Genomic DNA, 70,562 nt, shown 5'->3' with positions numbered 1-70,562 from the left:
CAAAACCTACAGTTCAGGAGGGGGGAGGGACAGGTACTGCTTAACTCCTGGGCCAATGCTTCAGTCCGACATCCTGTCCTAAGCTCAGAAAGTGGTGTGAATACCAGGGGTTTTAACCCCAGAGAGTAAAGTTTGCTTTTATTTAGGAGGGTGGTGTGGTGGGAAGGTCAGGGCGGGCCACAGGCCTGGTTTAGGCATGTAAATCTACGTATAAATTAGGACAGAGGCTAGGGTAGTTTTAAGACTTTCCCAAAGCAGAAATTTGGTGGCCCCGGGTGCCCAGCAAGACCCGGATTTCTCCATGAAGGTAGTGAGATTAGGTAGCAAATTGATGCATGGGGGGAGGGGCTGCAGAGAGCAAACCCTTCCCCCTGTGTGACCAGAACTGCTAATTCTACTCCCTGACTGGAAGCTAGAAAGCCAATATTCCCCACACCCCGGAGTTCCCATCATGGCGTAGTGGAAATGAATCCAACTAGGAACTATGAGGTTGCGGGTTCAATCCCTGGCCTTGCTCAGTGGGTTAAGGACCTGATGTTGCCATGAGCTGTGGTGTAGGTCGCCGAGGTGACTCCGATCCTGCGTTGCTATAGCTGTGGTGTAGGCCAGCAGCCGTACCTCTGATTTGACCCCTAGCCTGGGAACCTCCTTATGCCATGGGTGCAGCCCTAAAAAGAAAAAAAAAAGAAAAAAAAAATCCCACACTTCAACACCCACCCTGAGCCCAAAAACCATGGTCTCCCCCTCTGTCCTCCTATGGTCCCTATAGCTCATTTCTTGGCAAGGTGCTGGAAAGACGGGCCAGGGACGCAGTCCTCTCCCTGAAAGGTAGCTGTCTGTGGCACTCCCTCCCTCCCCACCCAGCCCTGGAGGCTTGGTTTGTTTACCTCTCAGCAGTGTGGTGGCAGCCAGGCCCAAGGGAGGCTCCCTGGGATGCCCAGCCTCCCCCAGTGACGCCCCTGGACCCTGCCAGGAAAACACAGACTGTTTCATCTGTGTGCAGAGGCTTCCCACAGAACCAGGGCAATGAGGCCTGAGAGGCTGAGAGTGCTACAGGGGACCCAGAGATGTCCCTATTGCCCTCTGTCCTCTTACTGTGGGGGACCAGAAGTCACAGCCCCCCCCCCACGCCGCCAGCTTCCCTCTCCACTCAGGGAACCCCTAGAAGGCTCCTAATGGGGGCCTCCAGAGGCGCTCTGGTGTGGGAAGGAGGGAGCAGACCTGCTGGGATTCTCTGCCCAGTGGGGGCTGGAACCAGCTTCCCTGGGATGCACTTGACCCCTCAGCATCTGGAGGGCTTAAGCCCTATGGGGGGGCGCTCTCCTGAGGGGACCAGCACTAGGACTTCCCACTGGCCACCTGGAGGCCGAGCAGTGAGACCAGCCAGAGAAAGTACTCAGCCATTCAGAGCTGTCCTGGGCACCTTTCTAGCCAGAGAAGGATGGGGCTAGAATGGCATTGCAGACACAGTGCACAGGCTGCCCCTGTGGTCTCCCTGGGTCTCTAGGGGACCTGTTCTGGGTCACTATCTCCTACAACATGGGTCAGGAATGCCTAGGACAGCAGTTGAGTTCTGCCACTTCAGGTGACCTTAGTATGACATCTGCCCCAGCGTAGAACTCAGAAGGAGGGGAGGAGCCTGCCAGGCTGAGTTGAGGGGAGGTCCCCTTCCGGTGGCAAAAGTCCTCACAGCTCCATTTGGCCTCTCCTGCCGCGCCACATCCCCTCCTGCTTTGACCTGGGTCAGGGCTCCTCGTTACTCTAAGCTGCGGGGCTCAGCCCCGGGTTAGGCTGCCCTTTTCCAGAGGCTGTTAATCCCTCACCCCCACCCTCGGCTCTCCTCCTCCCCTGATCTTCCCCAGCTGCTTCCTCCACGGGGAGGAGACACCAGGCAACCAGTAGGCCTCTGCAGCTTGCAGCTTGAGGAAGGACTGTTGGTCCCCTGAGGCTCCCCACCTGAGGGCTGCAGAGTGGAGAGACAGCCCGAGGCTCTTCAAGCCCCGTCCTGTGGACAGTGGGGGAATAGTGACCAGCTGGGCACCAAGGTCCAGGCAGGGAGCCCAGAGGTCTCTTTCTAGTCTGGGGCTACTTGAAGGGACAAGATTTCAAAACACTTCCAAGGGGAAAAGTTTGGGGGTGGGGGTGGTAATACCATGGACATTGCTGAGCTGGGACAGACGACACAGCTTGCTCAAGTGGAAGCCAGAGAGCAGCAACTCGGGCCTCAAATCCAGACCTCTCATGGAACCCTGTCTTCTCCCCACTGCTCTAAGCTAGTGGCAGCAGATGGAGGTCTGGCCAGCAGGTGTTGAATCTCATTACACCACCTGGCTGGGTCTCAGGTTTATACACAGGCCCTTCGGAGCCCGGTGGGTTATAGGGATAGCCCCTCAGTGCAAAAGTACAATCTGGGATGCTCCTGCATGGCCCTGGTCGGAGCGCTGAAATAACTTTTTCAGTACCTGCTCCAACTAAGACACTGCCTTCCTCAGGCCTCCATATGCCCCAGCACACTCCCTCACCTCCTGTGGCTTTTCTCTATTGCCCTGGACCCTGAGCCCCGGTAGCTGGATTCCCAAGATGGGAAGAAGGATAGAGTCATCTGAACCTGAATCAATTCCTGAGAGCCACCCTGCAGGGGCAGGAGGGGCCAGGCTTCACCCAGAAGCCCCTTAAGCCCTTAAAAGTTCTTACATAAGCAGCCAACCCCTGGGCAGAGCTGCAGGGCTAATTCCCCCAGCTCCCACCCCCTACCCTAACCCAGCTTCCAGGTCACTTCCCCAAGCTGCTGAGCACCAACAGATGGGAGAGAGAAAGAAGTCCAAATCCTCTGGACCGGAAGGACAGTGGGATTGCATTTCAAGCTGCGATACAATCCAGAGATTAGCCACTGGCTCCTTTTCAGCCAGTCCCCCAGGGCCCAGCTCAACACCCCCACGCTCCTCCAGTGACCCTTATAGACCCCAGCAGGGTAAGGGCAGAAGGGAGTTCTGAATCTCAGGCGAGACCCTGGGATGAGTTGCCCTGGCAGCCTCATCAGACCTCAGTGAGTGGTGAGGAGGGGATGCTGTCCTCACCCTGCCCTGAGGAGGCCATCCATCTGGACAACTAGACCTGCCAGGAAGACTCTCCAGGTAGTTCTAGGAGGAAACAGCTAAGGAGGAGTAAGCAAAGTTGGACAAGGACTCCAACAGGCACAATTTGAACCCCAGGAGTGGGAGCCACTTGGACCTGGTGCAACTGGTGTGCGGTCGAGGGCAGATCCAGGGCTAAGACTAGGGATCGTTTTTTTTCCTGATCCGCTCCCTCGTGCAGCGCAGCCCCGAACCCTTTGCAGTGCCCGCCTGCATCCCCCAACCAAAGCCAGGTGCGCGGCGTCTGAGCCCGGTTTCAGGAAGTTAGAGGTTGAAGTAGTAAAGACGGCATGGGTGGTGGGACCGGCCCTTCCCCTCCCCCTCAACGCTGCCGGGTTCCCGGAGCCGCCGCGCCCGCCCCGGATGCGCCCCGCGCGCTCAGCCCTGGGCGTCACCTCTCGGGCTCGTAGCCGGCCTGCAGCAGGCGGGCGCTGTACCGCTGAGCCGCCGTCTCGTGTCCCGGGTGCTGCCGGGCTCCGCACTCCGGAACATCGGCGGCTCCGCCTCCCTGCAGCGGCGGCGGGAGCTGCCCGGACCCCGCTGGCGGAGCGCGCGGCTCCTCCATGCGGAGACCGCGGCTCTGGGCGGGCGGGAGCCTCTCCGCTCAGAGGCTCCCCGGCCGGGGCTAAGGAGTAAGCGCAACCTAGTCGGGTCCAGGGGAGGGGCGGAGTCGACGGGGCGGGGCCTGCGCGCCAGGGGCGGGGCTCCAGTGCCGTAGGCGGGGCAGCTCGAGGGCGGGAGTCCAATGCGCTTTCCGCGCTGGCTTAGGGCTCTCACCCGCCCCTCTACGCTCCTGTCGAATTCAGCCGGTCTCTCCCATGCCTGCTTGAGACTGGATACCGGGAGATGGAAGCGGAACTGCAGAGGATCCCATGAAGTCTCTCCCGGCCCCTTCTAAGGAAAACCAGAAGAGAAAAGAGCACAGAGTGTCATCAGAGGCCGGGGTTTTCTTTGCGTCTCGTGTGGGTTTCTCTGCCACTTAAGAACGAAGGCATGGTCCTTTGAAGTGCCTCCTACTGGTCAGCCGCAGACCTACCTCGCCAGGGCAAGAATTTTTCCCTTTGCCTTCTGCCCCCTTTGCCTGTTCAAGAGACTCCCTTAGGCGGGAGGAAAACAGATCTTCTTCAGCCATTACCTTCCACTACCTGAGGAAGAACACACAAGACTGCAAGCCCTTAAAGAAAAGAGCCTTGTCTTTCTTCGCATGGGGTACCCCATAGCCAGGGGGTGGGGCTGAGCACCCAGGGCTCAAATTTGTTCCTCTACTAACTAGAAAGCATACCTTTTCCTCTTTCATAATTGTTATTATCGTTGGAAACAATGATTGAACACCTAGCAAAGCTGGCAGAGAGTCCTTGCCCTCAGGCAATTTCTTTAAGGAAATGGAATAGGTAGAAAACAAACAGTTGACAATTTTTATTTGTTTAACAAAAATCTGACAATCTGAGGGAGCACATGGTAAACACTGAATGACTGTGGGCTAAGGTGCATTTTAAGGAGGCAGAGTTAAGGGTCAGACTTTTCAGCAACTATTTCACAAAGGAAATTGAATTTACTCAATGGTAAGGTCTTGGATTTTATCCTGCCTGGTACCTGTTCCTATACATTTACACACCCACTCAGATTCAAGATAAACTGTTTCGGAGTTCCCGTCGTGGCTCAGTGGTTAACAAATCCAACTAGGAACCATGAGGTTGCAGGTTCGATCCCTGGCCTTGCTCAGTGGGTCAAGGATCCAGCGTTGCTGTGAGCTGTGGTGCAGGTCGAAGACTCGACTCAGATCTGGAGTTGCTGTGGCTGTGGCAAAGGCCAGCAGCTGTATCTCCAATTGAACCCCTAGCCTGGGAACCTCCATATGCTGCAGGTGCAGCCCTTAAAAAGAAAAAAAAAAAAAAAAAACAGTTTCTCTGATGCTCAGCCACACGTGAAATCTTGTCACCATGAATGCCATTATAGACAATTACTTTTGCTATAGACTGAATGTTTGTGTTTCCTCAAAAGTCATATATTGAAACCTAATCCCCAATGTGATGGTATTTGGAGGTGGAAAGTCCATGAAAGGATACAGCATCTAAGGACCAGGAAGTGAGCTCTTACTAGTCATCAAATCTGCCAGTGCCTTGATCTGGGACTTCTAAGCCTCCAGATTGTGAGAAGTAAATGCCTGCTATTTAAGCCACCCAGTCTATGTATAGTTATTATAGCAGCCTGAACAAACTAAGACATTTTGTATAAGAGGATAACTACCATCTTCATGTAGGTCTCTGAAGAGGCAAGGATGGACTGATCTAAATTGTACACAATGATGAAGTCATTCTTCTGGTCCCTATGTGTGAACCAATCATTCTATATATAGAAAGAGCCAACACACAGGTCCATGACTATAAATAGGAGAGGTTGTATATAGGGAGTTCCCTTCATGGCTCAAGAGGTTAATGAACCCGACTAGCATCCATGAGCACGTGGGTTCAATCCTTGTGTTGCTGCAGCTGTGGTGTAGGCTGGCAGCTGTAAGTCCGATTTGACCCCTAGCCTGGGAACCTCCATATGCAGCCCTTCAGGGCGCAGCCCTGAAAAAAAATGCAAAAAAATAAGAGAGGTTGTATATCAAAAAGGATTAGGACTGGCAGGTAAATGAGCCTTGGTCCAAATTTGAGCCTCTTACCCAAGTCACAATCTCTCTCCGAACCTCTGTTGCCTTTTCCTTCTTCCTTCCTTCTTCCCTCCCTCCTTCTTTCTTTCATTCTTTTGTCTTTTTAGGGCCGCACTTGCAGTATGTGGAAGTTCCCAGGCTAGAGGTCAAATCGGAGCTGTAGCCACCTGCCAACACAACACAGCAACAGCAACGCCAGATCCCAGCCCCATCTGCAGCCTACACTGTAGCTCATGGCAACACCGGATCCTTAACAGACTGAGCAAGGCCGGGGATCGAACCCACGTCCTCATGGATACTTCCTTTACCACAGAGTCAAAACAGGAGCTCCGAGTTTCCTTATCTTTCAAATGGAGTTATAATATCTATGTAATAAGGTGGCTTTGCCATTAGTGAGATAACAGGTAAAGCTCTTGGCTTGCAGTAGGCAAGTATTAAACAGAGTAATGATGATTTCAAGCCACGTAAGCTGTGGCTAAGCTCACTTTTGACCCACAACTAAATGCAACATATTACGACTGCTATTCCATATTCAACAATGTTCATTGGGTCCATGCCACGCACCCACCAGATGCTTGGGAGCACATGGTGAACAAGATGCTCGTTGTCTCTGCTGCCGTCGGCCAACGTCCAGTGGGGCAAAAAGACAAATGGCCAGTGAAAGTCCAATGTGAGAGGGACTCTGCCAGGGGAATGTCATCCCTCCACGCAGCCCAGACTCCTGAGCAACGCAAAGAACACAGCCAACTTTTCTGAGAAAGAAACGACTCAGGGTCCACTTCCAAGGCCCCCGGAAGCAGGCAGAATATGATAAATGAATGGCGCACACGTACCTGGTGAGCGGATCCCAGCAGTGACTGCCCCTGGGCTCACTGCAGGGTAGCTCTGCCTTTTCTCCAGAGCTTGTTGGCTACAAATGGGATTTTCCAGCAAACTGGTCATTCAAATAATCAGGAGAGTTCTGGAGTTCCCGTTGTGGTGCAGTGGTTAACGAATCCGACTAGGAACCATGAGGTTGCGGGTTCGGTCCCTGCCCTTGCTCAGCGGGTTAATGATCTGGCGTAGCTGTGAGCTGTGGTGTAGGTCGCAGATGCGGCTCAGATCCCGCGGTTGCTGTGGCTCTGGTGCAGGCCGGCGGCTACAGCTCCGATTCGACCCCTAGCCTGGGAACCTCCATATGCCGCAGGAGTGGCCCAAGAAATGGCAAAAAGACCAAATAAATAAATAAATAAATAAATAAAAATAAAGGCATTAGTTTAAAAAAAAAATCAGGAGAGTTCTCCTGTGGCTCAGTGGGTTAAGAACCTGGTGTGGTCACTGCAGCAGCTCAGGTGGCTACTGTGTGCGTGTGTTCAATCCTTGGCCCAGAAACCTCCACGTGCTTTGGGCGTGCCCAAAAATTTTTTAAAAATATATCTTCCTGGAAGTTCCTCTCATGGCTCAGCAGAAATGAATCTGGCTAGTATCCATGAGGACGCAGGTTCGATCCCTGGCCTTGCCCAGTGGGTTGAGGATCCAGCGTGGCCTTGAGCTGTGGTGTAGGTTGCAGATGCGGCTCAGATCTTGTGTTGCTATGGCTGCGGTGTAGTCTGGCAGCTATAGCTCTGATTCGACCCCTAGCCTGGGAACCACCATATGCTGCTGGTACCGCCCTAAAAAGAAAAAAAGAAAAGAAAAGTGAAAAGGAGAACAAAGGGCAGGTGTTCGAGGCCAGTTGAAGTGACTTGGGGCCTGGGACTTGGGGAAAGCACCAGAGACAGCAAGGAATCAGTCAGCTTTGTCTTAGACTTTGAGGAAGAGGTGGGTGAGGTCAGGGGAGAAGGAGCACCCTGAAGATTAGAGAGTAGAGGTACTGCAGGAGGTGGAGCCCCAAACCTCAGTCTCACTGCCCGCCCCCCCCAGCTCCCACGTCCAAGGACAGGGTCCATGGGAGGAAGCAGGATCCACATGCCAGTCTCAGGACTCTTCTCCCCTCCCTCACCCTCCTGGTCCCAGCCCTGGCCTCCAGGACTTGGATAGCCTGACAGCTTTGCCACATGTCACTCAGTGATTGATTGCTTTTACATGTCCAGTGAGGATGAGAGTCTGGTCAGGCGGGGCTGGTGCAGGGTGAGCAAGCAGTGGAGTGCTGGCTGGAGGTCATGGGTCCAGGGCACATCGATGGGAACACCACAGCAGCTCCTTGTACCCACACCCACAGCATCCTCTGCACGAGATCCCCACCAAGATGCCCTTCCCCTCACCCCTAGGGGCATAGGTGGCACCAAAAAAGACTGTCTTCAAGGACAGACTCTCCACCCTCCCACACTTTCATTTCCAGCCATTTCCCAGCCTGGCCTCATAAGAAAAATGTAAGCAATGTGCAAACTGCACTTTTCTCTTGCCCGGGAAGCCCTGACATTATCGCAGCCACAACAAACCCCGGCCTTCACCCCAACCCACTCCTGCCTCTTGTCCAGGGCTTAAGCAGAGGGACTCAGGGCACTGGCGGGGCCAGAGTGAGCCCAGGGTGCCAGGGCAGGCTCCCACCCTGATCATTGCATTGCCTGGCCTGGGGAGAGGCCGCTGTGGGTGTTTGTCTGTCCCCAGGATGCCCTGAGGGAATCGAAGGCAGGCAGGGGATGATGGTCCCTCCCGGAGGGGAGGAAGTTTGGAAGGAACCGCATCCTCCCTCCTTGCCTGTCTCACCCCTGCCTCTTGCCTCCTGCCAGGTCACAGTGGACAAGTGGGATGGGGGTGGGGGGGCAGGGGAGAGAGTTATGTTGGGGCGCCCCTCCTCCTTGAGGTGAAAGCCTGGGTGTTGGAGGGGAGGGAGGCTAGGGGGAGGGCCGGTCACACAGGCCCAGGCCCAGCTCACTCCCTCCAGCCGCCCTCCACCCCCAGGCAAGGCCTCCCACTTGCCTAATCCGTCCCATCTGAGGGCAGGCACCTCTGGGAGTGTCACCTCCCCACCTCCAGGGCCTTGAGACCCGGTTGATTGGTTCCCGTAGGCTCCTGTACTCCCTCCGGCCCCACCCGCTCCCATGCCTGTGACCCTCTGAGGGGATGATCTGAGGGGAATTACCAGCTCCCCTCTTTCCAGCCCTCCCCCCAAGCGCTCCGGCTCTGACCCCAGCTCATCCTCCATCCTCCATCCTTCCCGTCTGTCTGTCCTCCGTGCTGGAGACTCGAGTCTCTTGGCAAATCAGTCCCCAGAGCCCCTCGCAGGGCTCAGCCTCACCTGGTTACCTGTGGGCGGGCCTTGTATCCACAGCACTGCCTTCCCCTCCCTTGGGTGCATTTTCGGCTCAGCCCAGAGCCCTGGGGGAGGGACAAGGCACCAAAGCACCAGAAGGGGCAGCTAGTGGGGGAGATGGGGAGGCAGCAGCTCTCCCCTCTCAGAGTGACAGAGTTGGACCTGGGCACCCCCCCCCCAGGCCAGAGCAAGATCTCCTGGGGAGGCCCTGGGCTCCTTCTCCCTACGTGTAAGGAAGAAAGGAAAAAGGACACCCTCTGTGCAGTCCTAAAATGCTGGGAGAGGAGTTCCCACTGTGGCTCAGCAGGTTAAGGACCCAGCATAGTCTCTGTGAGGATACGGATTCAATCCCCAGCCTTGTTCAGTGGGTTAAGGATCTGGCGTTGCCGCAAGCTGAGGCGTGTTAAGTCCCATGAGCAACTCAGATCCTGCATTGCTGGGCTGGGGCTGTGGTGTAGGCTGTGGTGTACACCAGCTGCAGCTCACATTCCACCTCTGGACTGGGAACGTCCATATGCTGCAGGTGCAGCCGTAAAAAGGAAAAAAAAAAAAACAAAACAAAGACAAATGTTTAAAGAAAAATAAATAAATAAATGCTGGGAGGTGCTGCCCTGTGTAGCTTCCAGCCAACAAAACCAAAAAGAACTCTCCAGAGACCGAAAGCATATATAGGAAGTGGTTTGAAAATTACATCACCACCGACCTGCAACAGAGTGGGTCTCTGGCACCTGGGAACCTCTGCCAGCTGGGGAAGGGCCTCTGGGGTGGTGTCTATGATGAACCCACTGAGCTCATGGGCAGCTCTGCCATCGCCTGCCTGGGAGCTGGCGTGGGGAGGGAGGCTCTGGCACCTGGTTCCAGCCTTGGGCTCTGTGCCCCTAACATCTGGAGCAGGTGCGAGCTTCTGCAGCCACACTGAACGGGGGCCGTTCTGCACCAGTGTGTCTTCACTCTGTGGCCCATCATCTCTCGGCCTCTGCTTCCTGCTGATTCATCATTTGTTTCTCTGAAGCTTGATTATCATTGTGTTGTGATGGAATAAATTAAACGTTAGGGGAGGTAGTGAATGAAATAAGTTACTTGAAAGTGCTTTGAAAAATGTCCAGAGCTGTACAAACACATTATTATGCTTAGTGTTTCTATCCATCAAGGAGCGTCATAGGTCCTGGCCAGGCTGGGAGGGTTCAGAATATTCATCTGATCCAGCTCTTTCATTTTGCAGATGAAAAACGCGAAGCTTAGTCAAGTGAACTGGGCTCCCCAAGACCACACAGAGGTGCTGAGCCAGATCCAGCATCCTGGGCAGGAGCTGATCGCTCCCCAAGCCTCCAGCCCCAGACCACGCTCTTACACTGAATCATTCCACACAACAATCTGTCAGGTGGACTATTAATTTCATAGATGAGGAAACTGGCCGAGAAAGGGATTTTTTTTTTAATTCACTTTTTAAAATTGAAACATAATTCACACATAAAATTCATCATTTAAATGTTCACAGGGAAGAGTTCCTGCTGTGTCACAATGGGATTGGCCCATGTCTCTAGAGCACTCGGTGGCAGGTTCGATCCCTGGCCTGGCACAGTGGGTTAAGGATCAGGCATTGGCAACTGTGGTTAGGATCTGATCCCTGGCCCAGGAACTCCACATACCCAGGGGCAGCCAAAACAAAAAGCAACATCAAAAACTTAATGGCCTTTGGGAATTCCCGTGGTAGCTCAGCAGGTTAAGAATCTGAGTAGTATCCATTGGCTTTGATCCCTGGCCTTGCTCTGTGGGTTAAGGATCCAGTGTTGCTGGAGTTCCCGTCATGACGCAGCAGAAATGAATCCGACTAGGAACCATGAGGTTGCAGGTTTGATCCCTGGCCTTGTTCAGTGGATTAGGGACCCGGCATTGCCATGAGCTGTGGTGTAGGTCACAGACAGGGCTCGGATCCCGAGTTGCTGTGGCTATGATGTAGCCTGATAGCTGTAACTCTGATTAGACCGCTAGCCTGGGAAGCTCCATACGCCGCCGCGGGTGCAGCCCTAAAAATGCAAAAACAAACAAAAAAACCCCAAATAACAAAACAGAAAAGAGGATCCAGTGTTGCTATGAGCTTCGGTGCAGGTGGAAGACTTGGCTCAGATCCTGAGTTGCTGTGGCTGTGGTGTAGGTCAACCCCTAGTCTGGGAGCTTCCATATATTGCAAGTGTGGTCCTTTAAAAAGAAAAAAAAATTCACAGGGAGCTTCTGGTGGTCTAGTAACTAGGATTTAGTTATTTTACCCCTTCGGCCCAGGTTCAAGCCCCAGTCAGGGAACTGAGATCCCACATCAAGCTGCTGCACACCTTGGCCAAAGGAAAAAAAGGTGTACAGTTCAGTGGGTTTTCGTGTAGTCACACAGTTATACCACCAATACCACTATCTAACTCCAGAACACTTTTATCAACCCCCAAAGAAACCCCACACCCATTAACAGTCACTCCCCATTCTTCCCGCCCACTAGCCCTGGCCCCCACCACGCACCTACTTTTTGTCTCTATAAATGTGCCTATTCTAGACTTTTCATATACATGGAATCAAACAACACGTGGCCTTGTTTTCGCTTTTTTTTTTTTTTTTTTTGCTTTTGGCTGTCCTGAGGCACCTGGAATTCAGGGTTGGGGGGGCGTGATCTGATTACCAAGAGATACGAAATGATATGTTTATATAAAAACGGCAGCTGTAGCAACACTGGATCCTTAACTCACTGTACCAGGCCAGGGATCCAACCTTCATCCCGTCGCTGCAGAGACACCACTGATTCCGTTGTGCCACAGAGGAACCCTACCATGTAATGTAGCCTTTTAGGTCTAGCTTTTAATGGACTTTATTTATTTATTTATTTATTTATTTGTCTTTTTGCCATTTCTTGGGCCGCTCCCATGGCATATGGAAGTTCCCAGGCTAGGGGTCGAATTGGAATTGTAGTCACCGGCCTACGCCAGAGCTATAGCAATGCAGGATCTGAGCCGCGTCTGCGACCTATACCACAGCTCACAGCAACACCGGATCGTTAACCCACTGAGCAAGGGTAGGGATCGAACCCGCAACCTCATGGTTCCTAGTTGGATTCGTTAACCACTGCACCATGACGGGAACTCCCAGTTCCTCTACCTTGACCCAGTGCACAGTGATAGGTAGCTGTTACATACACTCTGCCAGTCAGAGCAGCCTAGGTTATGATGCAGTGAGAATAGCATCAAAACCCAATCTCCAGTGACTTCAAATAACAAAGGTTTCCTTCTCATTTATTCTGCATATCCTTTCTGGGTCAGATGGGACCTCTACTCCATGCTGTCCTCACTCCAGACTTAGAGTGACAGAGCAGCCACCATCTGGAGCATTACCAGCTGGGGCAGAGGGGAAGGAAGCTCGGAAGGGCCCACAAAGGAATTAAATGCTCCAGCCTGGAAGTGATACCATCACTTCCACTTTCACCAGATTGCCTGCACCCAGTCACCAGGGACCAGGGACTAGGCAATGCAATCCTAGCCTGTGGCCAGAAGGCAGAGAGGAGGAATATTTTGATGAACAGCTTTAACATCCACCATATGTATTGTAGATAACTGCTGATCATTTTTTGGTCTTCCGCTCTCTTTTTTAAAAGATTTTTATGTTTTCCTCTTTTTTTTTGCTTTTTTTAAGAGCTGCACCATGGCATAGGGAAGTTCACAGGCTAGGGGTCGAATTGGAGTTGCAGCTGCCGGCCTAGGTCACAGCCACCGCAACGCGGGATCTGAACCGCATCTGAGATCTACACCACAGCTCATGCCAACATCGGATCACTGACCCACTGAGCAAGGCCAGGGATTGAACCTGCATCCTCATGGATACTGGTCAGATTTGTTTCTGCTGCTGCGCCACGACAGGTGCTCACTGTTGATCATTTCGAAGGGTCACTAAATGATCAGAGAAACACTAAATGAAAAGGGGTTCATATAAAGCATCGCATTATTCTAATGGTTAGTCTTATCCTAGGTTTTCAACATGATTTTCACCGTTGTCACAGAAAGCCTGGGCTCAGTGCAGAGGCCCTGAAACTACATAGACCAGCCCTCCTGCTGCCACTTCCCCTGGATTCAGACAGCGCCTACACAGCGTATAAACACAGTTTCCATTAAGGTCCAGCAATAGACTGAAAAGCCAACCTGTCTGTCCCTTACTTCATCCCTCCGATTCATACTGTTATTCCAGCCATGCCCTAGTTCCCCTTGATTTGTGACCCTGGGCGACGCCTTGCATTCTGGGAGGAGGTACCAGGTACCTCTGAGCCTCAGGGTCATAAAGCTAGAGGGCAGCTCAAGTGGGAGCTGTGGTGAAAGATGCCTCTTTACAGAATCCCGCCGGAGCTTGGACTAGACCTCAGAGAGTCTCCTGGGACTAGAACAGCTGAGTAGTGTTGCAAATTATCATGAGCTGGGCAAAGAGACGCTCCGGTCACCCTTGTTCTCCTTGTACCGCTGTGTGACCGTGGGCGGTAATTCTCTGAATTGTTCCCTCACCTGGAAAATGACGGTGGTCGTGACCTCTGCTGTCTGTTAACGTGCTGTCAGGAAGAGTTCGTGAAGCATCTGGCACACAGTAGTCGTTCAATAAATGGTAGCTATTATGATCAGGATACTTGGAGTTAAATAGAAGCCCTGTACATTTTCATACAGACTGCAGAAAGGGAGTTCTGGGGACCTGGGGCTTGATTTCCCTTGAACTTGGTCTATGTTCAGAGTGAAAGGATGAAGTGTTATTGTTACTTGGTTAAAACTGGTGCTTTGTGGGAGTTTCCATTGTGGTCCAGCAGTAACGAACCTTGCTAGTATTCACGAGGATGCGGGTTCGATCCCTGGCCTCCTTCAGAGAGTTGGGGATCTGGTATTGCAGTGAGCTGTGGTGTAGGTTGCAGACATGGCTCTGATCTGACCTTGCTGCGGCTGTGGCATAGGCCAGCAGCTGTAGCTCTGATTCAACCCCTAGCCTGGGAACTTCCCTCTGCCGTGGGTGTGGCCCTAAAAAGCAAAAAAAAAAAAAAAAAAAAAAACCAAAAAACCCCTAGTGCTTTGTCTCCTAACTACTGAAACAAGTACTGAAATAACTAAAAAATAACTACTGAAAATACTGAAATAACTACTGAAATAACACTGTTAACTGCTTTCATTACATGTGCACACCTAATTTGTGGCTGATGTGTACGCCCAGTATAAACATGGATGTAATCATCAAACATCCAAATGGTGATTAAAAAGAAATCTAGAGAAACATTTACTGCCAAAGAGCCTTAAGCATGTAAAAATGAGCTTTCATGTCCTTTATAGGTTGTACATTGTTGTTCTGGTTTTAATTCTTGTGTCTGTAATTACTTTATGTATTATGGTACAGTGCCTAATAAAAATAAAGTAAATAAAATCTGTAAACATTCACTTCAACTTTTTAAAAACAAATTGGGTTGGGTGATATACTCAGACCTGCCTGGGGCTGGGACAAGGCTGCCCCCTTCTGGGATTTTCCAATACTGCAGCTCTGATTCAACCCCTAGGCCGTGGTCCTTCCACCCCTGCTGGGATGGGGCCCATGTGCTTCCATCATCTCAGCTATGAGTCTAATGGTCTCTCCATGGTGCACAGACCATTAGAGGGCAGTGGCCCTCGAGTGCCCTGGGTTTTTGTTACTCTTTGAGGAAAGAGATCACATCTTCTGCTTCCCGACGATGCCTTACTTTGGTATAGTGCTATGTGAGACAATTCAAAGAGCAGTTTCATGCACATTACTTCACATGTCATGATAACCCTGTGAATAAGGACTGGACAAATTACCATCATTTTACATAGAAGAAGAGTCGTTAAGAGAGGGCAAGTGATTTTGCCCAAGACCGCACAGCCCCTACATCAGAAAAAAGTTCTAGAATTCAGGACTTCCGATACCTAGGTCTGTGTTCTTTCTGCATAACCCTAAAAAAAATATTACTTTTATTCTTTTTTTTGATATGCAAGAAATAGATTAAGATGCTTGTGAGAGAGGCAAGCAGACAGGCAAGGAGACTCCGTCAAAAAAATATTACTTTTATTCTTAAAATAGTGTACTTACTATGTGCTAGTGACTCTCAGCTTTGGCTCAACATTAAAATCTCATGGGATACTTTATTTTATTTATTTATTTATTTTTATCTTTTTGCCATTTCTTGGGCTGCTCCCACGACATATGGAGGTTCCTAGGCCAGGGGTCAAATCGGAGCTGTAGCCGTCAGCCTACACCACAGCCACAGCAACGCGGGATCCTTAACCCACTGAGCAAGGCCAGGGATTGAACCGGCAACCTCATGGTTCCTAGTCGGATTCGTTAACCACTGAGCCACTACAGGAACTCCTCCTGGGATACTTTTTAAAAAAAGTAACTTCCATGCTGGAGCCTCACCCCAACCAAATACATCAGAACCTGTGGGTAGAGCTCCAGGCAGCCGTAGCTTTTAACTCTCCCAGGTGACTCCCGTATAGAGTGTCATGCACTGTCGTGTAGGTGCTTTAGAAACACCTCATTTAAACCTCATGAAAATCTCATCAGCTAGGTATTATTACCCATATGTTACAGGTGGGGAATCCAAGGCACAGAAGAGATAAGTCAATTGCCCAATTGCCCTTGGATAGTCCCTAATGCTACACTCCCAAACTATGTGCCAAAGTGCTCTAGGGTGCCACAGGGAGGTCGCAGGATATTTGAAAAATTTCAGGGATACAACAAAACTCAATGTCTCTCAGACGTCATATGAACTACCAGCTCAGGGCACCTCACTGTTCCTACAGTAGATGGCGCTATAGTCCCACCAATGACGTCATAATTTTTGCAAAACTGGATTTTTCAACATGAAATCAGTGTGGAACAGGAAATGAGTGTATCGGGGTTCCCTCCGATCCCAAAGTAAGAGAAGCAGTGCAATGCCCAACAATCACATTTATCCCGTTAGTAACTGCGGTAATTCAAGAAAAAATTATTTTCGAAATTCCCGTCATGGCTTAGTGGTTAACGAATCTGACTAGCATCCAGGAGGACACAGGTTTGATCCCTTAACCTCCCTGGGTTAAGGATCCGGCGTTGTGAGCTGTGGTGTAGGTCGCAGACACGGCTCGGATCTCAAGTTGCTGTGGCTGTGGTTGGTGTAGGCCTGCAGCTACAGTTCTGATTTGACCCCTAGCCTGGGAACCTCCATATGCCTCAAGTGTGGCCCTAAAAAGAAAAAAAAATTTTTTTCCTATTTCAACTAATGTGTATTATGTGTATTTTTTTTTTCAGATGGCTATGCTGTTAGAACATAAATATTAAGTTGCTTGGACCTGACTACTTAATAAAGAGAAATTTGTGGAGTTCCCACCACGGTGCAGGGGTTAAGAATCTGACTGCAGTGGCTTGGATCACTGTGGAGGTGTGGCTTCCATCCACAGCCCAGCACAGTGGGTTAAAGGATCTGGTACTTTAAGTTGCAGCTGTGGCTCAAATTCAGTCTCTCACCTGGAGAACTTCCATATGTCACGGTGGGGGGGAACATTAAAATAAGAACAAAAAAAGGAAAATTTGTGACTTTTTTAAAAAAAGGCACTGATGCACCAAGGCCATCCACCATATATGAAGGTCACACAGTGAAGGCACAGAGGTAGGATTTGAATTTGGTCAGTATGAACTGACCCAGAGCCTGAATGTTTAACCTTTCCTCTTAACAGGGCTCAATCAGTGCTTTTTTTTTTACAGCCACACCTGCAGCATATGGAGGTTCCCTGGTTAGGGGTCCAGTTGGAGCTACAGTTGCCGGCCTACACCACAGCCACAGCAACGCAGGGTCCAAGCTGCATCTGCGACCTACACCACACAGCTCACGACAACGCCGGATCCTTAACCCACCGAACAAGGCCAGAGATCAAACCTGCAACCTCATGGTTCCTAGACGGATTTGTTTCCGCTGTGCCACGATGGGAACTCCTCAATCAGTGCTTTACTTCTGTTTCCTGTCCTAGATACCACACCCTAAACGTCAAGTTAGAAGTCAGTCTGGAAACGGTAGAGCAGACATGCACTGAACACAACAATCGGGACCCCAAATTATTCCTATGTCCTTTGGCAAGTTACCTAACCTCCTGAACTTCCGGTTCCTCATCTGTTAAATGGGATCTAAACAAGATAAAGGTCATAAACTGTCTGGTATAGAACAGGTGCTCAATAAACATTCTTACTCTTTCTTCCCTCCTCACTTCCCTGACAGACCTGGAGGCAGAGCGACACACCAGTGTCTGCAGAGGAGTGAAACACACACACACACAATCCTACTATCCACCTGTGCCCAGTCCTCAACCTCGAGCACACTGTATATATGCACAAATATGCCTACCATCACCGCATCTTGGCAGTTAAATCAGCACGAAATAAATGGACAGAACAATGAAGCAAATAAAGTTGTTTTTTTTTTATTGCCTTTTTTTTAGGGCCACTCCCGTGGCATATGCAGGTTCCCCGGGTAGGGGTCGAATCAGAGCTATAGCTGCTGGCCTACGACACAGCCACAGCCACATCAGATCTGAGCCGTGTCTGCCACCTACACCACAGCTCACGGCAACGCCGGATCCTTAACCCACTGAGCGAGCCCAGATTGAACTTGCAACCTCATGGTTCCTAGTCAGATTCGTTTCCCCTGCACCACAACAGGAACTCCCAAATAAAGTAAGTTCTTGAACCCATTCCCCTTTCTCCACAGATCCAGGGATAGCTACTGCTGTGGAGTGAAGCTCTGCCAGCCCCACAGGATCGTGCACTCAGTAAACCCACACTGCTTCCCTTTCCGGCTGCTCAATAAATCACCACACATAGTACCACTGGGTGAGAGGGATGCCCAGGGCCTAAAAACATCCTCCTTGTGTCTCAACACACACCCACTCCTACCACGGGTTCTTAGCAGTGTCAGCCCCAGGTGTTATTTGCCAGGAGGAAACCCTTACATCAGCCAAGGTGCCTGAGCTTTCACCTTGAGATATTATTTCTTTGGACTTGAAGGCTTTTTATAAAATGGATTTCTCTCTGTAAGAGGTAAGTCTTATGCCTCACCTGGTAGGCAGTTGAACTTCAGGTTAGCTTTGGAAAGGAGGGGGAAGAAATCAGTGTCCTTACTATAGTTGATGCATAAACATCTAGCAAGCATCTTCTACGTGCTAAGCACAGGAGCACGGGCATGGCCAAGGGGCAGTCCCTGCCCTTGAGGACACAGGCTATGCAACAGGCAATTACAAATCCCATGGCATACACACTCATACAGGAAGGAAGTATAGGCATGGAGGGGGGCACATAAGACGGCCACAGAGTCCAGACCCAGAGGGTTGGCAACGACTTCCTGGAAGAAATGAGACGTAGGAGTTTCTGTAGTGGCTCAGTGGTAATGAGCCTGACTAGGATCCATGAGGTTGCGGGTCTGATCCCTGGCCTCGCTCAGGGGGGTTAAGGATCTGGCATTGCTGTGGCTGTGGTGTAGGCCGGTGGCTACAGCTCTGATTGGACCCCTAGCCTGGGAAACTCCATATGCCGCGGGAGCGGCCCTAGAAAAGACAAAAAAAAAGAAAAAAGAAAAAAAAAGAAAGGAAGAAAAGAAATGAGATGTAGAGTGAAATTTAAAGGACGAAAAGGAGTTAGCCAAGTGACAAGTGGAGAGGTGGGAAGAATTCTAGGTAGAGGAAAGAGGAGGGCACAGGTTAAGGCCGGGGGGATGGAAAAGCATCATGTATGGGAATTAGGTGCCTACAATTGTGCAAAGGGCTGGGACAAGAGGCTCTTTTCGAGTCCAAAACCTAGGCTCAAATTTCCATTTAGCAACTATTTGCTGAGCTCATATCACATGCAAAGAGTCTTTGCTGGGAGCTCCCTGGTGGCTCCGTGGGTTAAGGATCCAGCATTGTCACTCTGGCCATTGCCTCGGGCATGGCCAAAGAAACCCACAAACACCCCCCGAAGAAAAGCAAACTTTGCTGACGTGGGGTGTGTATGTGTGAAGGAACAACCCACACATCACAATAGCATGAGCCCCACACGAATCATCACAACAGTATGAGCCCTTCCCTGTCTTGCCACATCTGGACGCAACTTCCTTAGGACTCTCAGGATCCCAGGCTGGCATCCTGCCTTGATGGCAGGTCTGGTTTGAGTCTTGGTTCTCATGTGTCCTAGCTATGGATGTGCTTTGGATTCTAGCAGCATTGATGAGAAAGTTCCAGCCTTTAGCAGAGCTTGTATTTATTCACCCCTCAGTCTCCGGAGGCAGCGGGTCACAAGTGAGGGAACAAGGCAAGGTGGCGCTGCACCCATCCTGAGTTTGAAAGGCCCAGAGACTTCATTGCTCTTATCAGAACTTAAACACAGGGACTTCCTGTGGTGGTTCAGTGGTAACAAACCTGACTAGGATCCATGAGGATGCAGGTTCGATTCCTGACCTTGCCAGTTAAGGATCCGGTGTTGCCATGAGCTGTGGTGTAGGTCACAAATGAAGCTCGGATCTGGCATTGCTGTGGCTGTGGTGTAGGCCAGCGGCTACTAGCTCCGATTCCACCCCTAGCCTGGGAGCCTCCATATGCTGCAGGTGCTGCCCTAAAGAGCAAAAAAAGAAAAGAAACTTAAACACGGAGTTCCCACTGTGGCACAGCGGGTCAAGGATTTGACTTTAACTCTACAGTAGCACAGGTTCAATCCCTGGCCCGGAACCTTCCATATGCTTCATGTGCAGCCAAAACAACAACAACAACAACAAAACTTAAACACAGGGAAAGGTGGCAAAGGCAATTATTTACAAGAGTAGCTGAGAAAAAATAAAATCTATTTTGGGTGCATAAAATCTAAAAAAAAAAAAAAAAAAAAAAAACAAGAGTAGCTGAAAGTTGGACGTCAGTATTCTGACCACGGCTAAGGAAAGGATTTGGCTTATTCTATCTAAACCTTTGGAATTTCCAGTTTGTGCAAGATGGGAGGTTGGGGTGGGTGTTGTTAGAACAGCCAGTCTCAACATGTTTGTTATCTAATGTCCTCGTGGTGGCTTCTGGGCATGAAGTCCCCAGCCAGTCCTGATGTCTACCCCCCACCCTCACCCAGGGACTCTGAGTTACCTAAAAGACACAACTTACTGCCTTTTTTTTTTTTTTTTTTGCTTTTTTTAGGGCTATACCTGCGGCATATGGAAATCCCCAGGCTAGCTGTAGCTACCACCCTACAGTCCCAGCAGTGCCAGAGCCAAGCCGTGTCTGCAACCTACACCATAACTCAAGGCAATGCCAGATCCTTGACCCACTGAGTGAGGCCAAGGATCGAGCCCGCATCCTCATGGATAGTAGTTGGGTTGGTTTCTGCTGTCCCACAACAGGAACTCCCACACCTTACCACTTTTGTCAAACACTAAATTCACCATGTTTAAAAAAAATTATTACTCAAAATCAGTCATGATAAAAATTGTCCCCAAGGAGACAGTGCTTCTGAGAAGCCACTGGCTTCAAGCCTGGTTGCTCCGCCCTTGATTGCCCTGCCTGTGACTGGGGCAAGACCCATGCCCTTCCCAGCTGTTGCAGACTCAGTCACTCTGGCATCCTTGCCTGGCCCAGGACTGCTCACCTCACAGGTGCAGGTGGAGGCTTAGACGACTTTTCACCTCCTTCCTGCCCCCTCATTTCCCTGCTGCAGCCAGGTCGCTACAGAGTGTGGGCAGACACCTGTCACACAAAGACTGATGCCGCTGATGTGTGTTGGAGTGGGGGGTGAGGAGTGAAGTGTTGGACCCGGGACAGGAGTTTGATAGGACTCTGCCACCCTAAGTGGGTTATGGCTCTGGCCCAAGTTTGGGGGGCTCCCTAGGGTGCTGTGGCTAGGGTGGCCATCCTCAGGAAGGTGGAGCAGCTGCCTCCCTGAGTCCTGGGACCCATTGCCTTCTGGAGCCCCCTCCACGTGGAGGAGAGTCTAAGACAGGACTCAAAGGCACCCGCAGACAAACCCTACGCTGAGACCTGAGAAGAGGGTGGCCTTCAAGGTGCCTGGGAGTCCCGCCTATGGGTCTGGGCAGACCTGGTACCCCCCCCCCAACCACCTCCAAACCTGCCGCCTTGCCCCTTGCTCCTGCGGGCGGTGGGTGGCGGTGAGCCCCTCCCGGCCTTGACATCTCTGTTCCAGGGTAAAGGTAAGGACAGGCCCCTTCTGTTACAAGTGGCCCAGGGCAGTTCCTGGCTGAGTCAGCCTCGTGGGGAGAGCTCAGGGCTCGGCTGGCCAGGAGGGACTTGCCCGCTCACTTCCTCCCGTGCTGGGCAGCCCCGGTGCTGTTCCTGGCGGGTGGACGGGCAGATGGACAGATGGCTGCGGGGGAGCCCGGATCACCAGCCTGCTGGAGGGAAGCCAGGAGCAGGCGGGCAAGCAGAGGGCTGCGAGAGCCCTGCTTGGAGAGCCTTTGGGTCACAAGGGCCCCTTGGATTGCTGGAAACCGGCGCTGTCCAGCCAAAGAAGGCACTCCTTGACCCCAGCAAGTCCAGGGCCTTGCTCAGATTTCCCTTCCCTCCTGAGACATATCTTCCAGGAACTTGCTTTACAGCGTGGTGTTTCCCCCTTTAGGGCTTCTCCACACCCCTTCCCCTCTTAAGAAGCGTGGCATGTGTAGGAGGGGGAGTGCGGGGAATAATGAAGAGCATGGATTCCAGCTTCGGCATCTGGGTTTGAGTCCTGAGTTTGCTCTTTTTTATTTGTTTTTTATTTTTTTGAGCCATACGACCCTAGGTAATTTTCCATTGTTTCTTAGAGGCCAGTTTTTTCCTTTCTTTTCTTTTCTTTTTTTGCTTTTTAGGGCCGTGGCCTGGCCATATGGAGGTTCCCAGGCTAGGGGTCTAATCGGAGCTGTAACCGCCGGCCTACACCAGAGCCACAGCAATGCGGGATCTGAGCCGTGTCTGCGACCTACACCACGCAACGCCGCTCACGGCAACGCCGGATCCTTAACCCAATGAGCAAGGCCAGGGATTGAACCCACAACCTCATGATTCCTAGTCGGCTTCATTAACCACTGAGCCACGACGGGAACTCCCAGATTTTTGTTTTTTTAATCATAGAGTCCAACTTCTTCCCCTCCCTTGTTTGTCCTCTAATCTAGAGTTGGTTCTAGAGGAGCCAAAAAAATCACAGCTGAGTTTGAAAAGATGCGTAAGAGTTCACCAGATAAAGAAAGACTAGGTCAGAGTTCCCTTCGTGGCTCAGTGGTTAACAAACCCGACCAGGATCCATGAGGATGTAGGTTCCATCCCTGGCCTCACTCAGTGGGTTAAGGATCTGACATTGCCATGAGCTGTGGTGTAGGTCACGGACACAGCTCAGATCTGGTGTTGCTGTGGCTGCGGTGTAGGCCGGCAGCTGTAGCTCCTACTCAACCCCTAGCTTGGGAGTTTCCATTGGGTGGGTCCGGCGCTAAAGAAAGAATAGGTCATTTCAAGAATTGAGACAAGTCCAACTAATGTACCTAAAAGCAGCTTTTAATAAAAAGATTTACTGTGAAAAAAAAATTGAGACAAGCACAGGCAAGGCTCAAAGGCTTCTCAGGGCATGTTCTGTGGAATAATATGCAGTATGCAGGTCTGGGTAAGGGAACCCAGGTCCCCACTGAGGCCTGATGGCATAAGAGTTTAGCATGTGAACTCATGGGCTACATACACTGCCTGGGTTGGAATTCCAGCTCTACTGCTTCTTGGCAAGTTACTTAAGTTCTTTGTGCCTCAATTCCTCATCTATAAAATAGAACCATAGTAATACTCAGCTCCTAAGGATATTGTATGACAAAGTAAATTGATATATGGGGAGAACTTAGAACAGAGCTGGTGCATAGCAGGTATTTCATAAATGTGAGATATCACTACTCGAAATTCCCATGTAAGCTTTGGAGAGGTCCACCTTTTTCTTTCACCGTACAACCCAAGTACCTGCTGTCCAAGAAGCCTTCTTCGATTAACCTGAAATGCCTGTCTGTTGTGTACCCCCCAGGGCACCTCATTTCTGGATATCAACATTTTAACAAACTCATTCTCCAGCATTAGCCTGGGGAACTGGCGACATAGAGAGGGAAGTTTACTGCAGAAAATAAATCAAGGAGTTGTCTTGTGACACAGTGACTCAGTAATACATTCAGCATTCTGTCAGCAAGTATTTACTGAGCACTTACTATGTGCCAGCCGTCATGTTTCACACAGCTTTCCCTAGAGCCCCGTGGAGGAGAATTAGGTGAAGGGTGATGCATTTAAAACCAACGTTTGTCTCCAATCTCTCACCTCCCACCCACTTAAAAAATTTAACACTGATTTCGCTTCTTCAAACCCTCCTTCTTCTTCTTTTTTTTTTTTTCTTTGCTTTTTAGGGATGCACCCATGGCATATGGAGGTTCCCAGGCTAAGGGTCCAATCGGAGCTACAGCTGCGGCCTACACCACAGCCACAGCAACGCCAGATCCGATCCACATCTGCGACCTACACCTCAGCTCATGGCAATGCAGGATCCTTAACCCACTGAGCAAGGCCAGGGATCGAACCTGCAGCCTCATGGTTCCTAGTTGGATTCGTTAACTGCGGCACCATGCCCAGAACTCCTTCAAACGCTTCTTAAGGATCAGGCGTTCTAATTGGGTCAAAGTTCTAGGTTACCCAGAGAGATCATACACTCCATATCTAATAGCAGTAGGAATTCCATTATCTGATTAACCCATCTTCTGGAGCAAATGGGCTTATAAAGGGCTTTGGTGGGGCTGTGAACACTGGAAATCACATGTTTTCCTATTTGTGCATTTTTTCCCTAGGAGTTCCATGTCAGGCAACATAAGAACTAGATAACAGGACAATCTTCCCAATAGGAAACACCTAAAACATAGCAAACATTCTTTTACATGCCTAGCAAACCTTGAAGAGAAAAGAAAAAGGGAGATCTACAGGGGTAAAAGATAAACATACAAAGCAAAGAAGGAGTTCCTGTCATGACTCAGTTGTTAACGAATCCAACCAGGAACCGTGAGGTTGCAGGTTTGATCCCTGGCCTTGTTCAGTGGGTTAAGGATCCGGCGTTGCCGTGAGCCATGATGTAGGTCGCAGACGCAGCTCGGATCTGGCATTGCTGTGGCTGTGGTGTAGGCCGGTGGCTACAGCTCCAATTGGACCCCTAGCCTGGGAACCTCCGTATGCGTCGGGTGCGTCCCTAGAAAAGGCAAAAAGACAAAAAAAAAAAAGGAACAATGGGAGTTCCTGTCATGGTGCAGCAGAAACGAATCCTACTAGGAACCATGAGGTTGTGGGATTGACCGCCGGCCTCGCTTAGTGGGCTAAGGATTTGGTGTTGTCATGAGCTTATGGTGCAGGTCGCAGATGAGGCTTGGATCCTGCATTGCTGTGACTCTGGTGGAGTCTGGCAGCTGTGACTCTGATTAAACCCCTAGCCTGGGAACTTCCATATGCCTTGGGTTCGGCCCTAAAAAAAAAAAAAAAAGCAAAAGAAACTTTTTTTCTAATAAAGGAAAGAACAATGAGAAACTTGAAAACCAGTGTTGTAAGCAGCCCCTAAAGCTGTGGCTGACCTGAGGGTACAGACCAATCTTGACAACCAAAGTCTGGCGTAGAGCTGGGCCCTCAAGGCCGTGCTCTCTGGGAAGGGTGCGACCAGAGAAACCGGGCCCTCAGCACAGGGAGGGGTCGGGGATAAGGGTGTGTCTCTACTTGCGTTCTCGACTTGAAAAAAAATTACCAGTGAGAATTTGGGATCCTGTACTTCCTGTGATTTTGAGAGTAATACATGGTCTGGAAAACACAAGAAGAAGATTACAAAAATTAGGAATTAATTGGTGGTTCTTGGTGGTTTTTTTTTTTTTTTTTTTTTTTTTGCCTTTTTCTAGGGCCGCTCCCGGGGCATATGGAGGTTCCCAGGCTAGGGGTCTAATGGGAGCTGTAGCCCCAGGCTTACACCACAGCCACTGTAAGGTAGGATCCAAGTTGCATTTGCAACCTACACCACAGCTCATGGCAATGCCAGATCCTTAACCCACTGAACAAGGCCAGGGATCGAACCTGCAACCTCATAGTTCCTAGTCGGATTCGTTAACCACTGAGCCATGATGGGAAATCCAGTTGATAGTTCTTTGGAGAAGCTTTGCACAAAACTTCTCTGGAGGAGCTCCCCTTTATCCCAGGCTACATGAGATTCCCACACAAAAAGTTTGGACAAGTAAAACTCAAATACAAAAAAAAAAAAAAAATCTAAAATAGCACAGGGAGTTGCCATTATGGCTTGGTGGAAATGAATCCGACTAGTACCCATGAGGGTGCAGGTTCAATTCCTGGCCTCCTTCAGTGGGTTAAGGATCTGGTGTTGCCGTGAGCTGTGGTGTAGGTCGCAGGTATGGCTTGGATCCCTCGTTGCTGTGGCTCTGGCGTAGGCCAGTGGCTGCAGCTCCAATTGGACCCCTAGCCTGGGAACCTCCATATGCCCCGGGAGCGGCCCTAGAAAAGGCAAAAAAAAAAAATAAAAAATAAATAAAAAAAAAATAAAGTGTACGATTGCTGGGTCATGCAGTTACTCTGTGTTTAACCTCTTGGGAAACTAACAAACCTTTTTTTCCAAAGCAACCAGTGCATGGGTGGTTCAGTGATAGAACTCTCACCTGCCAGAGAAGCAACCAGCAGTTTTTGAAGGTTCCTTCTCTACATCTTTCTCAGTACTTGTTATCCTCTTTTTTGTTTTGTTTTGCTATTACCTCTGGGTCTGAAGGTCTATGAGAAATGGCATTAAACCTTGCTTTTATTTTATTTATAGTACAGGGCTTGTGAGCCCTGTGTCAGGCTCACAGCATTGGAAAAGAAATTTGCTCTCTGTTTACCCTTTACAATTAGGAGATCAGCCTTATCCACACTAAAAAGGTCAAGTTTTGATATTTGAAGAATCCTGATATGACACACACACTCCCTCTCAGTTGGGTTCCTAGGCTACCTGGAATGTCAGGTGATTTAATTTTGACTAGAATTGAGTTTAGGCTGCATAAGCATGGAGAGTGCTGAGTTCCTGTCGCTGCTCAGTTGTTAACGAATCCGACTAGGAACCATGAGGTTGCAGGTTCGATCCCTGGGCTTGCTCAGTGGGTTACGGATCTGGCGTTGCCGGGAGCTGTGGTGTAGGTTGCAGACGTGGCTCAGATTGCACATTGCTGTGGCTGTGGTGGAGGCTGGCAGCTGCAGCTCTGATTCGACCCCTTAGCCTGGGAACATCCATAAGACTCTGACGTGGCCCTAAAAAGGAACAAAAGAAAGAAAGAAAATACAAGTAGTTTAGCAGGGGAGCCGGGTTAGACCTCTTTCAGACAAATGAGAGGGAAGGAGAGGGATTGCTGTGTGGCCTAACAGAGTGATCAGATGTCCCAACTTGGGGAAAGCAGCCAGAAAAATCAGAGGTATTCAGAAGAAGAATGTGGCTCACCGAGGGTGAGCTCACCCTCTGGGGAGGAAATCCAACTCTAGCAGGTAGACGGCGATCCTGGGGCGAGTGCAGGGCCAGCTCTGTCCTGCCCTGACAGGTCACGGGATCCCAGCCTTGGGAGCAGGCTGAGTTGAAGCCCGGGCTCTGATGACAGCAGCAGTGTGTCTGGCACGTGAACATGCCTTTTCCTTGGGGGAAGCCAGGTGAGGTGATGTGACTTGGGGGCTTAACAGCTGCAGGGTTGGTTACTGAGCTTGCTTCCAGGCCCCGTCTTGTCTCCAGATCCTGGAATGACTTTGTTTTTCTTTTTCTTTTTTTTTTTTGTTTTTTGTTTTTTGGTCTTTTTAGGGCCACACCCCCAGCATATGGAGGTTCTCAGGATAAGGGTCTAATCGGAGCTGTAGCCACTAGCCTACACCACAGCCACAGCAACACAGGATCCAAGCTGTGTCTGTGACCTGCCCCAAGCTCATGGCAACACAGGAGCCTTGACCCGCTGAGCGAGGTCAGGGACCAAACCCTCAACCTCATGGTTCCTAGTCAGATTCATTTTCCCTGAGCCATGATGGGAGCTCCTAGATCCTGGAATGACTTTGACTTTATGCCCTTCCCATTAGGGGTCTTCTAATTGAGACATCATCGTCTGGAAGTAAGGGTGGCTTTCACAGCGTACTACCCCTATGGGAGGTAGCTGTTCAGGTGTCTGGCTTCTGGAAGCAGGGGGGCACTCCCCTCCTCTCCTGGCTTGGAAAAAGCAAGTGAGCTGCAGGCAGCCCATGTCCACAATTAGATGGTTCACTAGTCACACTAAGAAACCTGAACTTCCCGAAGTGAGTGAGCCCAGCACAGTTTCAGACACACCACCACATGCCCCTTGACTCAGTGACCCGCACTAGGAGGCTGTGAAAGCCACATGCCCAGGCACTCCAGGCACCAGGAGTCACATTGACAATGAGAACATCCGCAGGCTTGGAGCCGCTGAGAGTGCAAAGGTTCCTGGTGTGCACACTCCTGTTCTGATGAACACACACCTATCCTGATGTACACACTCAGAGCCCCCTGAGAACTACCTCCTGTGGTGGACCAAGCCCTTTCTTACAGGAAGCCTGCGTTCGGAGCAAGTCCCAAGGCTGCTTGGCTCCTTTGCTGTGAAAGAAGATTCTCCGCATCCCTCTCTTCCTTCTTCTTGACGTCTCCCTGTTTAGTAGAGAGAGAAAAGCCAGGGACGGCTATGAATTTATCCTGGAAGCCTGAGGATGGGAGGCTGTCAGGCCCTCATAAAAGCACGGAGTTAGAGAATCTAATCAGTAGGAAGGAACATTACAGAGCTCAATGTATTTGTGCTATTGGGAAAAATGAGAGGCTGGAGAGAGAAAGAGATGGGTCCATTGTTCCAGGCTGGGTGGGGCTGAGCCAGGCTTTGGTGATGTGGGAGGATGGGCAGAGAGGGTGCAGGTTCAGCCTTGCTAACGGGTTTGGTGAGCCCAGAGGTTCAATGACCTTTAGCGCTAGGAGATTGCTCACCAGATAAGCACTGAGCACCTGACTGGTACAAGTCATAGACTAAGGTGATAACAATCTGTAAGTCTTAAAATAAGTCTTGCTCTCAAAGGAATTGCAATCTAACAGTGGAGATAAATGAATAAGTGAACTGTCAGTTAAGTTTTAGGAAGAGTGCAAGAGCTTCTCTACAAAGAACATGCATATCAATGGAGAGACTTAAACATTGAAGGTTCTGCCATCTGGAAGCAATACTTGAATATGCAAAAAACCAGGGGTGGGGCACTGGGGAGGTTTCCAGGGCCAAAGGAGAGACCTAGGAGTCTGAAATACTGAATGGTTTTAGTTGCCTTTCAGGAGGTTTCATGCCTTTTTTTTTTTTTTTTTTTTTGCCTTTTCTAGGGCCGCTCCCGAGGCATATAGAGGTTCCCAGGCTAGAGGTCAAATCAGAGCCAGGGCCACAGCAACATGGGATTCGAGCCACGTCTGTGACCCACACCACAGCTCACAGCAACACCAGATCCTTAACCCACTGAGCAAGGCCAGGGATCAAACCTGCAACCTCATGGTTCCTAGTCGGATGCGTTAACAACTGAGCCACCACAGGAACTCCCTCCCACCTTGCAGGAGGTTTCAGGGGAGGGGTGGGGGCAGACTCAGGAGGGCCCGGGCCACCAACATTGTTGAGAGGAAGTGAGAGGAGGATTCTGGCCGGACAGTCTTTCCCCACCGCAGCTTCTGCCCTTCTTGGCTGGGATGGAGGCAAGCAGGGCAGCCCCCTGCCTTCACTAGCCGACTTGGAGTGAAGCCAAGAAGTTAGTTGGCTGGCAGCAGAAATGGCTGGGCATCTATGTCTGGGGGAAAGGTGCCAGCCAGCCGGGAAGAGGGAGAATGTCCCCATGTGTGCACATATACGCCAATATGGGACATGTGTGTGTAATAACACACAGAAGAGGGGCAAGTAAGTATTATAATTATGAATGAAAACAGCACAGAAACCAGGAGAACCCTACTGCCTTCTGAGCTCTTTCCTCCAACTGCCACCTCCTTGACAAGACAGCAGGACACCTGCCACGTCCTGTAGCTCCTGCAGCCACTTGCCAGGTGGCATGAAGCTCACTCCATGTCTGGCTTGGCCACAGCTGGCCTGGACTCACCTGCTCTCATCGAGCCCACACTGATGGCAGGACAAGAAGACAGACCTCTAGGTCCCCCCCCCCTTTTTAGGGCCGCACACATGGCCTATGGAAGTTCCCAGGCTAGGGGTCAAATTGGAGCTATAGCTGCCGGCCTACGCCAGAGCCACAGCAATGCAGGATCCGAGCCATGTCTGCAACCTACACTACAGCTCACGGCAACGCTGGATCCTTAACCCATTGAGTAAGGCCAGGGATCAAACTCCTGTCCTGATGGATACTAGTTGAGTTCATTTCTGCTGCGCCACAACGGGAACTCCCCAGACCTCTAGGTCTTAAAAGTCAATAATCGCTTGATTCCATGAAGGAAAGGAAGAGCAGTGTGTCAACACACAGATGAATCCCGAACTCTCAGATGGACCTAATTTGGTAAATAGCACAGAAAGAGAAAACACTCTTAAATACATGCTTGGAGTGAATTTCCCCTTTGAGTCTTATTATCTGCGGAAGAGAGGACTAGACCGTCCCATAGCTTCTAATGAGATGAGGAAACAGGGTTTCTTCATGCAGATCTTTCCTAAGCTTTTTCCTGAACACAATTTTTCAAAACATTCATTGAATTTTTTATTATTACAATATTTGCTTGTAGTGGGAAATTGGTAACTATGGAAAACTGGAAAACAAACCCATCACCCAGCATCTGGCTCTTTAAGAACTTCCCCAGGCCCTCAAGGTGCCTGCCATAGGATGGCCCCAACACAGGAACATACACCCACACCCCACATTGATGATCATTGAGTTGAGGTCAATTAATTGTCTAGTTAATTTATTATTTTTTAATTTAAATTTTTTTTTTTTTTTTTTTTTTTTTTTGGTATTTTTGCCTTTTCTGGGGCTGCATCTGTGGCATATGGAGGTTCCCAGGCTAGGGGTCGAGTCAGAGCGGTAGCCTGTAGCCACCGGCCTGCACCAGAGCCACAGCAATTCGGGATCCAAGCCATGTCTGTGACCTACACCACAGCTCACGGCAACACCAGGTCCCCAACCCACCGATCGAAGCCAGGGATCAAACCAGCAACCTCATGGTTCCTAGATGGATTTGTTAACCACTGAGCCACAATGGGAACTCCTATCTAGTTAATTTAATGTCATATTTTGGAGACTTTCGATTCAAGGTTTATTCATTTTATTTTTTTAATATTTTTCTAACTTTTTAAAAATTACTCAATGAATTTTATTACATTCATAGTTATGTAATGATCATCACAACCTGATTTTATAACATTTCCATAATGTTTATTCATTTTATTATTGCCTTTTTAAAGATTTTGAAGCCAACATGCTGTGTTTTCCATATCTGAAATATTTTGCAAAATCATTGTAAAGTCTAGAGGCTGCACTGAAAGTCATTGAAAGGTCCAGAGGCCGCAGGCACTTGCCTGTTGTGACTAACGGATAAAAGGGCCTGCTTGGTGAAAAATGTTAACATTAATATTTAAGAGTGTAGCCTATCAGTCTCTCTCTATAAATTTTTCATGGTTAACTTAAATGGCCTATACAGGTTTTTTGGTTTCTTTGTTTATTTATTTATTTATTTATCTTTAATGGCTGTACCTGCAGCATACCGAAGTCCCCAGGCTAGAGGTTGAATCAAAGCTACAGCTGCCAGCCTACACCACAGGCACAGCAACATGGGATCCAAGCCATGTCTGTGACCTATACCACAGCTCTTGACAACACCAGATCCTTAACCCAATGAGCGAGGCCAGGCATCAAACCTGCGTCCTCATGGATACTAGTCAGATTTGTTTCCACTCGCCACAACAGGAACTCCCTGAAATCTTCATTAAAATGTTAAGAGTAGCTCTTCCTCTTTCTCCCCTTCCTGAACAATTCAGTCTTCGAGCCATTGGGTAGAACAGAGCAGGTGTCTGCAGCGAAGAAAAGGACCAGTGGTCTGGGGGGGATAACTCTTTTATTCTCTGTTTTATCCTCAGTGTCTAAAACACCATTCAGTGAATATCTGTTGAATGTATGGATGCATGAGTGAATGATTCACTCTCTCCCTTCCTTCTTGACTCTGATCAAATATCCTTTCTCAGGGAGGCCTTCCTAACCACCCTACCTAAAACAACAACTGTCCCACCCTTTCCTTCTCCCTAACTTTGTTTCATTTCTTCTTCATAACACTCAACACGACAAAACCCATTTAATTATTTTGATTTTATGGCCCCATCCACAGTATATGGAAGTTCCCAGGCCAGAGGCTGAATCAGAACCACAGCTGCAACGTACACCCAGCTGTGATGATGCTGGATCCTTTAAGTCACTGCACCAGGCCAGGGATTGAACACACACCCCTTTCTTTCTTACTTTTTTTCTCCCTTCCTTCCTTCCTGGGCCACATCTGTGGCATATAGAAGATTGGAGCTGCAGCTGCCAGCCTGTGCCATAGCCACGACACCAGATCAGAGCAGCATCTGCAACCTGCGCCTCAGCTTGCTGCACGTCGGATCCATTGAGTGAGGCCAGGGATTGAACCCACATCCTTGTGATCAGTTCTTAACTCACTGATCCACAAGAGGAGCCTCCTATCTACTGTCAGTTTTCCTTTCTTTTCTTTCTTTCTTTCTTCTTTCTTTCTCTTTCAGCCATACCCACAGCATATGGACGTTCCCAGACTAAGGGTCAAATTGGAGCTGTAGCTGCCAGCCTACACCACAGGCACTGCAACTGGGGATCCCAGATGCATCTGCGACCTACACCACAGCTCACGGCAACGACAGATCCTTAACCCACCGAGCGAGGCCACGGATTGAACCTGTATCCTCATGGATACTAGTCAGATTCATTTCCGCGGAGCCAAGACGGGAACTCCTACAGTTGGAATTCCCACAAAACCTACTTTATTACTAATTTGTTAATCATCTATCTTCCCTTACTAGAAGATGGCTCCTTGAAGAAAAGGACTATTTTGTCAATTGCTATGCTGCTCTAAACTCAGAGCAGTATCTGGCATATAGTAGGTGCTTGACAAATATTTCTTTAAAAATGAATGATAATTTTTAATATCTGAAATATTTCTTTCTTCCTTTTTTTTTTTTTTTTTTTTTTTTTTTAAAGAACAGCTGTTCCATGACTGGTTCGGTTCCGTTTATCTGTATTCATTGTGCAACAACATTTTACCAATGATCAGTTCTGGGTGATACAGTTTTGAGCTTCTTTTTTCTTTTTCTCCCCAGATTTTCTCCCAAATGCACCTGTGACTTTTACAATTAGAGGAAAAATTAAAACTTACTAACATTTTGTAAATTAATTGCTTGAGCAACATTGTGACAACACATATGCAATGAAAGGAAACAGCCAAGTGAATTGGATGGGGAAATTGGGTCAAGAGCCTGAGGCAGCTGTGGAGGGAGGGAGGGCTATGGCACTAAAGAGCACCAGAGCAAGGTGCCCATGGAGGGGACAGCCAGCCCTGAAAATGGGCAGAGGTCACCCCAGGCAAACAGTGGCTTCTTCATCCCTACTTGGGCCGGGGGGGGGGGTGTCTAATTTTTTTTTTTCTTTTTTGGCTGCACCTACAGCATACATAAGTTCCCAGGCCAGGGAATGAACCCTCACCGCAGCTATAACCAGAGCCACAGCAGTGACCACACCAGGTCCTTAACCCACTGAGCCACTAGGGAACTCCAGAGGTCTCAATTCTGAGTTTGGTTCTGGCATAACTACCCATAGATCTGGGCCAAGTCACTTCTCCAGGCCTCCATTTCCTCGTCTGTGAAATGCAGGGCCTGAGAGAAATGGCTATTACCATGCCTTTCTACCTCAGAGGTTTTGGTTCTAGAACTTCCTCTAAGCTTCCACCTGGATGATGTGTGTGTGTGTGTGTGTGTGTGTGTGTGTGTGTGTGTGTGTGTGTGTCTTTGTGTCTGTGTGTGGATCCCGAGTTGCTGTGGCTGTGGCGTAGGCCAGCGGCTATAGCTCCAATTCGACCCCTAGCCTGGGAACCTCCATGTGCTGTGGGTTCGGCCCTAAAAAGCAATAAACAATAAATGAATAAATAAATAAATAAAGACTTCAAATGTTCTTGGAGTTCCCTGGTGGCCTAGCAGTTAAGGATGCATTGTCACTGCTGTGGTTTGACCCCTGGCCTGGGAACTACTGCATGCTGTGGCTGTGACCAAAAAAAGGAAAAAAGACTTCAAATTAATTAAAATTAGCAGCAGCACCTGCGGCTCCGATTCAACCCCTAGCCTGGGAACTTCCATATGCCGTGGGTGCAACCCTAAAAAGACAAAAATAAATAAATAAACAAACAATGTTTATTTCCATTGACACTTAATCCAAAATACTGGCTATATTCCTCATGCTAGACAGTACATCCTTGCAGCCTATCTTATGCCCAATACTTTGTACTTCTGCCTCCCCAACCCCTGTATTGCCCCCCACCTCTGATGGTAACAACTAGTTTATTCTCTGTATCTGTGGGTCTGTGAATATGTCTTTAATTTGTCCTCCTTTTTAAAGAATAACAGCTGTTATTCAAATATAAATCACATAGCCCAATTCACCCTTCCAAAGTGTGCAATTCAGTGGTTTACAGACTTGTGCAACCATCACCACTGTCTAATTTTAGAACATTTTCATCATCCCCAAAAGCAGTTACTCCCCACTCCCTTCGAGTTTTAGTCCCTGGCAACCACTAACCTAACTTCTATCTCTATGGATTCCTATTCTGGACGTTTCATGTAAATAGAATCATAGAATATGTATCCGTTTATTTTATTTTATTTTTTAGGGCCGCACCCTTGGCACGTGGAGGTTCCCAGGCTACAGATCTAATCGGAGCTACAGCTGCCAGCCTGCACCACAGCCACAGCAATGCCAGATCCGAGCCGCATCTTCAACCTGCACCACAGCTCATGGCAACACTGGATCCTTAATCCACTGACCAAGGCCAGGAATTGAACCCACATCCTCATGGATCCTAGTCAGATTCGTTAACCACTGAGCCATGAAGGGAACTCCCAATATTTCATTTTTATGGCTAGATAGTATTCCATTGCATTACATTTTGCTTACCATTCATTAGCTGATGTACATTTGGGTTGTTTCCAATTTTTAGCTATTATGAATAATGCTCCTATGAACATTTGTGTACAAGTTTTTTTGGTTCATTTGTTTTTCATTTGGCTCCACCCATGGCATATGAAAGTTCCCGGGCCAGGGATTGAATCTGAACCACAGCTGCAGCAACATCGGCTCTTTTAACCCACTGTACTGGGCTGGGGATAGAACCTAAACCTCTGCAAAGACCCCAACTGCTGCAATGGGATTCTCAACCCACTGTGCCACAGCGGGAACCCCAAGACATATTCTTCAAATGGACCTGCGATCATAAGATCAAATTTGTGGAGCTAATATGTTCTTAGTATTATGCCTATATGGTTCCCTTTTTTCTTTTTAGGGCCACACTTGCGGCCTATGGAGTTTCCCAGGCTAGGGGTTGAAATGGAGCTACAGCTGCTGGCCTACACCACAGCCACAGCAACGCCAGAGTCAAGTCTTCAACCTACACTACAGCTCACAGCCTACACTGGATCCTTAACCCATTGAGCAAGGCCAGGGATCAAACCTGCGTCCTCACAGATCCTAGTCAGATTCATTTCTGCTACGCCACGACGGGAACTCCAGGACAAGGATCTTGATATAAGTAGGCCCAGTACCTACCCAGGGAGGACAGTCAATAATATTTGTAGTTGACAGATGGGAAAGCACTGAGCTTTATTCACCCAAACGCTGTTGCCTCCTTATGGAGTGATGTCTAGATAATGGCAGTGAATGTGTGGGACAAGTAATTGTTGGAATTCTCATAGTTCTTCCTTCGAATTATGTGAAAATAAAATTTTAGAGCTTTACAATAAGCAGAGCCCAAAGGATTATTGTGGAATTCCTGTGTCCACTCACTGAACATAGGCTACTATGACCAAAGCCCATCATTGGGAATTTTGCAGTGGATGATACAGATAATGTTAACACTTAACCAAATGTTTTCGGAGCCAGGCACTATTCTCAGTGCTTTATGTGGATTAACTCCTTTAATTTCCAGGTGACGACTGTCATTATCCCATATAACAGCTGAAGAAACTGAAGTACCTAAAGCTTAAAGGATTCGCCCAAGGCCCCCCACTAGCAAGAGGTTGGAGGACGCCTGGCAGTGTGACATCAGAGCTGGAGCCTGTCCCAGGAACCGTGCGAGAGACGAGTCCCTGAGTCCAGCACAAAAACAGATGAAACTCTAGTGTAATAAAAGACCAAAAATTCCTGCAGGCTGAGTAGAAGCGCTCATTTCAAATTGCCTGCCTGCCAGCACGTCTCCGTCTCCAACTTTCTCCCTTCCCCGCCTTCCCGGCAGCTCCTCCTCTGACAGCGGAGTACCCGCAAAGTAGGTGAAAGGTCGCAGCTGGGATTCGCTCCTCCCTTGTCTCCCAATCCCTTGTCCACAAAGCCGGCCGAGCGAAGGGAGCTCCCGGATTCTTGTTCGTTCAGTCCAGGCATGCAGAACCGACAGTCCTAGAGCTCAGGGGACCCTGCTAGAGTCACCAGCCCCCTCGAGCTTTCGTTCTCTCCGCTCCTCCCCAGGAGGAAGGCAGTGAAACCACCGACCGCCTTCCTTCCACTACGCACCCCCCCCCCCGCCCTCGTTCCCCAGGGGCCTCCCAGATCCCAGCACTCTATTTCCGAGATTCGTCCCTGGGCGCTCTCACGACTGAACATTTCTTTGGTTTGCGGGGGTGGGGATGGGTGAGGCTGGTCTGTGACCCTCTAGCTCTTTGGTTCAATTTCTAAGCACCCTTAAAAATCATCGCCACGTTTTATATGAGGACACCGAGACCCAAAGGGACTCGTCGGCAGGCACTGAGGCCCAGGTACCAGGGCCAAATGAGTATTTCACATTTTCCTAGTGTGATACATTCTCTTAGAAAGCAGGAGTTATGATGTAAGAAGCCCTCACCATTTCAGACAGCAATGGCAAATTAACCTCAGGCTTTGGAATGCAGGGTGAGAAGTGGCATCTGGAATCCTGGTACCTCAAGGAAGTGGAACAAAGTCAGCTTTTCAGTCCCGGGAATGAAGAAAACTGGGAGTAGGGGATGGAGTGGGGGGTCTGAGGCCCTCTTACAATGTGTGCTTTGTTGAAATTGCTGGCGAAGAACCCATCCCCCACCACCCTTGGATTGGGGCATCTCCAGTGTGTTTTCCACCGACTTAATTTGGGGCAGGAAATGCGCCTTCCGATTCCTTTAGAAGCTTCCCACAGCAAGAAAAGGCAGAGGAAGTTAACAGACAACGCCTAGGCCCATTGCTGACCCTAATGACTCAGAAGCCGGCGGCGTCTGTTTCTGAACCAGCGATGGCCGCGAGCGCAGCCCACCGCGCGAGATCCCAGACCGCCCCCGCCTAGGGGCGGGGCCGCGGGCTTGCGTCAGGGCTCCAGTGCGCGTGCGCGGGCTCGGCGCGGCCGCGGCTATAAGTGGTCGGCGTGGGCCTAGCTCCACGCTTAGCCGCGGGCTGCCGTTTTGTTTCCGGAGACGCGTACTGTCTCGCGGTGCTCTTGGCGGACCCTCATCCCTTCCTGGAGGTGAGCGGCCCTACGGGTTTCCACGACTCCCCACCCCCCTGCCCCTGGCGCGCCCCGCCCCACCCGGGTCCCCACTCAGCCGCCCAGTCCTGCTTTCTCCAGGGGTGGCCCTAACTAGAATCCACGTGCCCACCCCATGCTCGCCAGCTTGGAGTTAGGCTCCAGGCCCTGCCTTGCCCTCGCAGAGCACGCCTAGCGTCTTCCTGGCATGGCTCTTGGCGTCTTGTTTGTAGTAAGTGCCTATTTTCTTGTCTGTGGCCTTAGACTGTAAGGCACGCGCGGGGCGGGTTCTGCTACAGGACCTCAGGTGGTTCCGGTACCTTTCAGGGTGCCTGACACACTGAGGGGATTTCAGTGTGTACTTGTTATTTAAGTGAACTCGATAGATTTGACTCCCTTCGAATTATGTTGACTTTCAGGAAGTTTATGGGTTTTTTTGGTTTTGTTTTGTTTTGTGCCTTTTCTAAGGCCGCTCCTGTGGGTCAAATTGGAGCTGTTGCTGCTGGCCTGCACCACAGCCACAGCAACGCCAGATCCCAGCCGCATCTGCAACGTACATCACAGCTCACCGCAACGCCGGATTCTTAACCCACTGAGCGAGGCCAGGGATCGAACCCTCGACCTCATGGTTCCTAGTCGGATTTGTTAAGCACTGAGCCACGTCGGGAACTCCCATAAAGTTTATGATTAGCCGGAACCTGCCTGAGATGTGAGGGAGACTAATTTGCTTTCTCAAGGGCATGTTCTTATATCCCGTCCCGTCCCCCACATCCCCCCAACACAGAGACAGAACTTGGTTTTTTTATTTCAGGAAAGTTTTGGGTCCCTGGACTGTGGCACAGGGATGGTGCATACCTGGCAGAAGGAAAAGTATCCCGGTGCTCTTGAATTAGTCCGGAAAGCTAGAACTAGTTTTTCAGCCATGGAGTTTACAGTGTAAATATACTTGGAGATTCTGCTATGGTCCCTGTCTCCCTGGCTGGCTGAGCTCTTCTTAGCTTCATAGGAAGATGGAAGGGTAGAGCTGGAGGCATGCTTGTCTCCAAAGGATGAAGATTAACTTCGCTCTTTTTCCTCAGGACCCAGAGGCCTTCTAGAAGCAGAAGGCAACTCTGCTGCTCTACAAACGAGTGGGATCCTTTCAGCCATGAAGCAGGTGTTGCAACTCTATCTCTTAGGTGTGGTCCTGACCCTGCTCTCAGTTTTCGTTAGACTGATGGAGACCCTGGGGGGCTTACTGGAGAGCCCATCACCTGGGAGCTTCTGGACCACCAGAGGTCAACTAGCCAACACAGAGGCCCCAAGAGCCTTCCAGAACATCCATCCAGAGGAGTGTGATAGGACCTCCCTGCACCGGCTATAACCTTGGAATACCGGCCTGACTACATCCAGCCAGCTGTCCCAGTTCCTGTGCAGGCAGCCTCAGCATCAGTGTTATCAGAGAACTGTTAACTAGGCCTTTGAAGGGCCTCTCCATTTGGATACTCCTTGCTCTGGAATAAGCCTGTTTAATACACAGATGTGAGTGTGTTGCCTGTGACTGTGGAATGGAGCGACTGCACACTTCTCCCCAGAGTCTGCTGTATGCTTTGCTGTCCTTGGCGGCATGGCTCTGCCTCCTCTTAGATGAAGGCTTGTGCTGCAACTTCAGCTTTTGGGAGATGGTATTATTTTCAACCCTGTTTTCTAAGCATCTGCCAAGAGGACCTTTGGACTTGGATGTCTCGTGGTCAGTTTCTTTGATGTTCAGCTTCTCTTCCATGAGAGCTCCTCTATGCAGATAACAGCTGAAGAGGTGTGTAGGTGGGCTGTAGGCCTGGAGGGGTGGGGGGGGTTGGGGAGGTGAGGTATTCAGTGTCTCGTTTTCATTCTGTATTTTTAAGTGTTCTCCTCCAGCATAGCGTGTATTGTGTATTGGTCTGGAGGGGCAGTAGGATGACAGTGCCTGCAGAGGACATGGACATTATGGCCACCATGTGGCTTAAATTTTTTTAATGAAATAAAGTTGAATGTGTTTCACTGTGTCTTGTTGACTTCTGCCCTTGAAATTAGTGGTAGGGGGAATTCCTGTTGTGGCTCAATGGAAGTGAACCCAACTAGGAACCACAAGGTTGCAGGTTCAATTCCTGGCCTTCCTCAGTGGGTTAAGGATCCAGCGTTGCCGTGAGCTGTGGTGTAGGTTGCAGATGCGGCTTGGATCTGGCGTGGCTGTGGTGTAGACTGGCAGCTGTAGCTTTGATTCAGTTCCGAGCCTGGGAACCTCGATAAGCTGACAGTGCGGCCCTAAAAAGCACAAAAGAGAAGAAAAGAAAAGAAATTAGTGGTAGGAAGGATCTTGATTAGAAGATCTGAGGTTTCACATCCTAAAGCTTTAAACATTTTGTTTAAAACGTGAGGTGGAGTTCCCGTATGGTCCCGTGGCTGAGGACTCGGTGTTGTCACTGCTGTGGCTGGGTTCGATCCCTGGCCTAGGAACTTTGCATCAGGCTGGTGTGGCCAAAACCAAGCAAAAAGCCCACACAAGGCAAATACACCTCTGAACTTGGAGGCAGGTGCGCTTGAGTCTGCCCTGTATCAACCAGTTGTCTGAACTTAGGCTGTTTTCAGTCCTCTCTTGACTCTGCCCAGACCTAAAGAAAAAGAAAAATGGTCATTTCTTCTGGCCCCTCGCCTTCAGTCTCCGGAGAAGAGACTCAGTTTAAGTAGGCCATGGGCCTTTTCTCTGCATTATCCGCCACAACGGCTCCTCGATTCTGAGTGTTCTCCAGGTCAGCTGGTGAAAGGGCCGTACCCCACAATGATTGTTTCTGCTCTCCCAGATCTAAGCAGCTTAGCCTTTCCACAGAAATGAAGGGTTTTTTGTTTTTTCTTGAATTCATTTCTCCTCCACCCCACCCCATGTTGAAACAACTGTCACTCCTCTGCCTATGGTAGTTGACACACTCCTCTTGGTATACACGTCATTTTGTTTCCTGAGTGCCACTACCCTAGGAACCAGTGGTGTGGGCATGACTTTGTTTGCTGCACTGTGGTGCTCACTTCTGCTGCTTACAAGCATTTCCAGCTTCCCACCTGGGCACATGATAAAAGTGTACTCCCTGGCCTTTTGTGGTTGGCTGTGCTTATGTGACTTTTCTTGGTAGAGGAGTCCTCTCAAAAATATAGTTGGCTTTTTTTTTTTTTTTTTCTTTTTTAGCCACACCCACAGCATGTGGAAGTTCCTGGGCCAGGTATTGAACCTGAGCCACTGCACTGACAATGCCAGAACCTTAAGTTCTGCACTGCTAGGAAGCTCCTATAGTTGGCTTTTTGTCTTTGATTTCAGGCAGTTTCAGGTGCCAGTAGCTGCACTTTTCTAGACGTATGTTTTAAATTTGATGTCTTGGAGTTCCCGTCGGAGCGAGGCGGAAATGAATCCGACTAGGAACCATGAGGTTGCGGGTTTGACCCCTGGCCTCATTCAGTGGGTTAAGGATCTGTCGTTGCCGAGAGCTGTAGTGTTAGGTCGAAGACGAGGCTCGGATTTGGTGTTGCTCTGGCAGTGACATAGCCTGGAAACCTCCATGTGCCACGGGTGTGGCCGTAAAAAGAAAAAAAAGAAAAGAAAAAAGAAAATTGATGTCTTTTCTCATTCCCATGCCTCTCCAACTTCTTTGGGAGCATTTTGATCTTTCAGTTGCAGAGCTGCACCTGAAGTCTCTTCCCCAGGCAATTTAGTTTAATTGAAATGGTTTACTGGGTGACTTTTTTTTTTTCTTTTTGGGCCTGAACCTGTGGCATATGGAGGTTCCCAGGCTAGGGGTCCAATTTGAGCCGTAGCCGCCCGCCTACACCACAGCCACAGCAACACCACAGCTCATGGCAACTTTGGATCCTTAATCCACTGAATGAGGCCAGGGATCGAACTGTTGTCCTCATGGATCCTAGTCATGTTTGTTACCCCTGAGCCATGACAGGAACTCCAAGGAAAAGCTTCTTAGAGGATCTGAATTTTTAAAAATAAGTTGGTGATCAAATTAGGATAGAGTTTCCTAGCAAACAGTATGAGCAAGGGCGTGGAGATGAGACTAAGCACAACATATTTAGAAAACTGCAAATGTGATAAAATAGCTGTTATTAGTTTGAAGGCTTAACTCTAGTGCCATCTAGTGGAATAAAAGGAAAGGAGGAAATTTTTTTTTTTTTTTTTGCTTTCTAGGGCTGCACTGGTGGCCTAATGAAGTTCCCAGGCTAGGGGTCAAATCAGAGCTGCAGCTGCTGACCTGCTCGGGATCTGAGCCTCATCTGTGATGCTGAAGCTTGCAGTAACATCAGATCCTTAACCCGCTGAGAGAGGCCAGGGATCAACCCACATTCTCATGGGTATTAGTCAGGTTCTTTACCTGCTGAGCCACAGTGGGAACTCCCAGGAAGTACTTTAAATGTATGCTGTGTAATGCTTTCTGGGTTTGAAGGGCTGCATTCCTAAAGCTTAATTAAGATGATATCAGAATATTAAGGGCTGGAAGATATGATTTAGTTCAACACTGTCCAATAAATATATAAAAGCCATCCTTATGATTTAAAATTGTCTAGTGGTCACATTAAAAAGAAAAGACAAGAAAAGATATTTATTTATTTATTTATTTTTTGTCTTTTTGTTGTTGTTGTTGCTATTTCTTGGGCTGCTCCCGCGGCATATGGAGGTTCCCAGGCTAGGGGTTGAATCGGAGCTGTAGCCACCGGCCTACGCCAGAGCCACAGCAACGTGGGATCCGAGCCGCGTCTGCAACCTACACCACAGCTCATGGCAACGCCGGATCCTTAACCCACTGAGCAAGGGCAGGGACCGAACCTGCAACCTCATGGTTCCTAGTCGGATTCGTTAACCACTGCGCCACGATGGGAACTCCAAGAAAAGATATTTTAAACAAATTTTAGTTAACCCAATATATTAAAAATATTTCTGGGAGTTCCTGTTGTGGCACAGCAGAAACAAATCCGACTAGGAACCATGAGGTTTCGGGTTCAGTCCCTGGCTTCGCTCAGTGGGTTAAGGATCTGGCATTGCCATGAGCTGTGGTGTAGGTCACAGATGCAGGGGATCAGGCATTGCTGTGGCTGCGGTATAGGCTGGCAGCTGTAGCTCCGATGAGACCCCTAGCCTGGGAACATCCATATGCCTCGGGTTCGGCCCTAAAAAGAGACAAAAGACAAAAAAAAAATTTCCCAATGTAATCAACATAAGTTATTAATGAGATGTTTTGCATTGTTTTATTTTTGTATTAAATGTGTATTTGTGTATTGGTATTTTACACATCTGCATTTGGATTAGCCGCATTTCAAGTGCTAATGATAACATGTAGCTAGTGGCGCCTATGTTACATTTTATAGCAGAGGAAACAGAAGGAAACTAAATAACTTAGATGATATCATTGAATTAATTGGTGGTTTATTCCAAGTATGCAGCTTTTTTTGTCTACATCATGTTTTTTTGGGGTTTTTTTTTGTTTGTTTTTCTTTTTCAAGGACTCTTCAAATTGCAGCACAGGAAAATATGTCTGTAATGAGCTTTTTCTCCTTAAAGCTAATTCTTATATAGGTACATGTGAAATTTTTTTTCCTAAGAAAAATTTTTTTTTCTTTTTCTTTTTAGGGCCACACCCACAGCATATAGGGGTTCCCAGGCTAGGCGTCTAATCTGAGCTGCAACTGCTGGCCTACACCACAGCCACAGCAACACAGGATCCTTAACCCACTGAGCGAGGCCAGGGATAGAACCCGAAGCCTCATGGATCCTACTCAGGTCATTAACCACTGAGCCACGAAGGGAACTCCTTTCCTAAGAAAATGTAACAAAATTAAAATTCTGCAATGGCTATAACTTATGATATTTATTTTACATGCTCATAGACTATCAATAATGCCAACAAACGTAATTTGCTTTATATGGTAAACATATACCAACTTTATAACTCATTACTCATCACTTAAACATTAACAGTCTTTATTACTGTTTTCTACTAGACCGTGTCCATATACATCAGGCATTTCTTTTTTTTTTTTTTTTTGCTCTTTTGCTTTTTAGGGCTGCACTTACAGCCTATGAAAGTTCCCGGGCTAGGGGTCAAATTGGAGTGTAGCTGCTGGCCTACACCACAGCCACAGCAACACTGGATCCAAGCCATGTCTCCTACCTACATCACAGCTCATGGCAATGCTGGATCACTAACCTGCTGAGCGAAGCCAGGGATTGAACCTGAATCCACATGGATACTGGTCAGATTCGTTTCCACTGGGCCACAAAGGGAACTCCCAGGCATTTCTATATTGTAAAAGTATGAGTGCAATTTGGACTCATTTTTCCCTTTGTTTAACATTATGAAATGCAGAATTAAATAATTGATGAAAGAGGTAGTTTTATGTAATTTGAGGAATTCTAAATTGGAGAACATTTTAGTCATAAAACTTATTAGAATATTTATGTAAGAAGGGGTAGGAAAAATTAAATGTACTGTCTTGGTATAAATATGTATGAACATTCTCTAAAAGGATAAGCAAGAAATGACAACAGTGGCTTCATTTTGGGAGAAAGATGGAAACAGCCAGTGACGGGTGGGAAGGAGACTCTTCACTGTCTCCCTTTTGATACTTTTTGATGTTTGTACCTTGTGAATGTGGTACTTGTTCAAAATTTTATTTTTAAAATGCCTATAATCAAACTTTTTCTTTTACAATTTCTTTTTTTTTAAAGCCTTCTGAAATTTCAGTTGGGGGATTTGATCCAATCTTCAAATTGGTTTGGGGTGAATTGTCATCCTAATGTTGAATCTTCCAGTCCATGAGCATATCTCTCCTTTTGTTGTTATTGATAAGGAATTTTGTGTCTGTGTTCACAAGTAATGCTTATCTAAGGCCTTTTTTGTTCTTCTTGTCTTGACCTGGTTTGGGTAATGCCCTTTCCTGAGTTTGTGTTAAGATGGACATTATTTATTCCTTAAATGTTTGATAGACTCCTCCAGTGAAGCCATTTGGGACTAGAGTTTTATTTGTCGTGAGAGAACAAATTCAGTATCTTTGATGAATGTATGTATTTGATTTTTCCTGAATCAGCTTTAAAAAATTTTTTTATTATTTATTTATTTATTTAGGTCTTTTTGCCTTTTCTAGGGCAGCTCCCGTGGCATATGGAGGTTCCCAGGCTAGGGGTCGAATCAGACCCTATGCCAGAGCCACAGCAACGCGGGATCCGAGCTGTGTCCTCGGCCTACACCACAGCTCATGGCAATGCCGGATCCTTAACCCACTGAACAAGGCCAGGGATTGAACCTGCAACCTCATGGGTCCTAGTCAGATTCGTTAACTACTGTGCCACGATGGGAACTCCACAGCTCTTTTTTTTTTTTTTAAATCAAAGTTTTTTCTAAGTTGGTTTTAGTAATTTTTATGTGAGACCATTTATGTAGCACATCTAAACTGCCAAGTTTATTGGTATTACATTGTTAAACTATTTCCTTATACTTTTAAAATCCACAAGCTCTGTAGAGAAGTCCTCTCTTTTCCAGATTGGCAAATTTTGTTTTCTCTCTTTTTTTTTCTAGATCCCTCTGGCTACAGGTTTCTCAATTTTTATACATTTTGATTGCTTTTTAACAATTTTTAAACTTTTGGTTTTATTGATTTTTCTCTGTCCATTTTCTTTTCCTTTCTTTTTTTAGGGGGGAGGGGTGGTGTACCCGAGGCAAGTGGAAGTTTCTAGGCCAGGGATCAAACCAATGCTACAGCAGCGACTCAGACTGCTGCAGTGATGCCAGATTTTACTTAACTCACTGTGTCACAAAGGAACTCCATCTCTGTCCATTGTCTATTTTGTCAATGGACAAAATTGCCAAAATTTAATTGTTCCTCTTTATCATTTACTTCATTCTATTTACTGTTTAATTTGTTCTTTGTTCTAGCTTTCTTAGATGAAACTTAAATAATTGATTTTTGGACTTCTCCAGTAGTCATGTAAAACTATAATTTTCCCTCTAAGCACTGCTTTCAGTGCATCTCAAAAATTTTGATATGTTGTGTTATCATGTTGTTAAAAATATTTTATAATTTCCCTGGTGATTTCTTCTTTGGTGATAGTTATTTAGAAGTATATTATTTAATTTCCAAATAACTTGACATTTTCCAAATGTTTTCTTTTATTCATTTCTAATTTCCATTGTGATAAGAGAACATATCCTCTATAATTTTATCTATTTGAAATTTATTGAGACTTGTTTTATGGCTCAGCATGTGGTTTATCTTGGTGAATATTTAATGCACCTGAAAAGAATGTGAGGTCTTCTTTAAGTATCAACTACATAAAGCTGATTAATAGTTATCCAGGTCTTCTCTATCCTTTTTTATTAGATAAACTTGAGACTTTATTAAGATTTTTTTGTCAATAATTACTTTTTTAACATTTATTATTTTTTTTATTACTCAGTGAAATTATTGCATTTAAGGTCTTCTCTATCCTTATTGATTTTTTTATCTACTTGTTCTGAATTTCTGAGAGGAATGATGAGATATTTGACTCTAATTATAGACTTGTCTGTTTCTCCTATCAATTTTTGTTTCATGCCTTGTGAAACTGTTATTGGAGATACATATATATATATATATTTAGGTACATATGTATATATTTAGGTTTGTTAGTTCCTAGTAAATTTATCTCTTTGTCCTCTTATTTATTTTTTTATGGCCACACCCATGGCATATGGAAGTTTCCCAGGCCAGGGTCAAACCCACACCATAGCAGCTACCTGAGCTGCTGCAGTGACAATACGGGATCCTTAACCCACTGCACCACCCAGAAACTCCAGTGTATGTATTTAAAAATTTTACCTACAGCGTTCCTATTGTGGCATAGCTGTAACGAACCCAGTTAGTATCCATAAGGATGTGGGTTTGATCCCTGGCCTTGCTCAGTGGGTTGGAGATCCTGTGTTGCTGTGGCTGTGGCTTAGGCTGGCAGCTGCAGCTCCGATTAGATGCCTAGGCTGGGAACCTCCGTATCCTGCTGGTTCAGCCCTAAAAAGGAAAAAAAAATTACTTAACATATTTACAATTTTTAGTAATCTTATTTTTGTATAGATGTAGGTTTATAGCTTTTATTATATTTGGAAAGTGGCCCACCCTTTTTTCTTCAAATATGTATCTTTACCTTAGGAAGTAAAGAGATATGTCTAAGACAGCCCTGATCACATGTCCACAACTCTGATTAGACTACTTTTAGAGCTGGTAATGAGTCTTCCAATATGTGGTATATTTTGTATATAATTGCTTCTCAGCGAATATTTGTAGAGCCATACATAGATATTTCTTTAACACTCTTTATTTTAAAGTTTATTTACTTAAGGGGTTCCCATCGTGGCTCAGTGGTTAGCGAAGCCGACTAGCATCCATGAGGACGTGGGTTCGATTCCTGGCCTTGCTCAGTGGGTTAAGGATCTGGTATTGCCATGAGCTGTGGTGTAGGTTGCAGATGCAGCTCAGATCCTGTGTTGCTGTGGTTCTGGCGTAGGCTGGCGGCTACAGTTCTGTTTGGACCCTTAACCTGGAAACTTCCATATGCCGCAGATGCGGCCCTAAAAGGCAAAAAGACAAATAAGTAAATAAATGAAAATAAAAGTTATTTATTTAAAAAGGAAATACATGCTCATGGTAAATAATTCAAACTAACTAAAACGTATATACTGTGAAAAATAAGTCCTTTATTTTTTTCAACAGAGTTACCAATGCCCTACTCCTCCTAAGGAAACCACATTTTTATCCTCCCAGAAATTTCTGGGCATGTTCAAGCATGTTCAACGAATATATGGATACATATTCTTTTAAAATTCCTTTACCCAAGTGATAGCATATTATATATACTGTTTGGCATCTTGTTTTAACTTCACAGGTCTTGGTAACCGTTCCATAATCAGCATATATAAAACTACTTTATTCTTTCATTGTCTGCAGAATGTTACAGCATATGGGTTATGGTTATGGTTAAGGCTAGGGTTTATATCATAATTTAACTGGTGCCCTGTTGATGGACATTAAGTTGCCTCCAGTCTTTTGTTACTGCAAACAGTGTTGCAGTGAATATTCTACTTATTTAACGCTATAACTTAGGACATAAGTCAGGTTCGCTAGCACACGGGGCCATGCTGATGTTCTCTGTGTCATTTAAATTTTTGCTTTATGCTGTGAACATTGTATGAGAAATTTCCTACTTTTTTTTTAATAAGAAAGGGATAAAAAATGTCAGTAACAGAGAGCACTGTGATAAGAAAGCAAAAGTAATAACCTTGAAGAGTGTTTGAATGTTTAAAATCTGGCCTTGGAGTTCCCATTGTGACTCAGGGGAAACGAACCTGACTAGTATCCATGAGGATGCGGGTTCCATCCCTGGCAGGTTCCATCCCTGGCACCGATGTTGCTATGGCATAGGCTTGAAGCTACAGCTTGGATCCGACCCCTAGCCTGGGAATTTCCATATACTGCAGATTTGGCCTCAAAAAAAAAAAAAAAAAAAAATCCTGGCCTTATGGCTTAGCAGGTTGAGAACCCAGCATAGTGTCTGTGAGGATGCAGGTTGGATCCCTGGCCTCACTCAGTGGGTAAAGGATCTGGCGTTGCCTCAAGCTGCGGTGTAGGTCGCAGATGCAGCTCAGATCCAGATGTTGCCATGGCTGTGGCATAGGCCAGCAACTGCAGCTCCCGTGCAACACCTAGCCCCGGAACTTCCATATGCTGCAGGCCATTAAAAAAAAAAAAAATCTTGGCGTTATAGACTCTGTATTAATGAAAAAGAAAAGTTTTCTAATAAGCAGGTCTTAAGAAGAAATGAGCTAATGAGATAAAAGCTCCTGAGGCTCTGATGTAATAGCTTTGGGGGAACAACGAGAAGCAGGTTTCCCTCTGGATGATAAGAGAAACACCAGGAGATTTAACCCCAGTCATGGGTGGACTGCAGCAGTGTGTGTTCATTTTTGCTTGTTTGTTTGTTTGTTTTTGCTTTTTAGGGCTACACCCATGGCACATGGAGGTTCCCAGGCTAGGGGTCTAATCTGAGCTACAGCTGCCAGCCTATACCACAGCCACAGCAACACAGGATCCTTAACTCACTGAGCGAGACCAGGGATCGAACCTGCAACCTCATAGTTCCTAGTTGGATTTGCTTCTACTATGCCAATATGGGAATTCCGAGTTCTTTTTTTATTTTTTTTTTAATTTTACTGGAGTATGGTTGACTTGCAATGTTGTATTAATTTCAGGTGGACAGCAAAGCGATTCAGTTATACATATAAATATATCCATTCTTTTTTCCCATAGAGGTTGTTATAAACCACTGAGTAGATTTTCCTGTGCTATACAGTAGGTTCTTGTAAATCAGCTATTTTATACAGTGGTCTATATATAATATTCCCACCCTCCCAATTCCTCCCTCCCCTGACTTGAGAGTTTAAAGGACGAGAAAACTGACTAACCATTTTGGCTTATTCCTTGACCAGGCACTAAAGTGAGAGAGCCTGGTAGCTGTCCAGCCAGAGTCTGAGAGGGAGAACTAATGGCTCATCCCTCCTCAACTTCATGCAGCCTGAGGAAGGCTTTAAGTGGAAGTTTTTATCCTGGAATCAGGAATAGGAGATTGTGGTGGGAGAACAGGTGCCACTGCAGTGGGGTGCTAGTCAATGTTTATGTTTAATAACCAGCTCTCCTCGGGGGGGAATATATATACATATATGTGTGTGTGTGTGTGTGTTTGTGTGTGTATACACACTTAATATATTCTATATATATACATATACTTAATACATATAAGTAAACATGTTCCTTTCTTAATTTTACTTTATGAAATTTTTACTTAAAATGTACTTTATGTATACCACACAGTTTACAACCAACAACAGAATATACAATACTCTTTATTGTCATTTTCAGATAGTCACTTGATTCTCACAGAAAGCTTTCATGGATTTTTGTCCAACTTTTGTCTTTTTTTTTTTCTTTTTAGGGCTGCACCCTCAGTGTATGGGAGTTCCCAGGCTAGAGGTCAAATCAGAGCTGCAGCTGCTGGCCTACGCCACAGTGACAGCAATGCCAGATCCAAGTCAAGCCTGCAGTCTGCACTGCAGCTCCTGGCAACACCAGATCCTTAACCCACTGAGCGAGGCCAGGGATGGAGTCCAAGTCCTCATGGATACTAGCTGTGTTTGTTTACCGCTGAGCCACAACAGGAGCTCCAAACTTTTGAATGCTTAACCAACCTGTGAAACTGGCAAACCGGTGTGGTTCCAACATGGATGTTGGCTAGTTTTTCCACCTTCATTAAATGAATAAGGTGAATGTGAAGTAACAAATTTGCATGTTGGAACTTTATCTGTTCATTAATGGCAGGCAGTTTCTTTGCTGATTTAGATGATACCTTTAAAGGAGTTCCCATCTTGGCTCAGCGGAAACGAATGTGGCATGAGGACACAGGTTCCATCCCTGGCCCTGCTCAGTGAGTTAAGTATCTGGCCTTGGCTCAAGCTATTGGTGCAGGTTGCAGACATGTCTTGGGTCCCGCGTTACTGTGGCTGTCGTGTAGGCAGGCAGCTGCAGCACCAATTCCACCCTTAACCTGGAAACTTCCATATACCTTGGGTATGGCCCTTAAAAAAAAAAAAAAAAAAAAAGTAATAAATGCCAAAACTCATCATTACTTTTTTTTTTCTTTTTTTGTCTTTTGTCTTTTGAGGGCCAAACCTGCGGCACATGGAGGTTCCCAGGCTAGGGGTTTAATAGGAGCTGTAGCCACCAGCCTATGCCACAGCAACACCGGATCTGAGCTGTGTCTGCGACCCACACCACAGCTCAGGGCAGCGCCGGATCCTTAACCCACTGAGCAAGGCCAGGGATCGAACCTGCAACCTCATGGTTCCTAGTCGGATTCGTTAACCACTGCGCCACGACGGAACTCCTATTACCTTTTTTATTTACTTATTTTAAAATATTTTTTGTCTTTTTGCCTTTTCTAGGGCCGCTCCCACGGCGTATGGAGGTTCCTAGGCTAGGGGTTGAATCAGAGCTGTAGCCGCCGGCCTACACCACAGCCACAGCAACGCCAGATCCCAGCCATATCTGCGACCTACACCACAGCTCACGGCAACACCGGATCCTTAACCCACTGAGCAAGGCCAGGGATCGAACCTGCAACCTCATTGTTCCTAGTTGGATTCGTTAACCACTGAGCCACGACGGGAACTCCCCTATTACCTTTTTAAAATTCCAACTTATTTAGTTGTAATTTTGTATAATCAATTTTTTTTTTTGGCTGCACCAGCAGCATATGAAAGTTCCAGGGCCAGGGATTGAACTTGTGCCACAGCAGTGACAATGCTGGATCCTTAACCTGCTGAGCTGCCAGGGAACTCCTATAATTAATTTTTCAATAATAGCTGTGTTTAACAACTGGCTCATACAATTCCTGAAAATTTAACAGTTGGCTCTCTTGATCTTTCCTGCAATGCTCTAGCATACCACTATATCACACTTCCTCATTTGCTCACAGTTTCCAAATAAATAAGCCTCTTTGCTTAATAGCCTATTTTTAATTCTTATTTTATCCCATGAGAGGGGAGAGGGAAGACTGGGCTGAACTGCTGTCCCCCATCCTGAGCTCCCCTGACCCAGCGAGGGCCTGACATTATGCCAAGGTCACACAGAGAAAGTTTTTGTGAGAGGCTTTGCCATGAGTGAGGAGGATTGAAGGCTCCCTTGCTGCTCTGGCCCCCTTTCGGACTTGCTGTAACCTTGGGAGAGTCCTTTTCCTTATATGTGAGGGGAGCCTGAGGGAAAAATGGAGCAGGCTGTTACTGCTGGTTTGCAGGGAGTAGGAAAGGGGAGAAAAATGCCCTGCTCATCCCCAACTTTCCTTGCCTCTTTTTTTTTTTTTTTCCTTTCCTGTTGTTACTCATCACATTCCTTGATGTCATTCCTGCCATTATGAGCCGACAGGTGCTCCCTGGCCTTGGGGGACAGCCTGCAAGTCGGGAGGGGAGGTGGAGCTGTGGAGGTAGGGGGAGTGTGGTCACACCAACACCTTGGAGTTGGGCTGGGTCTGCGTGGAGCCCCAGAGATGTTCCCCAGCCCTTTCCTCCCAAGAACCAATGAGTAAAATCAGGGGCCTCCCACCTGAGGTCAGGGAACCAGGCCCTGGAGTGGAACTTGGGGTAGAAGATGGCCTTCTTTGTCAACTCATCCATTCTCCAGAATTCAACTTGTTCTCCAACTCAGCGGTGTTTGAAAGCAACTTTATCCAGGTACCCTTGCACAACTCAAGGCCAGCTCTCCTTCCCTTTCCAGAGCCTGTTCTGAGGGGTTGGTCCAAAATGCCATGGCCTTTGAAAGCCCTGGGGGGGAGGAAGAAGCCAGTAGAGCCAGAGAAAACGAGAGGGTCTGGATCCCACGTTCACCTCAGTTTGTGCCTGCAGCACCACAGGGCTCCACGCAGATCAGATGCTGTGGGGAAATAGAGTTATACCTGCAGAAGGAGACAGCAGAGCCCACTCTTCAGGCAGGGTCCATAGGCCCCCTCCTGGGGCTGCTAGTCCACACTGGCTGGTTCGAGGGCACGAAGGCAGCTGTCTGGATCCCTGCTCTGAAACCCAACCTCCTTGTTTCTGGGGTGGTTTAGAGATAGCCTTGCATGAGAGCAAGGTCCCTTGCACAGATTCTCTCATTCCCCAGACGACTAGTCATATGATCTGTGGAAGTCTTTGCCGCCTGGGAATCGTGGAGCCACTGGGAGTGTGGGACGGTCGTTCCAATCCATTTGACATCTCACCAACGGGCTGCCCCCTTCCCTCCAGTGGTGTAGCTGGTGAACGCCTGTGCTCTGTTGCAGATACCGCTTAACTGGTCAGTCTGCAGGCTGTGTCAGGGGCGGGAGATGCAAAGATCAGATAGTGTCCCTGGCTGAGAAGCTCATGATTTTGTAGGTGTAAAGGACATATTATCAAATGGTGACTGTTAGGAAAGCTTCTCATCGGAAGGTTTGGACCAACTGATCCCCAAAGCATGAGCGGAACACTTCCTTGACACAGGCAGCTGTGGAAGGCTTCCCAGAGCACAGGGTCTTAAGGCTTCCTTTGAGGTGTTGCTGAGACTGGAAAATGGAAGAGCAGGGGGAGGCCCCTCCAGGCAGAGGGAGAAAATACAGGGAGGCTCTGCAGTCAGGAGTCCACTTGGTGGAGTTGAAAAGTGGTTGAGGAATCACAGGGGAGAGAGTGGAACAATTGAAGGTGGCGTTGCACTTAATTTGGAGACCCCTCCACAGCAGCGAGCTCCTCTCTGATGAAGTCCCCCAGATTCAGCGAGCTGGTTCATGGCTCCAGATCCTCCCTGGTCCCTGCGGTGCCCCCAAGGGGCTGCTTAGTTGGACAATCAGCTGGCAGCTTGGAGGTACGCTCATTCCTAGCACACAGCTCAGAGGAGAAAGAGCAAGAACTTGGGAAATCCAGACTCGGGATGCCAAATTCCAGGCATGTCTGTTTGGGTGTAAGGTTACAGCAGCAAATTTATTCTCCTAATATGTTCTCTTTGGGCTGATATTCAAACTGTTTAGAGCCTCTGGATAGACACTAAGTGACTCAGCCAGCAGGAGACAGACCGTGCCAGGGACAGGGAAAGCCTGCTTGCTGAGGCTGGCCCACAGCAGAGTTAAAAGCTGACTTAGGAGTCCCATCGTGGCGCAGCAGAAACAATCTGACTAACATCCATGAGGCTGCAGGTTCCATCCCTGACCTCTCTCAGTGGGTTAAGGATCCGGCATTGCCATGAGCTGTGGTATAGGTCGCAGACATGGCTCAGATCTGGCATTGCTGTGGTATAGGCTGGCAGCTGTAGCTCTGATTGGACCCCTACCCTGGGAACCTTCATATGCTGCAGGCGCAGCCCTAAAAAGCAAAAAAAAAAAAAAAAAAAAAAAAAAAAAAGCTGACTTAGATAATACAACCCTCATAGTTATGCTGCTCCCTCTCCCCTCTCAGCATCACCGTCACTGTCGTCACCACCAAGGAACACTGCCCACACCACTTATCTCTTACTCAGGCCGAGCGGCCCTCTGTGTTTTGTAGCACATATAAATTTCATTCTTCAACATGGGCTTCAAGAAATGTTACTTTTTTTTTTTTTTTTTCCCACAATCAGAATTCACTTTTCTCGAAGCACCATCTACTCAGGTTTGTGGGAACTTCCATTTCAGTCATTCCTGGGGCTTTCCCTTTGTTCCTGGTTCCACCACCGGCTATGAATGGTCCCGATGACCTTACAAAGCCTACGACATTAGGAGAAGGCCCTCTGGTCTTGGGAACATAGGGGTCACCCCTCAGATGTTTCTTACCCTGGTCTCTGTGGTTCCTTAAAGGCCACCGTTCTAGTGCTTCTCTACCTGCCCTGGACAGTGAGGCGGGGGTGTCTTAGCTGAGACATTGTGCCCCAGCGCCAGACATCTATCCCAGTCCTGCCACAGCCCTAGTGCTGCAAGAGAGCAGGTCCGCATTACACTCACGACCCAGCCACAAGACCCTCATCCTGGCGTATGCTCCTCAAACCTCCCTCAAGTCAGACGGCCTGAGTCTTCCCCATTCAATGGCTCTTTCCTCACTCTCTTCCCCTTCTGGAACTTTCCTTGCACAACCTCCCTCCTAGAAACCTGTGCTGCCTTCTACCCAAGGACAGAGGGATAACATTTCAGTGCCGCTCAGCTTTTTTTTGTTTATAGGTGCGTGCTTTGATTTTTTATTTATTTTTTAATGTTTTATTTTCTCTTTTTATTTAGCATTCCCCTCCATAATCGCTGTTGGTTTCTGCCAAAAGTCATACAAGTATATAACGTATGATCTAAGTAAAAATACCAGGGCATACTTTGAAAGCAAAGTTTCAGAACAAGAACATTAGCTTTCCTCCAGAGTGATAAGCCTGGAGCAGACGAGGCAAAGACTCATTTATTTCCATGGTTTGAAAAAGGAAAAACATGTTTTAAAAAGATGTTAGTTGCATAAGAATTATTAAGGCCACAGTAGCCCCTTGAACAATGCGGGGGGAATAGGAATGCTGACCGCCTCATAAACTGAAAATCCTCAAACTGTGATCTCTGCCTCAAAAACAAAGGACTCACTTATAGGTGCATGCTTTTAACATTAGTAATGCAAAGGACACAAGAGGGGCAGCCCAGCATTCCTGTTGCCAATGAACTTAAGTCTCTCTGGGGACACCCACAGGGCAGATGGATACAGGTCACAGCCACAGCCAAGCCCATGTGCCGCACACCTGCAAGAAGTAAGGTGCTCCAAGCCTGTCGCCATATGCACATGCCATTCTCTAGCACCTGTATCTTTCCACCCTTGTCTTCTGCTTCTCTGTAACCCATATTACTTGGGGCTGATTTCTAGGTCACTAAGCCAGGGAACTGGATGGATGTCTGTGAAAGGTCTACCACTGTGATCCTTGGGGTGACTTCCTCAGTGCCCTCCTTGCCACTCCCCAACATCCTCCTGATGGCCAACGTCACCTGGCCCCAGGGTCAGTTTTCCACCTGGAGCGTACCTGGCTGTGCCCCAGTCGTCACCCTCAGCAGGTAAAGAAAGGCTCGAGGGAGGCACCAAAAGGGCTGGGATGAATGAATGCGTTGTTTTGCAGCTCTAGACTTTAGAGGGAAAAAAACCCACAGTGTTCTTTAGTGTATAAACGATGTAGAATTCATTCATTCATTTAACATATTTATTTAGTATCTGTACATACCAAGCACTGCGCTTAGTGCTTTAGGCGGGTACCAGTCCCTGTCATGGCTTAGTTTTTGAGACACTTGGCTTCCTTTTGCTTATTTTTATTTTGTCAATATAGACTTGGAAGTTTTCCAAAGAACTGTAAGCAATATGCAAGTCCAAAGGATTATGAGGTGTTGGGATTTTTAAAAACCCAAAAACTGGATGTATAGGAGAGCTCCATCCTTTTCCTTACTCTTTCAGCACAAGTTAATCAGCACAGTTCATCCAGGGAGACCTGGAAATAGACTCAGAAAACCTTAGTTCCAGTTCCTACTTCAGAAGATCTAAACGGGCAAATTGCTTAGCTTCTCTGAGCCACAGTTTCAAAATCTGTAAATTGGAATTAATCCTACTATCTTTCCTCAGTCAAAGGGTTGTTGTGAGTATTAAATGAGATATTATACACTGACTATCAGACATTGTTATTGGTGTGGGCAGATTCCTTAATAACTAAGACTCCCAAAGTCAAGAAAAGTCAGTCTTGGCAATCATTCCAACTCTCAGACTGCACGCTTTCTCCCTGGAGCATCCCCCAAGCAGAGCTGGGAGCCTAGTGAGGTTGCCCAAGTGTCTAGGGAGGCACCAGCCTGGTTGATTAAAATCTCTGGCACATTGCAGTTCCCTTCGTGGCTCAGGGGAAACGAATCTGATTAGTATCCATGAGGATGCGGGTTTGATCCCTGGCTTTGCTCAGTGGGTTAAGGATCCAGTGTTGCCGTGAGCTGTGGTGTAGCGGCTTGGATCTGGCATTGCTGTGGCTGTGGTGTAGGCCAGCAGCTACAGCTCCAATTAGACCCGTAGCCTGGGAACTTCTATATGCCTCAGCTGCAGCCCTAAAAAAGACCAAAAGACCAAAAAAATAAAAATAAAAGCACCTCTACCATGGGAATTTCCTTGTGTCCAGAATTCTCCCCCTGAAGTACGTAGAGCTACGCATCTGTGACCGGCTCCAGCGCATCCTGAGGGTTAGGACAGTAACTGAAAAGATCTACTACCTGAGGCTCCACGAAAAACACCCAGAGGCCGTGTTCCAGTTCTGGATCCGCTTGGTGAAAATTCTGCAGAGAGGTCTGTCCATCACCACCAAAGACCGGAGAATCCAATTCTCTCACTGCTTGGTGCCCAAGTTGCCAAGCTCCACCGAAACAGTAAGTTTCAGCAAGATCCCGAGATCCAAGGAAAGTAGTGGGGAGCCAGAGGCATATGCCTCCGAAGCACTGACGATATTAGAGTCCAGCGTTGTGAGGGGGACGAGCAGACTTCTTTTTCAAGGGTCAACGATTTGCACAGAGCAAATTGAGGTCTACAAACATAAAAAGGAAATGAATTTTGTTTTCCTAAAAAAGAGCGATCAAGAACTTAACTCACTTAAAATTTGTTTTCTGGTTTTTGCTGTTTTATTCTTGGTGTTTTTTTTTTCCCCCAGTATTATAAAGGTATAAATCAGAAAATTGCACTAAAGAAAATCAGAAAATTACAGTAAAATAACTCTTACTTCTCTTCAGCCCCAAGCAATCACTTGGAACATTTTGGCATATTTCCTTCTAGTCTTTCATCTTATTTTTTTTTTTCTTTTTAGGGCCACACCTGCGACGTATGGAAGTTTCCAGGCTAGGGGTGCAGCTGCCAGCCTGCGCAACCACAACAACACCATATCTGAGCCACATCTGTGACCTACACCACAGCTCATGGCAACACTGGACCCTTAACCCACTGAGTGAGGCCAGGGATGGAACCTGTGTCCTCATGGATACTAGTCAGATTTGTTTCTGCTGAACCACGATGGGAACTCCTCATCTTAATTTTTAATTTATTTATTTGAGGACATTAAATATACATAAATTTCTGAATGTTGCTTTTTTAAAATTTAGATTATATCATAAGCATTTTCCATTTCTTTTAAAAGCTCTTTATACACATAATTTTGATAATTTCATGCTATTCACTTGTTTGTATGAATTAAAATTTACTTCTCAATTCCCCTAGTATCAGACATTCAGAGTTGTTTCTAACTTTTCATTATTATAAACGATGCTAAAACAGCATTTATGCTTTCTCCACATTTCTGATTATTTTCTCAGAATAGATTTTTAGAAACAGAACTCAAAGGGTATGAATATTTTTAAGGCTCTTGACACATATTGCCAGGTTATTTCCAGGAAGTTCATACCAAATTATACTCTCTCCAATAAACATGAGTGTCTTTGTCACTGTATCCTTATCATAACTGAGAAATAGAAATTTTAATTTTCTAATGTGATAGGTAAAAAATGGCATATCTTTGATTTCCATTGAGTTTGAACATTGTTGTTGTTATTATTATTATTGTTTTGTATTGTCTGTTTCGTTCTTTGGCTGTTTTTCAATTTGCAGCTTCGAGTTTTTCTAAATACTTTTCTAGATTTGTAAAACAGTGCTTTTTATATATACATTAGGAATTTTAAGCCTTTAATCCAAGTTCTTGCAAATATTTCCCCCGGGATTTGCTTTTCCCTTTTAGTTTATATAAGGATTTTTTTTTTTTTTCTGACACACAGGTTGCTTTCCCAGTATCTGCTTAGGTAGAGGCAGAGGAAGGGAAAGCTTGATAAATCAGATTGCTTAAACCTTCAGCTTTCAGAATCGAAACACTTTCCCTGTCTCATTTAAGCGGTATCCTTTAGGTCTTCTGCCACAGACTTCGAAAGTCAGCTCTCACAGCTCTGCCGCTCTGGTTCCTAAGGTTCAGACCTTGTGCTCTGGGCAGAGTAGCCACAGAGCCCATCAGGGAGAGGAGGTGATCCTGCTCCGGCCCCGGTTTTGGTCTGATGATTCTAGGGCTTAATGTATAAGGAACAGGTTCCCAGAACTGGGCTGGGAGATGCAAGTGGGTTCCTTCAAGGTTCTGGCCCTAGGAGTCCGAGAAGTATCAGAGCACAGACCTGGTCATCTGACTGTCAATTTCTCCATCTAGTCTGCAGGCAGCCTCCCGTCATCCCGCCAGCCCAGCGAAAGCACCATGCTCTTGGCGGCCGAGCAAACCAGTGACCCTTTCTCAAATCTCTCAGGAAAGTCCCAGCTCACAGCAGACAGGTGAGTCCTCCATGCAGGCAGCTCTGCTTCCCTTCCCGCAGTATGGAGGCCTGGGAGGAGCAGTGACACCCTCTGCCTATGCCTCTCAGTTCTTTCTTTTCACTTTAGGCTTGAGCATGTGACTTTCCCACTTAATTCTATTGTGAGCTTCTTCTTGGCAACAGGTCTCTGGCTAATTGATCCAAACACTCCTTACGCAAACTCCAGTGTTTTCATATGGAAGGTGTTCAGTAGAAGGAGTGAGGGATGAATACATTTATTCAAAGAAGTGTAATAGGAGTTCCCGTGGTGGCACAGTGGTTAACGAATCTGACTAGGAACCATGAGGTTGCAGGTTCGATCCCTGGCCTTGCTCAGTGGGTTAAGGATCTGGTGTTGGCCATGAGCTGTGGTGTAGGTTGCAGACACGGCTCGGATCCCGAGTTGCTGTGGCTCTGGCATAGGCTTGGCAGCTACAGCTCTGATTAGACCCCTAGCCTGGGAACCTCCCTATACCGTGGGAGTGGCCCTAGAAAAGGCAAAAAGACCAAAAAAAAAAAAAAAAAAAGAACCACAAAGAAGTGTAATAAAGCAGGCCCATGGAGTTAGCTATTGACTATCTCCAATACCAGCCTCACAAAGGTCCCTGGTGTAACACAATTCTGAGGCCTCTTTGCTGGCTCCAAAGTTTTACTAATTTTTTTTGTCTTTTTTTTTGTCTTTTGCCATTTCTTGGGCCGCTCCCGTGGCATATGGAGTTTCCCAGGCTAGGGGTCAAATCTGAGCTGTAGCTGCCGGCCTACACCAGAGCCACAGCAACGCCAGATCCTTAACCCACTGAGCAAGGGCAGGGATCGAACCTGCAACCTCATGGTTCCTAGTCGGATTCGTTAACCACTGCGCCACGACGGGAACTCCAGTTTTACTAATTTTCTAAGTCATTGTCTCAGAGTCTTTCTTCGACAAATGATAGAAAACTAAAGCAAGGTCATATAACCCATACATTGCACAAATACAACTTGTAGGGTATCATCAAAATACAAATTTTTTTTCTTCCCTTTATAATTTTTTCAGTGAGGGAAGACTACCTCTTGCCCCTGGATAAAAGCTGGTCTCTGGGTCGGCCGCATAAGAATATGGGCTCTCTCTTAGAATATAAAAGGTCCTTTGGTCCCTTTCAACTGCAAAAGCAGCATCAGTTTTGAAATTAAAGTGTCCAGGGCCTGAAAATTGTCAAAACTCTGAACTGATCACATCATCGCCCACAAGTCAGCCTGACCTTATATTAAGATGGACGTGGTTATCACATCACTCCTTCTGTTTATTTTATTTTGTTTTGTTTTGGCTGCACCTGTGTGGAAGTTCCCTGGCCAGGGATTGAACCGGAGGCATAGCAGTGGCAATGCCAGATCTTTAACCACTAGGCCACACGGCAACTCCCTGTTTCTTAATTTTAAAGCTGACTTTTTTCTTAGGTGCCTTTCAGGGGTCCTTTAAGTTCCCTACCTCACTCCAGTGCAAGGTCCCCCCCACTTAGGCCTTGGCTCTGCAGGCATCCATGCCACCCAGACACTATCTGTGAGAGTCCCCTCACCTCTCAGGGAGTCCTCGCAGGTAGGGTTTATAGTGGTTGCAGGCGCTCTCTCCAGTACAGTTCACTTCTGGTCCTCGTAAGTGTCCTCTTAGACTTTGACCGGCCACTGGAGGGAGGACAGTGCATCCTGGATACTCTTCACTCCATCATCAAAGAAACCCACACTCCCATTTCTCCCATCCTGCGTGTTTCCTGGGCAGGGGTTGTGCCCCTGCCCACTGCGTCTCCCAGACCCCAGGGGCCACTGCTCAGGGTCTCTGTGTGGTCCCAGGAAGCCTCTCTTCTTCAGTGGGAAAAGCTCTATGGCAAGGACAGGACACATCCTCTGTCTCAGGGCTTTCGTAGCCTTGCTCTGGGGCGCTGGTGATGGTCATGCTGGATCACTTCTCCCAGGTCTTGGGGCACCTTCACATGTACTTTCAAATCTTTTTTTTAAAATTTGTTTTTCAACTTCAAGATGGTTTTCTTGAATTATAATGTGCAATTTTCCTCTTTGGGTACTCTTGCTCTTTGTATGTTGTATCCTCTTTGCTATCTAATTACCTGCTACTTTCTCTTTGTTTCTATTCTTTCTTTTTAGGTCCACACTCACGGCATATGAAGGTTCTCAGGCTAGGGGTCGAATCAGAGCTGCAGCCCCCGGCCTACCCCACAGCCACAGCAACTTGGGATCCAAGCCGTCTGTGATCTACAGCACAACTCACGGCAACGCCGGATCCTTAACCCACTGAGCAAGGCCAGATATCGAACCCATGTCCTCAAGGGTACTAGTCAGGTTCATTACCACTGAGCCACAATGAGAGTTCCTCTTTGTTTTTTATTCTTGAAACTCTCCCCCTTTTATCCTTTTATTTCTCTTAAGTCATTTTTTTTACCTTGTTTGCTCTTGTGTTCTTGCTGGTTTTAAGCTTCACTTTGGAAGTAATTGTTGTTTCTTTAGAAATGTCTTATTATTGGAGTTCCCTTGTGGTGCAGTGGGCTAAGGATCCAGCCTTGTCACTCCAACAGTTCTGGTCACTGCCATGGTGTGGGTTTTGATCCCTGGGCTGGGAACTTCCACCTGTTGCAGTCGTGGTCAAAAAAAAGGGAACTGTCTAATTCATTTCTCAGTTTTATCACTGTGTTTATAAGTCTTTTAAATTCTGACTTGTGTTGTTCTTTCATGTATTCTGTCGGTGCCTTAATTTCTTTCTTTCTTTTTTTTTTTTTTGTTGTTGTTGTTGCTATTTCTTGGGCCGCTCCCGCGGCATATGGAGGTTCCCAGGCTAGGAGTCCAATCGGAGCTATAGCCACCGGCCTACGCCAGAGCCACAGCAACTCGGGATCCGAGCCGCGTCTGCAACCTACACCACAGCTCACGGCAACGCCGGATCGTTAACCCACTGAGCAAGTGCAGGGACTGAACCCGCAACCTCATGGTTCCTAGTCGGATTCGTTAACCACTGCGCCACGACGGGAACTCCGGTGCCTTAATTTCTTTCAGCTCATTCTGAAATGCTAGGTTGCACTTTTCATTTGTTTTGCAGGCACATCTTTTTTAGTGTGAATTCATTATCTATACATTTTTACCATCTGAATAGCCTCTTTCTTTCTTATATAATTTTGTGTGGGGTCCTTTCTGATGCTTGTTTTTATGTGAAACGGTTTTCCTAAACCTTTGGGTGTGAGGGGCCTGTCAAGGGAGCTTTCTGGTTTGAGCTCTAGCGCTCCCTCTTGTGTCAGTTTTTGTGAAGTGTTTAAAGCCTTGGTTTTAGGTTCCCCAGCTGCGCTCCTCTTTCCACTCTTTAGCTGACCTTTCTCTTTCCTTTGCTTTTATGGTTCCCATCCTGCTCAATTTGGATTCCATTTCCAGTGGGGTTTTTTTCCTTGTGTGAGGCTGTGTCCTGCAAGGGAGAATGTTCTGGTGGTCTTGAGAGCTCTGAAGGCACGTACTTCCCCAGCCTCTGCAGTCTGCCATGGACCCCTTGTCCTTCCAGGTTCCTTCTCGAATTAGCCGGCAGCACTTTCCATGAGAACCTGCGGGAGATGTGGGAGCTCTCCTGTTTGCAGTTGCATCAGATGTCCTGTTGCTTCTCTCTGCTTCCTCTCACACAGAGACTGATACCCTGTGGGCCTCGGAGCTGTCTGTAGCTGTGATATTTTATCTGAGTTTATCTCAAGCAGGCCTTTACCTGGGGGACTCATGTTGGCCTAAATCAGAGGGGCGGGGATTGACCCCAAAGAGCCATTGTAAGTTTGCTTCTGTCAGGTGCCTCAGAGATGTTACTAGTTCAGGAGAACTCTTTGTACTAGTTTCTCAGCTTGGAAGTTCTTGGATCATGTATCATTCCAGACCTCAAACCAATATTGGGACAGTCCCAAAGATAAGAATTTTCAGTAGAGACTTTTGCTTTGACCCAGAATCCAGGTGGATATAGATGCCCATGGCACTGAATGGATTTCCTTCATGTCTCCTGTTGCCACGAAGGTGGCTTTCAAAGTCCTGGATTTATGCAGATGCCTCAGTCAACTCCCCACCTAGCGCAGGCCCAAAGTTCTCTCTCGTGTCACAGGGCCATGAAAAACCTAAGGCGTGGGTTGCCAAGACTGGCCCATTCTTCAGGCAGTCCAGCTTTAGCTCACACTTCACTGATCTTTAATTTTTGGTCCCTGGGATTCTTTACTTTTTGTAAATTTATTGGAGCATTTAAAATTATGTTGATTAGGAGTTCCCATTGTGGCTCAGCAGAAACGAATCTGACTAGCATCCATGAGGATGCAAGTTCGATCCCTGGCCTTGCTCAGTGGCTTGAGGATCCATCGTTGCCGTGAGTTGTGCTGTAGGTCACAGACGTGGCTTGGATCCCACGTTGCTGTGGCTGTGGTATAGGCTGGCAGCTGTAGCTCCAATTCAACCCCTAGCCTGGGAATCTCCTTATGCTGCTGGTGCGGCCCTAAAAAGACCAAAAAAAAAAAAAAAAAAAAATCATGTTGATTACATTTTGTTTCCCATTCCTAGGTGTTTTTTGGCAAAGATGTTTTTAGATTATTAGGCCATATTGCTAGTCCCTGGCTCAATAACTGTAAAATTACTTTCACTGAAAAAAAAACTCACTGAACTTATCTCTGAATAGTTAATATGAGTGATTTTTATTTTCTTTTTGATGATTTTTTATAGTTTTTTTTTCATTTAAAATAAACACATATGGGAGTCCCTGTTGTGGTGCAGCAGAAAGGAGTCCGACTAGTATCCATGAGGATGTGGATTCGATCCCTGGCCTCGCTTAGTGGGTCAGGGAGCCGGCGTTGCTGTGACCTATGGTGTAAGTTGAAGACTCGGCTTGGATCCTGTGTTGCTGTTGCTGTGGCATAGGCCAGCAGCTGTAGCTCCAGTTGGACCCCTAGCCCAGGAACTTCCATATGCCACGAGTGCGGCCCTAAAAAGCAAAAAACAAATAAATAAAAATAAAATAAACACATAGGAATTCCCTGGTGGCTGGGCAGGTTAAGGATCTGGCATTGTCACTGCTGTGGCTCAGGTTGCTGCTGTGGCACTGGTTTGATCCCTGGCCTTGGAATTTTTGCATGCCATGGACATGGCCAAAAAATTTAAAAATTAAAAAAAATAGGAGTTCCTGTTGTGGCTCAGTGGGTTATGAACCCGACTGGTATCTATAAGGATGCAAGTTGGATCCCTGGCCTTGCTCAGTGGGTTAAGGATCATGTGTTGCTGTGAGCTGTGAAGTAGGTCACAGAAGCAGCTCGGGTTGTGTGTTGCTGTGGCTGTGGCATAATTTGGCAGCTGCAGCTATGATTAAACCCCCAGCCTAAGAAGTATATGCTTCAGGGGCAGTCCTGAAAAGCAAAAATAAGTAAATACAGACAGACATACATAAATACGTAAATAAAATACACATGTATTTCACTTGAAATCAAAAATGTAAAAAACTTAGTCACACTGTTTTTCTAGACATGTAAGTGGTTGTGATTTTTTTTTTTTTAAGTCGTTATTGTTCTGGAGACCTGTCTTGGGGTTTTCTTTGCAATTATGCTTATACCTGGCAGGTTATAGGGAGCCTCAGGCAGATCCCAGTGGGTTCCGGTCTTCCCTTTCGGACATAACGTGTTAAGTTCTCAACCCATAAAAGCAATGCTTAAGGCTTGGAGGAGTTTCAGTGCCCCTTCAGCAGAGAGGCCTGAGCTCCAGCCTCCCTGGTGCTTGGCTTCCTCTGCTCTCGTCGCTCTTAGACACACATCAGGCCATGCGTCTGTGCTCTCAGGGCCCATCATTTCCACATTCCCATCGGAGTTCAAGGCACTCATGCTGGAAAAGACATAATTTTTAAAAAGTTTTTATATTAGATTTCTAACAGTACTTTCTTTTTCTTTTTTCTTCTATTGCTTTCAATGACCCCGATATTCCCGGGCTACTCCAGAAACACCAACACTGCCATTGAAATAGACAATTCCAACAGCTTCGACAAGACGCCCTCGCCAGTGGCATCGCCAGTTATTTCGAATATACCCATGAGAGCCACCTTGAGCCACAGCCTCTGGGAACAAGAGAATCCAGATGAGCACTTCCTGCAGGCTCCTGTAGCCAGCTCCCTAGGAGAGAACTTTCTGGGACCCTGACACCTGGCCAAAACAGGGCGACTTTCCCTGACCTTGCTCGGTGCACTTGCTCCGGCTTTTTGTAATGCTCTTTTCCTATTGTGGCCCAAATAACCATGGGAGAGGTAAGATGGTGTTTATAACAAGGCGCTTCTGTATTTCCACCAATAAACCTCCAAGTGAGTCCCTAATTGCTGTAGGTTGTACTGTTGCGGGGTGTGGGGGCGGTCTAGGCGAGAGAAAGACGAATTAGGAGCAATAGCTCACTCCTTGGGGAAATAAGTGGGAAAAAATGTTCTGTCTGCTTGGTTGACGCCCCAAAGCAGCCGAGCAAAGCCAGGAGAGCCAATTCAGGGGAAAGGGCCTGTGGAGAAAGCCAACTTCCTTTTTCCAAGAGCTGGGGGCAGAGTTCCCTGGTGGCCTTGCAATTAAGGGATCCGGCATAATTACTGCTGTGGCTTGGGTCACTGCTGCAGCATAGTTTTGATCCCTGGCCTGGGAACTTCCACATGCTATGTGGAATAATAATAATAATAATAATAATAATAATAATAATAATAATAATAATGAAAGGATATGACAAAACAGAGGCAGTACACGAAGTAAAAGAAATTCTGAGAATGATGGCAACCAACTGGGAGATATTTTTGTGTTGCCCCACTTGCCTCAAGCAAGAACATATGTCTTCCTGCCCCTGTGTTAATGTAAAGAGGTGAAGGCTCCTCCTGGCTTTGGTTGCTAATGAAGGTGGGGCTTACACCCATCACTGGAAGCCCTAACTGATTTGCCTCTTCCTACCCAGGACCTAATGGAAGCCAGCTGGAGGACACAGTGTCTGTGTGAATCAGGGCTTGGGCAGGAGCATTGGCCAGTCTCTGGACAGACAGGGAATGTGGACTCGAGAAATACTACCCCAGCATTCAGTAGGCACTGATCAAGCTCCCGCAGGTGCCAGACACTGTACTATTTTATTTTATTTTATTTCATTTTATTTGTCTTTTTGCCATTTCTAGGGCCTCTCCTCCGGCATATGGAGGTTCCCAGGCTAGGGGTCGAATCAGAGCTGTAGCCGCTGGCCTACACCACAGCCACAGCAGCTTGGGATCCGAGCCACGTCTGCAACCTACACCACAGCTCACGGCAACGCCGGATCGTTAACCCGCTGAACGAGGCCAGGGATCGAACCCGCAACCTCATGGTTCCTAGTCGGATTCGTTATAACCACTGCGCCATGACGGGAACTCGCCAGACACTGTACTAGATGCTTGGTGTATTAGAACAAGACAGATGGACATGTCACCTGCTTTTAGGAAGCAGGTGGGAGAGAGACTGAGCCCTGTTTTGGAGACGCAGGGAAGCCATTTAGGTTGGCGTGACATTTGAGCCACCCCGCCTGCAAATCAAGGCTGGAGGACGTGCTTTCCTGTGGCTGACGCTGTGGGTAATCTGGCCATGGAGGGAGGGAGAAGGAACCTGACTGCCCTCCTCTTGTGCCCGCTCAGTGGGGCTGAGCCGTAAACCCTGGCTAGACTGGGTCAGAAAAGGCATCTGAGCTGAGCGGATGCCTAATGTTTATTGGTTTCTTCCTGCCTCCAACAAAAAGAAAACAAATTTCCTTTCAGGATGTTACAGTCCGATAGGCTGAGTATTGTTGGTGCTGGTGGAGGACTAGCAGAAGGACCACCTCTTCTAGATGCAGAACTTAGAAGAGACCCATGTGAAGGATGGCCACACTTCCCAACTGATGCCTGTTGCCCTCGTATCATTAGTAGTGTGTACCCATTCCTCTCTCAAAAGTACCCCGGAAGGAATGGCAAATCACTCTACTAATACGGTGCATTTACAAACACTTAGGGGAGCCCCAGGCTCACTGTTTTGGCCTTGGTTTAAGCCTTCATAAACCCTCACCTAGATTATTGGGATAACCCCAGTTGGTCTCCCCGATTCTGTCATTATAACGATGATAGCTAATTTCATTAGAAACTTATGCCAAACATATAATAGTGTTACTATATTGCTATAGTAACTAGTATATAGTATAGTATATTTTATATGCTAAACCCTATGCTAAGACTTCACAAAGATCACTTAAACCATACAAGTCATTGAGACGTAGCTACTCTAATGATCACATTTTACAGCTGATGCAGCTGAGCCACAGGAAGGTTCAAGAACTTGCTTAAGGTCATTTAGGAAGCAAGTTGCAGAGCCAGGGCCTGAACCCAGTCTGTCTAACTCTGAAGGCCATATATATATATATATATATATATATATATATATATATATATTTGTCTTTCTGTCTTTTCTAGGGCCGCACCTGCAGCATGTGGAGGTTCCCAGGCCAGGGGTCGAATCAGAGCTGTAGCTACTGGCCTACACCACAGCCACAGCAACGTGGGATCCGAGCCAAATTTGCAACCTATACCACAGCTCACGGCAATGCCGGATCCTTAACCCACTGAGTGAGGCCAGGGATCGAACCCGAAACTTCATGGTTCGTAGTTGGATTTGTTAACCACCGAGCCATGACGGGAACTCCTGAAATCCATATTTTCGATGATTCTTTGATTTGATTTCTTTCCAATGCATTTCCTTTCTATACATCTAAAAAGCCATCTTTCTAAAGCATAAATCTGACTACAACTTCACCCTTGATAAAACCAAACTCTTTGATATGAAATGACCAGGCCTATCTCTCCAGCCTCTTCACTGACCACTACTCCCCTTGAACCTCATGGGCCCACCATGCCAAGTTTCTTGTGGTTTCCAGAGCATACTATGTGTTCAGATGCTGCAAGGGTGTTTCACGGCCTTCACTCTATTCAAATAACTTTTCTTGCATTTTCTACTTATTGCTCGCGTGCTATTCATCCTTCTTTGGAGTTCTATGCTACCACTGTGCCCTGTGTGTGCCTCTGTTACATCATTTCTCACACCACTGCGGTTGCTTACATGTCTGTTTCCTTGGTGCAACTGTGACCCCTTGGAGAAGAAATACCATTTTTAAAAAATTTTTGGCCACATCCATGGATTGCAGAAGTTTCTGGGCCAGGCTTTGAACCCATACCACAAACAGCGACCTGGGCCACAACAGTGATGACTCCAGATCCTTAAGCTGCTGAGCCACAGAGAATTCCAAGAGGTACCATTTTTTTAAATTAAAGTTCTTTGATTGCCAGTGAGAAGCTGACTCTAATTTAAACCAAAAGGAATTTATTGGAAGACTATGGGTTGGCTCACAGAATCAGAGGAACAGTCGAAGAGCCAGCCTTGGAGTGTACCGACACCAGAACAGCTCCAGGGATTCAGGTAAGGATGGATAATTGAACATCTCATCAACTGCTGCAGTAGGCTGGTTTCCACAAAGGAAATTGAGGGCTGGTACAAAAGAACCATTAGGAGAATGGATGTCTGGTGGCTGACAATAACAAATGTCTGCCAGAGTCTGACCCTTTGCCCTCTGTTGGGAGAGACACTCTGCCGTGGGCCTCAAGCATCTCTGTATATGCTTGTTAAGGAAGCCAGATTTCAAGACCTAACTGTCCTCTGACCTTCAGCCATTTCTGTAACTCCTCACTTAGTAATTAAATAGGTCAAGGTGACTAACGCATGGCTACCTTAAGATGACTTGCTCTTGGGGGAGGCACTGGTTTGGTTACTGTCTGGTTACTGTTTGCTGAGTCCTTAGCCCTGGGTTCCCTGCTGCAGTGCAGTCCATTGCGGGCATAGCCTTCACTTGGGCCCATCACGTTGCCCTTTGGGGCTTGGGGCCTGGGCAACTGGTACTTTCATGCTGATGCTCCTGCCGTTTGCTGTGCCGTTAGTAACTGACTGTCTGGCTTTGATCCATTGACTCTGGTTGTCTACTTTGGGCTCCTTTGGGATTGAGGTAAGTCAATCTGCTTGCTTACTCATTTTCTTTGGAGGCAATTCTTTGTTTCTCCTTGCCATCCTCTGTGAGACCTGATTCTTTGTTTCTCCTTGCCATCCTCTGTGAGACCTGGGTTCTTTACTGACACTGCCCAAACTCCCACATACATTCTTATTCTATAATTTTTTTCGCTATAAAAAATAATCTCCGGAGTTCCCATCGTGGCTCAGTGGTTAACAAATACAACTAGGAACCATGAGGTTGCAGGTTTGATCCCTGGCCCCACTCAGTGGGTTAAGGATCCGGTTAAGTTGCTCTAAGCTGTGGGGTAGGTCACAGACGCAGCTCGGATCTGGCATTGCTGTGGTTCTGGCGTAGGCCGGCAGCTACAGCTCCGATCAGACCCCTTGCCCGAGAACCTCCATATACCGTGGGTACAGCCCTAGAAAAGACTAAAAAAAAAAAAAAAAAAAAAAATCTCCAACTAAACATAATACCCGGGTTTGGGTTGGGGGTGGGGGATCTTTCTTTACAGAGAAAACACAAAGCCTCCTCAGTTACTGCATCTGTTTCCAAATCTGGGTCCTTTCTTCCCCTGGTTTGTTTCTATCTTGCTTTTATATTCCAAAACTTCTATACCAAATGGTAAGTTGAAATGCCGCAAATATACTTTATGTACAATAATGAAGTAATAAATAATAAATACATTTGACGGCAAAGAAAGAAATATAGGTGGGACTTCTTTTTTAATTGAATTTTTATTTTATATTGGAGTATAATTGATTTACAATATTGTGTTAGCTTCAGGTGTACAGCAAAATTATTCAGTTTTACATATCCATACATGCATTCTTTCTTTCAGCTTCTTTTTCCTTCATAGAGGTTATTACAGATATTGAGTTCTCTGTGCTATAAACAGTGTGTCTTTTTTTTTGTCTTTTTAGGGCCGCACCTGTGGCATATGGAAGTTCCCAGGCTGGGGGTCTAATTGGAGCTGCAGCTACCAGCCATAGCCACAGCCACAGCCACAGCAACATGGGATCCGAGCCGGGTCTGAGACCTACACCACAGCTCACAGCAACACTGGATCCTTAACTGTCTGAGCGAGGCCAGGGATTGAACCTGTGTCCTCATGGATACTAGTTAGATTCATTTCCGCTGAGCCATGATGGGAACTCGAAGTATGTCCTTGCTGATTATCTATTTTATATATAGTAGTGTGTTTATGTTAATCCCAAACTCTCAATTTACTCCTCCCCGCTACCTTTCCCCTTTGGTAATCATAAGTTTGTTTTTGAAGGCTGCGAGTCTGTTACCGTTTTGCAAAGTTGTTCATTTGTGCCATTTTTATAAGATTTCATATATAAGTGAAAGCAGTATGATACGTATCTCTGTGGAAGTTCTTGTTTCTAGATCTTGGTGACAAGGCAGTAGCTGGTATTTATGGCTTTCCTTCTTCACTACCCGTTCCATATACCTCTTGCTTTGAAGAGCACCTCAGCTCCTTGGGTTCTTCTCTTGGTAGGGAGACCACAAAACTTCATTCTTGAAAAACCTAAGCCCTTGCCGGTCTTGCATATGTAGGGTCATGTGCTCTTCTGTTAACTGAGCAGGTGCTGCAGAGGCATCTCAGGGATCATCCATGTTCCATTCCTACTCCTCCCTGCCCTCATCTTGTAGAAGGGACACTTTTTACCTTGGAAGAGTCAATGCACTCAAACTCCGGGGACGCCTTTTGTATGTAATTACTGTAGTCCCCTGATGGCAAGAGGAGACCAAAATGGCAGCATCAGGCTCCGTTTTCAATCAGTGGAATGGTTTTTGTGCCTGTGGTAGAATCATTTCCATCCTTAGGCAGGAAAAACTCCAAACTTTGGACATGCAAGTTATGAAATTTTCCCATACCACTCTTTCTTCAGGAACTCATGGAGCATGCCCTCCACCAAAGTTCCTCAGAGGGAAGAAAACCTGGACCCAGGAAAGGGATGGGTTCAATGCAGAGAGAAGGGAAGGGAACCTAGGATGCTGATGAAGGGAGAGCCTGGAATAACAGCGGAGCAGTCAGTTCTTATTGAACAAGAGAGAGGACTCTGCTAAATTTGTCTCCACAGAGATCACATTGGTGGAATGTGCACGAATGCACTGCAAAGGGATTTACACATACTGCAGGGTTCAGGGGTATGTTAGGAATAGTATGTAAAACCAAGCAAACAAAACAATGATATAGTTATTGGCTTCAAGAGGAAGAAATTGTTGGTTTTGTTTTTTTGTTTTTTTGCCTTTTTAGGGCCACACTCGCAGCATATGGAAGTTCCCAGGCTAGTGGTTGAATCAGAGCTACAGCTGCCAACCTACACCACAGCCACAGCAACACCGGATCCTTAACTCACTGAACGAGGCCAGGGATTGAACCCACATCCTCATGGATACGAGTTAGGTTTACCACTGAGCCCCAATGAGAACTCCCATAAAGTGTGCTAAAAAGAAATATAATTCAAGTATATGCTCTGTGGTTATTCATAGTACTGTGTACGTTTAGACAGAATATAGATTTAGTCAAAGATAACTAGAATTGGAGTTTCCATCATGGCTCAGTGGTTAACGAATCCAACTAGGAACCATGAGGTTGCGGGTTCGATCCCTGCCTTTGCTCAGTGGGTTAACGATCCATCGTTGCTGTGGTGTAGGTTGCAGACGTTCTTGGATCCTGCGTTGCTGTGGCTCTGGCGTAGGCTTGGCAGCTACAGCTCTGATCAAACCCCTAGCCTAGGAACCTCCATATGCTGTGGGTGCGGCCCTAGAAAAGGCAAAAAAAAAAAAAAAAAACTAGAATTGTATTTG

The 70,562-nt window shown here is 47.3% G+C and overlaps 3 protein-coding genes across 4 annotated transcripts in view; 2 read left to right on the top strand and 1 right to left on the bottom strand.

The window, feature by feature from the left end:
• The window catches only part of IMPDH1 (inosine monophosphate dehydrogenase 1), a 16,450-nt gene extending 12,689 nt beyond the window's left edge, over positions 1-3,761 (bottom strand). Inside the window, exon 1 of the mRNA XM_021078709.1 lies at positions 3,530-3,761. Coding sequence (XP_020934368.1) covers positions 3,530-3,699 — 170 coding nt within the window. The 5' untranslated portion in view covers positions 3,700-3,761. The remainder of the gene's footprint in view (positions 1-3,529) is intronic.
• Positions 36,664-38,815, top strand: HILPDA (hypoxia inducible lipid droplet associated). Its single transcript, NM_001348757.1, has 2 exons — positions 36,664-36,796; positions 37,876-38,815. Exon 2 carries the CDS (start codon positions 37,944-37,946, stop codon positions 38,157-38,159), a length of 216 nt encoding a protein of 71 aa, NP_001335686.1. The 5' UTR covers positions 36,664-36,796; positions 37,876-37,943; the 3' UTR covers positions 38,160-38,815.
• On the top strand, positions 38,457-64,041 carry FAM71F2 (family with sequence similarity 71 member F2). Of its 2 annotated transcripts, none has more exons than XM_021078782.1 (5): positions 38,457-38,591; positions 54,238-54,422; positions 55,517-55,760; positions 57,566-57,684; positions 63,673-64,041. In XM_021078782.1, the coding sequence occupies exons 1-5, from the start codon at positions 38,571-38,573 to the stop codon at positions 63,869-63,871; spliced, it is 768 nt and encodes a 255-aa protein (XP_020934441.1). In that variant the 5' UTR covers positions 38,457-38,570; the 3' UTR covers positions 63,872-64,041. The 2 variants fall into 2 exon arrangements, with proteins under 2 accessions (XP_020934441.1, XP_003134755.1); XM_003134707.4 differs by lacking the exon at positions 38,457-38,591 and adding an exon at positions 50,166-51,105.

This window comes from Sus scrofa, chromosome 18 (assembly GCF_000003025.6).
Source record: "Sus scrofa isolate TJ Tabasco breed Duroc chromosome 18, Sscrofa11.1, whole genome shotgun sequence".
NCBI lineage: Eukaryota > Metazoa > Chordata > Mammalia > Artiodactyla > Suidae > Sus > Sus scrofa.
This window is presented reverse-complemented; position numbering and strand designations above follow the sequence as displayed.

Excerpts from the sequence above, each read along its gene's own strand:
- FAM71F2 (XM_003134707.4), top strand. The coding sequence starts at position 50,953 with ATGAGTAAAATCAGGGGCCTCCCACCTGAGGTCAGGGAACCAGGCCCT. Across the intron at positions 54,423-55,516 it reads CCAGTCGTCACCCTCAGCAG|AATTCTCCCCCTGAAGTACG; the intron begins GTAAAGAAAGGC and ends CCTTGTGTCCAG. Across the intron at positions 55,761-57,565 it reads TGCCAAGCTCCACCGAAACA|TCTGCAGGCAGCCTCCCGTC; the intron begins GTAAGTTTCAGC and ends TTCTCCATCTAG.
- HILPDA (NM_001348757.1), top strand. The coding sequence starts at position 37,944 with ATGAAGCAGGTGTTGCAACTCTATCTCTTAGGTGTGGTCCTGACCCTG.